The sequence below is a fragment of the Lygodium microphyllum genome, chromosome 10 (genome assembly GCF_053477565.2).
Source record: "Lygodium microphyllum isolate KBCC chromosome 10, Lygodium_microphyllum_v1.1.10, whole genome shotgun sequence".
NCBI lineage: Eukaryota > Viridiplantae > Streptophyta > Polypodiopsida > Schizaeales > Lygodiaceae > Lygodium > Lygodium microphyllum.
In genome coordinates, this window is record NC_141144.1 from 140,305,681 (window position 1) to 140,377,769 (window position 72,089).

Below are 72,089 nucleotides of genomic sequence, written 5' to 3' on the forward strand. Positions count from 1 at the left end.
TATGTCTTATGTAGAGAACAATGGCAAACAACAAGAAAAGTCTAATGATATTTGGTTATAGATTGTGGTGCCTTAAACCACATGATAACACATAGCAAGTGGTTTGATGAGCTAAAATTTGGTGTTAATGGCTATGTATGCACTAGAGATGATTCTCAGCATGACATAGCACACATGGGGATTATTCCTTTGGTTATGCATGATGGAAAAAAAAAAAGAAATTCCATAATGTCTTGCATGTTCTATCGATCGCCAAGAATTTGCTGGGGTAAAAAGCCTCTGGTCCTACCCATGTACACTGTGACCGCCCATTCTTTATTCATATGATAGTGCAATAAGGCTATTAGTTCAGTTGGACAGCACCTACATTGTGTGTGCTCTTCTCTCCCACATCTTCCTCTTCTCCTTCTCCACTGTCATTGCATCCCCTTCAACTGGTATCAGAGCTTTGGATCAGAGAGATTTCATCTCTCGCCTCTCCCTGGCCCTGATAGACTCTTTGCAAGTGTTCCTTGGCTTCATTGGGCACCTTTTATGTCCCCATTTTCCCCCTTATCCTCAACATAACTAGCAGGCCCCACAGTAGTGGCTCAAGTTTTTTTGCTCCTATTTCAAAATTTGGCTCAAAAATCCCATTTTTTCTCATATTCGAGCATCCGAAACCCGATTTAGGCAAGGTAAGAGCCTAACTTGGGACTTCGGCATGCTCCAGACACAATGGTGATGTGAAAATGTCATGCTCTTAGCTTATGTGATGCTCCTGAGGCTTGGTATTTGATGCCCAATGTTTTGAGATGCTTTGGGACTTGGTTTGAGCTTCCATAGCTCGATTTATGCAGGGATTTACTGTTGTACATTGTTTAGGTAGCAAGGTTTTATTAGGGATGGCTTATGCATAATGCTCTTTGTTGACATTCAGGTGTCTTGTTGGATGTATTGATGCTTGGTCATCATGGTTTATGCTCGGATATGCTATTTGAGAGCTATTTAGCCTTGATTTGGATGCGGACACTTCGTTGTTGGTTGGGATTTATGCTACCTTGGTTGACAGGTTATTTTACCTCCAGTTTGGTTATGCCTATGGTCTACAGGTGCTCCTAACTACTCGAGATGATATGCTTATGTATTTGGATGATGCCACTTTGATGTTTATGCTCCCATATACTTCTTAGCAAAGAGTAGAGCTCAATTCTTGGTTCACTGTCATTTTCTTTGCAGCTGGCATTTCACTTGACAAGGTTTATGCCCCGTGCTACCCATTATGGGACTGATATCTGATGTGGATGCTTTTGGGTTTGGCTGTAGTATGGCAGATGTTTGGGCTTGAATCGCCTTGCATTTGAGAATTTTTATGGAGTAGTTTGCATTTGGTTGGCTTATCACTTATGCAACTTGGATGCTATTTGGCCCTTAATGCCCCAATTATGGATCTTGGTTACTTAGATGCAGATACATGTTTTGAGCAATGCTTGCTCCATTGTCTTGGAAGTTGGTTATTGAGATTTCATTGCTCATTGATTCTTGGTTATTTGCGGGTCACTCCTTGATCACTAGACTTCTTGACAGTGTTTGGGTTTAGCAGTTATGGCTTTGTTGCTTCTATGTTGCCTAGCTTCTATGCTAGTTGGGTTGCTTTTGCCCATACAGGTCAGAGAGCAATTGCTCTTGATGCTTACCCGGCTATGCACTTTGTTTACTATCATGTACTTTACATAGCCACTTATTTGGATGTTTTTGTACAGATACTTGGGCTTCTCCTAGAGCTTGACCATTGCAGGATCTTATGCCACTTATCGGTCTTGCATTGACTTGGATGCTACTATGTGGTCTAATGTACTGTTGCAAAGCCATGTTTGCCATTATGGTTATGGGATGATTTCATGGCTGAATACCATATGCTCTTATGATAGATGTCTTATGCTTTACCATATTGTGGTTGGTTATGTCATGCAGTCGGCTATGACTCTTCTTCATGTGGTTGGTTATGTCATGTAGTCGGCTATGACTCTTCTTCATGTGGGAGCTTTTGCATCCTTGGTTGATGCCTTTTATGTCCTCGCGTCTGTTGAGGTTTCATGAGCCTTTGCAGCATGCTTCTACCACTGTTGTACTTACAAATGATTGTCTTTATGAGTAGGTTCCCTCCTTGGGATAACCCTCGATTGCTTGAGCTCCTTGGATGCTATGGATAGCCCTATTCATGATGACTTGGATTCCTTATCATCTTCTATAGGTTCTTCTACTTTAGATGTTGTTTGCTTCCATTGTGGGAAGCTTGGGCATGTTCAAAGAAAATGCTTTAGATGGATTAGAGAGCAGCAAAGACAGAGACGGACTTGACATGAGCAAAGAGTCAGAGATACAGCTGATGCAACAGGTGTTACCACTCTTACTAGTGGTGAGATACATGCAGTTACCCATGATGATGCAGTTGAGCATGTACACGTGTCATCTTGTTTCCCTACAACTTACTTGCTCAGTGATCAGGCCTATGCATTTGATTAGCTTTTGGACTCTATGGCATCTTGTCATGTTACCCCTCATAGAGCATGGTTCTCTTCTTACACGGAGGTTGACAGATGTATTGATTTGGGTCTTATGCTATTGTTGGTACAGGGGATATACACCTAGCTTTGCCTAATGGGACTTCTCTTATACTCATGGATGTTTTACATGTTTCCATGCTCAGTAAGAGCTTGATTTCTGTCATCAGTTGCATAATGTAGGATATACTATTTCTCTTCAAGATAGGTCATGGAAGATCTGTCGTGGTTGCTTGGTTTTGGCCAGAGGTTCTAGAGTTGGTTCTCATTACCTAGTGCATGTCTCTCATGTGGGAGATTCTATGTTTGCAATTATCTGGATACCACATGCATTGTTATGGCATTATCGCCTAAGCCATATGCACCACAGAGAGATGGAGATCTTGTCTCATTTAGACTCATTGTTGCCTCCTATGTCACTTACAGATCTTGATGCTTCCCCTGATTGTACTCTTGGTCCTTGCAGAGCCCCCTTGGATTATGGCAATCGTACGAGGCATGCTCCTCTAGATCTTGTCCATTGTGCAGTATATGGAGCTATGCCTTCCCATTCACTTGGTGGAGCATCGTACTTTGTGACCTTTGTTGATCATGCTACCCACCGTGTTTGGGCTTTTTCCTTGGTGCAAATTGAGGATGCTGCAATTATACTTGATAAGTTTATGGATTCTGCTAGTAACATGCCTAGGTTCTTGTAGATGGATTATGAGAGTCATGCTCTCTCTCCTAGCTTTCGGACCTCTTATCAGCAATATGGCATTGATTTCTTGTGCCCACTGTATTATGGGATTGCTCATTGCATGAGCCTGACCTTACAGGCACAGGTTGCTTCTACATTTACCACAGCTGGGTTGTCTTATGGCTTTTGGGTTGAGGCCCTTATGATGGCAGTCTATTTGGTTAACAGGACACCGTGCTTGACCTTGGATGGTATTACACCCCATGAGACATGGAGTGGCATGCAACCCTCCTATGATTACTTGAGGATGTTTGGCTGCCAGGCATCTGTACGTATGCCACATGAGCCTATGTCACGTAGATGTATCCTCCTTGGTTATGGAGATGGTGACTTTAAGGCCTACAGATTATGGGATTTGGATGCCCAGCAAGTCATATGCAGCCATCATGCTATCTTCTATGAGATACAGACAACATAACACTACTGAGGTTATCACAATGCAATCTCACTCTGCTTTCTAGCTGTATTCCCAAGTCTTTCAGCAGTTTCATCAACCAAATTGCTTTGCAAGCCACTAAGGCGAGCTCTATACTCAGCTTCTGTAGTGGACAATGCAACAATAGCATGTTTCTTCCTCTGCCAACTAATCATACTGCTACCCAATCCAAATGTATAACCACTGGTTGACCTCCTGTCATAGGCACAACCAGTCCAATTAGCATCAGTAAACCATGTCAAGTCAAGAGATCTTCCATATGCATAAAACAGCCCATAATTTGTAGTACCCTTTACTTATCTCATGATCCTCCTGACTGCATCTAAATGTGGTTTGCGAGGCTTTTGCATGAACTGACAAATCAGCACCACTGCATAACATAAGTCAGGACAGGTAATAGCCAAGTATATCAAGCTGCCCACTATCTGTTGATACATCATCACATTCTCTATGTCATTCCCAACATCAATTTGTAGCTTGACATTTTGATCAAGAGGTGTCTCCATAGGCTTGCATTCAGCCACATCATAATTTTGTAACATGTCATGAGTATACTGCTTCTATAGCAGCCATATACCTTGAGGTGTAGAGACTACCTCAATCCCAAGAAAATACTTTAACTCACCAAGGTCTTTGACTTTGAATTCAGCCTGTAAATATGATTTAATTTCAGTAATGCTTCATCATCTCCAATGATAATAAGATCATCTACATAAACCACTAGAAACACATATCCATGATCTGTCTTCTTCCTGTGATCTACATTACCAATCTAAATCCATGTTGTTGTAAATAACTATTGATCCGAGCATTCCATGCTCTAGGTGCCTGTTTCACTCCACATAAAGCCTTTTTCAGCTTACATACATGTGTAGGAAAGTCCAGGTGAGCATAGCCTTCAAGTTGGTCTATATATACTTCCTCAACCGAATCACCATTCAAGAAAGCATTCTTGACATCCATTTGCCATAATTTCCAGCCTTTGCATGCTGCCAAAGCAATGGCAGTTCTGACTATTGCCATTTTAGCCACCGGACTAAAAGTCTCCTCATAGTCAAGGCCATATTGATGTGCATATCCTTTTGCAACTAGCTTGGCCTTATAGCATTCTAACAAACCATCTGACTTGCACTTAACCTTGTACACCCATTTGCAGCCAATGGGGACTTTGCCTTCAGGCAACTCAACCAATTCCCATGTCTCATTTTCAGCCAGGGCTGCATACTCCTCATCCATGGCAGCACACTAATTATCATCTGTAAACTGCATCATCAAACTTTATAGGTTCTTTGTAACCTGTCACACTAGCCATATACGCATAATGGTGGGTCAAATAACCAGTGTATGTAAACCTATCAACTAGTTTTCTGACTCTCTCAGATCTCCATAACTGTGGCTCAATCTGAGCTTGCCTCTCATGAGGTGATATATAATGACTCTGCCTTGCTCCAGGAGTCATAATAGACGGAATGCCCAACTCACTATCCAAACTATTGCTATTAGATGGCTCATAACCTACTGTAAGTGGACTTGTCACATCCTCAAGCATCTTTTCTTTTCCCTTATCCAATCTCCCCCTAGAATAGACGTATCAATAGTAAACATTATGCCATCTCTTCGGCTTCTAGCAATCAATTTGCAACCATTACCATATTCTTCAACAAAGCATCCATCTCTATTAAATCTCACGTGCAGATTCTGTTCTGCCATCTGTCCAATTGACAAAAGATTCTTGGTTATTGTAGGTACATGTAGTATATCATGCAAGCTCTTTTTCTTGCCATCAGGCATCAACAACAACAGAACAATTCATGTGTGCTCTATGTCATGTTGGGTGTCATCCCCAGTACACACATAACCATGTGAACCTGCAACCATCTCATCAGACCATTCTCCATGGGGTGTCATATGATTTGAAGCCCCGAATCAATGTACCATCTCTCATCTATGTTCTACCTAGATGCATTCTTAGACACATGCTGTATGGCAAACAATCTGTCAACCTGCTCATCATGAGCACCACTAGAAGATGCATACTGCCCATGTTGTTTGCCCTTTGCCTTCATATCTCCCTGCTTCTTGTAACAATCCTTTGCAATGTGTCCATATCTACCGTAGTAATGAAAGTCCTTACCTATGTTTGATTGATCATTTAACTGCCATGAACCAGATCCACCACCTCTACCATCATGGGGTGATCTCCCTTTGCCTCTAAAGCTGCCAGATCCATACTTGCCCTATGTATTTGTGCCATGCTAGGCATTCTACTAATGTTGTCCATAAGTGTTTTGAGTGTCTCCCCGACCTCGGAAAGAGCCATGGCCTCTGCTGCCTCTGCCACGCTGGCTAGAGTAAAGAACAATGTCCCTGCTTTGAGACATACTAGAACCTGTATTCAGCGCAAGCTTAACTTCCTCATGTAGTAGAAAAGCAGTCAGCTCATCCCAATAAGGGGATTTAGCTCTCACAGAAATAGACGTATCAAATGCTTTATACTCTTTGCCAAGTCCATTCAATGTCACTGCAATCATATCATCCTCAAACACTGAAGATCCAATGGTGGTGACAAGCTGATCCGCTATGTTCTTGATGTCTGTAGTGTAGGCCTGAATTGCTTCTACCATTCCTAGACATGATATTGAACTGTTGCTTTAGCTGAATCTTTCTTGCATATGTTACATTTCCATAATTCTTCATGAGTATGTCCCATGCATCCTTTGGAGAAATGTATCCCCAGTAATCTGTATAACCATAGTATCTTATATACATAAGGAAAACCAATGTAATACCTTGCATGCTCTCTCAATTTATAGCTTATGAGCCTTTTTCTGATCATTTTTCGGATTCCTTTCATGCATTTCAGGTTCAGTCTCATCACCTATACATAAGTCTCAATAACCTCTGCCAACCAAAAAATTCTTTATATGGAACTTTCATAAAGCAAATTTTTTGTTGTCCAGCTTTTCTCCCACAATTTGAGTGATATTGTCAATGCCTTGAGCATTTTTCATAGTTGTAGCTTAGGTATTCAGTGATGTATAAAACCTGTAAGTATCTGACTCATTTTCCTACAGTTCAGGACTAGTTTCCCGCTATTTAGGATAGTTTTCTATAATTCTAGACGATTTTCCTGACAACTTGCTTGTTGTAAAATGTATTCCAACAATGAAAAAACACAGTCAACTGAGCATAAACCAAGCTCAAATCAGTTCAAAACATTCTATGGTAGTGGCAAAATATCCCAGCAACAAACTATGTCCATACAAGTATCAATGTTTGTACTGTATTCAAGTAGCAGTACCAAATATAGTCAGCCCACTTCTATAATCAGTAGTATTTTCTTTGTTAAAACAAGATTATTTAGACCTCAAAACAGCCCCAAAATATCTCATTCAGTTGCCACTCTATGCAGGAGTTGATACATGTCCAATCGGTCAGAATATATTGCATGTATGTCAAGTGAAGATGATAGGTAATCCTTCCTGCAGACAATAACCAATCAATACCCTGGTATAACCAGCAACAAATCAGTCCAAACTTTGGACTTTCAGCACTCACAATATCCCAAAAATAATCTACCACTCAAGTGATATGATCCAAGCATTTGTCAGTAGCAAATAAGCATCACAAATACTTCAATGTTGTAGGTATATTGTTTCCAAATTCAGGACAGCAACCAGTTCACTATTTCCAACATGCAAATAAACTCCAAAACTAAGCATTTAACACTCCAATATCATGCTCAAATGCATGATAATAAGGGCATATACATTGTTAGGATGAAAGCCACCAGTGCCCTGGAATCACCTGATGTTTACTGCAATAAACAGCCAATCTGCACAAGCCTATGCTGAATATCTTAAAATCTGTGAGGAATTTTTAAAAAAAAATCTTGAAAACTTGTAGACAATGTCGAAACGGTCAAGAATAGTGGGCCGTTTCTCCAAAAACCATTTCTGCAAGATATAGCTTCTACAAAAAAACGATGGCAGGTTCTTGCGCAAGTTTAACTTGCAAGGGGATGGGTAGCCATCCTGTTACATCGCCCTCATTAGGGAAAATTTGCCAAGTTAAGGGAAGTTAGGTATTTGCTCGGACGCAAATGATTAATCAATAAATTAAAGCGACATGGCCGCCGGGATTTACTATTAATAAAACCTAAGGTATTGGTTAAGTTGGGTTAACAGGGTATGACCCTAACCCAAGGACGATAGGAATCTTGCCAAGTTGCAATTGATTCCGGATCGAATGCGGGATGCATTCGAAGAGAAGGAGTCACTCCTTAACAGTTTGCCAAATAAACGACCACTGGAATTGATTGTGCTTGTAACAGTTTAAAAAAAAAGCACTGTTTGCATTGTTTGCTCAAGGAACTAAAGGATGAAAAGATATATAAATGCTTCAGGTTGAAGGCCTGAAGGGAGGGGCAGCTTCAGTTACCCCCGACTGCCTGCCTGACCCTAACCAAGGGGGTTGTTGACCGTGCCGGGAACGTGGACCGAACCCGCCACGAGAGGTCTTTCCGTTGAGCTCTACTTGGAGCAGGAGGACGCTTGGGTGCCAGGGGGCTCTGGCCGTAAATCCCTCGCCTTCCGAGTCCTGCACAAGAGACTAACGTGACTCGGGATTGGATCTCGAGGCCCGCATACTAGTCTAGGGCAGAAGCTTGGAATAGTGATCCCTAGCGGATTACTGGATAAGCCTTCGGGCGGATTATAGACAAGCCTACGGGCGGAACTCCGTGTATTTCAAAGATAAATGATGTTATGATAATAAAGAAGTTGTTTGATATTGTTTTTCTATGTCACGTGATAAGATTACGTGAAGGAACCAGTGCTTAACGGGATTAATCAAGGGAGCTGTTTGTTATATGTCAGATTAATGTGTTAGGTAATTACATAACTAAAACAAACCGAGGAAAGTGCGGAGGATGGACCATGGGCCCGTCCTATGGATGGGTGGTCCCGGTTAGCCGGGAACTTTTCTCAAAAATCTTGAAAAACAACAGGATGATCATCATCATGAAAACGAATAACGAGAACGATGACCTAGAGGTACATCTTACCCGATTTACGCTTTTTTAGGGGAACGAAATGGGACTATGCCTTATGGCAGAGAGGTTGAGCCTTGCATTCCCCTCGTTTCCCATTCTCCTTGAACCAAGTGTAGCGTGAATCCACTTCGGTCCTGTCGCTTCTGCGTAAAGTAGTTCGCTCGGGTCTGACGCTAGTTGCTGTTAGCTAATGACCAAACAGGAAAACCCTAATTCCGGTCGATCCTAAGTGGGAAACGGCCAGGATACTTCCGCTACGTGGCAGACGCGGGAAGACCTAGATTGCAAAACCCGTAACATTCCAAGGGAGTGCCGGGTGGAGTTTTCTAGACATCCTTTCCGATGGACTGCCAAGACGTGTCCTAGATGATTCTAGTGGACACGTTACATTCTCAAACAAACCTCCTGAGGGTCATTGGAAAGATGGGATGCAGGTGCTCAGATAATTGAAGGAAACTCTTGACTATGGTATCACATACAGTTCTGGAACTTCTCTTGTGGAGAATTGTGACTTAAATTGGGCAAGAGACAGTGATTCCAAAAAATCAGTTTCTGGTTATTGTTTCTCTTTGGGTTCAGGAATTTTCTCTTGGATTAGTAAGAAGCAACCAATAGTGGCATTGTCTTCTACCGAAGCAGAGTACAAGGTAGCTTGTTTTGCTGCATGTGAAGTAGTATGGTTGAGAAGGATCATAGGGCATATGGGAGTGCAAGATGAAGAACCAACTGTGCTGAGATGTGACAATCAGAGTTGCATCGCCATTGCCAAAAATCCAATGTTTCATGCACACACCAAACATATAGAGATCCAGTATCACTATGTGCGTGATTTGATGGAGGATGGGATAGTGGAACTGATCTACTGTCCAACAGAGGAGAATGGAGCGGATATCTTCACCAAAGCACTTACGAAGGATTTGCTTCAAGTTCATCTTCAGAGACTTGACATTGGGCCGAGGAGATAGTTCACCTACAAGTGGACATTGAGGGGGGGTGTTAGATATGCTCAATGCCCCACCCTCATAAGGTGCCGAGGAGATAGTTCACCTATAGGTGGACATTGAGGGGGGGTGTTAGATATGATCAATGCCCCACCCTCATAAGATGCCACCAATGATCCATGGTGCTCAATGTTGTAAGGCCCTCATTATGAGGAGAAGCCAAATGTGAGCCCGGATATTGGTTGAGTCCTGACTTGTATATCAGATGAGGTCTATGTGACCGGATGGCAAAAAGGTGACCATTGTGGGTCTAATCTTGGGGTTGGACTGAGTAATTAAGCTGGTAGCAACTCGAACCACATTGCATTGAGTTGCGAGGTAAGGGAGTTAAAAGGGGCCCCTATTTTGGGGTCTGGGGACTAGTGGAGGCTCATATGGTAGATTGGTCAAGCCGACCTAACCGCCTTCTTGGGCTATAAAAGCTAAACCCCTTCACACTCATCAATCATCTATCTTTCACCCAATCAGAGTTGTTCCAGCTAGCCTTAATCTCTTCACCTATCTTCTATCTAGATCACCATCTAAGCTTCACAGTGGAAGTGCAGTGGTGGACACAGCCATCTTTGTATCAGTTGTTTGGAGCTAAAGAAATTTTCTAATTCTCCTCTTATCTGTTGTGTACTCTCTATCTCTCTCTCTATCTCTTTCTCAGATTATGTTTGCTGCACTGTGTAATTTTTTCACCATGATCAAGGCTTTATATTCCACCATATTATTAGTAATCCCTACCCCAAGGTAGGTAGCTACTTTCATCGTAATTCTACGACAAGGATCTCTAACAACTACCCCAATAATCCCTTTCTTATTGGGACCCCTAGATGCTCCATCAAAATATAATGTATATGTCCATAAAGGGTTCACGCATCTAGCCATCGTCGACTCCTTTATTCATAACTATAATAGTCAAAATTCAACATATTTAGAGGATGAACCAAAGGCTCTATCCCACATTCTTCATTGGATCCAATAGTGATGCTTGTCAAAATCCTTAAGTAGTGATGGCAAAAAACTTTGATCTCCCAGACAAATATCACATCCTCTTGCTCAATCACTTTATAACCCTTGCTCCACCAAACAAGTCTTCCCTGATGGTATCTCTATTCTAAATATGGATGTTCTAAGTAGGGAATTAGCTACCCCATCAACCAACATTCAGCCTCACATGCAGGTTTTCAAATCAGCCCAGTCTTGGCTTGCAAGACATATTATCTCATCCCAGTCTTGGCTTGCAAGACATATTATCTCATCAATATGCCCAAAGATAATAAGGTTTAATCTTGTTTAGATTAACCTTGTTTTTAAACTCCACTCCATGAAAATTTGCTAGTAATGCCATGGACTTATTTTTTCCAATTTTGACAATTTTGTAGGGACCATCCCACTTAGGCTCTAGTTTCCCATGAAATAACTCCCTACATGTATCATAATATAAGACTAATTGACCTTTCTTGAAGGTATACTTCTTTGCTTTTAAATCATGAAGCTACTTCATTCGATGGTTAGCTATCTCCGATGTAACAAACTCTGCGATTTGAGCTCATCGAGGTGTGCTAAAGTTGTGAAGTGCTCAAAGAGTGCATCTTTGTTTCCAAAAGAATGGTTAATTGCAAATATTATAGTCAATAACTTGATCTCTAGGGGTAGTGTACACTCTTCGCCATAAGCTAACTTAAACGGGGTGTGGCCGGTAGCTTGCTTAAAGGTCGTATTATATATCCACATAGCCACATATAGCTTCTTATCCCAATCTCGTTTCTCTAATACTGTCTTTGATAGAATACCCATACTGTCTTTGATAGAATACCCACAAGCTGCTTATTCGTACCTACCCATTCGCTTGTGGATTATAAGGTGTTGTTTTATTGTGTTTAGTTTGTGTAGAGGCGACCAACCGTCGAGACCCACGGACCGCTTATTGCTTCAAGCGTTCCAAGCTAAGCACTAATGGCTACCTCTCACATATCCGACGCACTATCCATCCCTAAGAGTGTAGTGAGCTTACCTACACGCCCGATCAAGTTGCCTTCTCTCCCGAGCACTCCAATAACTCCATGATCCAAGTGCAAGATTCAAGCAAGCTCCATCCTCAAGCTCCACGCTCCAAGCTCCATTGCTGTGAGCAAGACAAGAGAAATGAAGAGAAGAGAATAAGAGAGGAGAAGATGGAGAACTTCTCCACCACGGTCCCTCACCCTCACACTCTCACACTCCCTCTCTCAAGCACAAGCTCAAGCAAGCAAGAACAAGAACAAGAAGAAGAAGAAGAAGAAGAAGAGAGCTACTTTTGGCCACACAAAAGAATGAGCTTCTCCTTCACTTTTCAACTTTATATACAAATCCCTAAATCCCTTTTGGGCGATCATCCCCTTATCCCCTTTTTTACATGGATACGGCCATAGCCTAGGCCTTTTTTTCCATTGTCCTCATATCTTCCTAGCTTCCTTCCTACCATTCATCTACCTTTACAATTTGCACGGGTGAGAGCCCGGGGTGAGAACTTGGCACTCTTAAAATATTGACTTGCTCTTTCTCTTGTGCGCCTTTTTCCTTGATTCAGGACTTTTTTGCACTTCTTTTGTTTCCATATTTCTCCTGGCGTGCCTTCGTCTCCCATTTCACTTTTGCCTTGACCTTATCTTTTGCTTTAGATTTTTTCCATTTTCCTTCTTGTTCATCTGAGGGTTAACATTACCCCCCTCCTAGACGAGTGTCAATCCCATGGCACTTGCTCTGGTGGTGAGGGGGACGATGGTGCTGGGATGCTAGGGGTTTCTTGAGGTTGCGGACAGACTGTGGTGGGGGTGTGTGGAGGGATTTATGGACTAGTGAGAGGGATTTATGGAATTGAAAGGACTTTGGGCTGGGGAGGGGCCCTAGTATTGGAGGGGTTTTTGGAGCTGAGAGGCCCTGGTGCTGGATATGATCCCTAGTGTTGGAGGGATGTTGAGGGGTGGGTCCATCTCAGAAATTCAAAATGGTGTTAGATGGATCGATCATTTAACTCTCTGTGGGGCTGAGTCCACATGTGCTATTCCAGATGAGCTTCATCATTCACTTTCTGATTGTGGTTGTTGCGTTCGCCCCTTGGTGGGTTGTGCTTTATCTAATGGCACATGGTGGAGGATGGGGAGGGCATTGCATGGATAATGGGGTCTCTGAAGCTGGTAGTGAGGCCTTTGGTTGTACTTGGAAAGAAAATAAAGGTTCATTACATGTGGGTATGCCCCACTGTCGTGTGGTGCATTGTGTAGTGGGATGAGCTTAGGGAAACATGTCTAACCCTAGGTGAGTGTTGCCTCCATGGGTGTGTCATGCACTTGATGTGCCCTAAGTAGGAAGGGGGGATCAAAATGAGGCTAGGGGGTTAGGAATGGAGCTACGACCGGGGCCACTGGATGTGCCTATCTTGAGAACCCCTAGGTGCAGTGGCTGTGGTGGATGTGCAACTTGCAGTGGTGAAGTTTTTTTTTTTTGGTCAGAGGAGTGCTCTTAGACTGTACTCTGATCTTACTCGGACGAGTCATGAGGTGGCCTTAGGGATTTAGTCAAGAAGGCACAACTCTGTAGGTATTCCTTGATATTAGCCCTTGCATTGAGAGGTATGGTTGACAAAAAAGGGTGGTTGTACCTCATAAAGTGGCTATCATTCATGTCTTCAAGGATCCTCATGCAAAACGAGGGAAGTACGGTTGCTCTCATCATGATCCTAGCCATAGCACAGCTATCTATTCCTAGGTTAATGTCAAAAAAGAGTGGAGGGAGGTGGGCTTCCCCAACAACTGCCTTTTGTTTAAGAAGAAACCTAATGATCCTCAGGTAATTACAAGTGGTTATGAAGGCTAGGTCTCTAGGGCAGGAAGAGAAATCCTCGAGGAAGCGGTTAATAGAAGGGCACAAGTCCCCTACTCTAAAGGTCATGCATTCCCCGAGAGTTGCTACATTGACATTGTAGATCTTTGGAACATCATACCTGCCATGCACCCCCTATCATAATCCACCCCTTGTCTGCAAGGGTAGGGTATGTAGGTGGGATCATTCCATTCTTCCTATTGTGTGTCGCAGAAAGCCATCCATGCATCAAAATTGGTGTCCCAAATCCTCCTCTGCCACTTTGGCTGCGCCTCGCAGCCTTGGACGATTTTAAGAACCCGATAGCCCTTGTCCTACCAGTAGTCCATGGGCTCCCACCTCCACTGTGTGATGATGATGCTCCGCTCCTTGACCCATCGGTTTGCTAGAGTATTGCCCAAACGAATGATTCCTTAATCTACTTCCAAGGGTAAGACTCGGTTTAATGCTCGTGGGTAGAGAAAGGAGAACTCAAAGGGTCAGGATTGGAGCTCTTGTTGTTGCCAGATAATTAACTCCTACAACTAGTTGACAAGGGTGGTGATCCTCATGTGGCAACATGGGCTCGTCAGAAAGCTACTATGGCTGTGCATGTGCCCTCTGTTGGGCTTGTTCCACAAGTTCCCATCTTCTTCTTCTTGCAGCAATAACATGCTCGCGAACCTGGGTACCCTCCGACTCTCCTAGGGGTAGGTTAGGTAAGGGCAGACTGGCCTCCTTGATTTGTGGTTCTTCTTCAAATGCTTGTTCGAGGCTAGGCCCTTCCTCGATGTCTTGTTCCATAGAGAGTTGGATTGGGGGTGGGTGGGGCTGCTCTTGTTCCTCAAATCCAAGTTCCCTGAGCTCATCGCTGGAGAGGCTAGCTTGTCGCAAGTAGCTACATTGCTGCTCCTTGGTTATGCCAGTGTGAGTTGGAAGTATGCACTCTTGCAGGCCATAACTTAAAGCTGTAGTTGTCTTCTAGGACCTAGACTTGAATTTTAGGTTAGCCCTAGATGTGTAGGCCGCTTGTAACTATGAATCTAACTCCTCTATGTGTGTAATAGCAGTATCTATATTAGTAAGAGCAACACTATTGAACTGCATTTAGATATCAAAGTCTAATCCATATAAAAAGAATTGTAGTTGGGCACCAAGTGGAATAGAAATAGAGGTTTGCAATTTGTGAAATACCTCTTTCAGTTTCTTGGCATACACTTGAGCATTCTCATGGGGCTCTTGACATGTCACATTCAGAATACATAGCCAATACTGACCACCTCTCTCAGGGGCAAACTCTCTTTGAAAGGCCTCAAAGAATAAGTCGATCATAGTCATGGTTCTATCTTTTAAGCCATGATACCACATTGCAACTCTTTCTTTCAAAGTCATGTTGAAAAACATCATGAGATGTCATTCATGTCCTAAATTCCATGATTAATTTTGGAACTCACTAATATGGAGTTCCACATCTTCCTTTGTTAACCCATTAAAGATGGGTAGAGGAAAAATTAGGGCTAGTTAATCCGGTGTTCATACATGTATTACAATGGGTTGTGGCATAAGGATGATTGGATTCACTACATCGGTCTATATATTGGTGGGACTACACTCCCACTAGAAGTTGGCTAACCTATTAGGATAAGAGACACGCTAGAGCTTCCCCCTTACCCTAATGGGCTAGCTCGAATAATAGGGTTAAGAAGACCTCTCTTTCTCAAGGATATCAAAGTACTATACTTAGAAGAATATCTCGTAAGGCTCATAGCTCACCCTCTAGACCTTTCATCTTTTTCTTGATGTTGGATCTTGGCTTGATAGTGTCTATCAAGAAATAATGGATTCTGAGACCACCACTTATTAGTATCTCCTGGAAAACACACCACTTGTCGAGACCTAAAACGGGCCCAACATTGGGTCTAGGGCTCTAGCCAGCACGCTACTATACACACCATATCACCCTTACGACCTCACGAGAGCCAGGAGCGTCTGGATAATATATACTAATCTAGCTAAATCATGTGTTTGTATCGATTTGTAGTCCAACGATTTTTCCCATCTCAACTCCAATAGAGGGAGTATCCACCACAGAGCACCCCAAGCCAATCGCTATTGGCTCCTACGACTCTTCTACACCTCAAGGATTGGCCCTACGATGCATCATCTCAAACATAAAACACAATCATAACATTGTCCATTATTTTGATAAAGAATTCTAGGATATATTTTTATTTCTCCATTTAATCAATCCACAAAGAAAATGGTACTATCCTACAATTCAGGGATCCTCACACTCTCATTCTTGGTCAATAGTTTTAGCAACAAATAATTGCAATGCATCCAAGAGACTTCCTCTTTCTTGATACTATGTATAAGAATACAAATATAAGGTGCAATGCCATATATAACTCAAATGAATTAACCACAAATCAGCCAATGTATCCTGTGCAAAATATTCTTTCAATGATTTTTTTCTAACGAAGTGTTGTGCTGCTTTAAAAACAACACCACCAAACTAATCCATATTATTATTTCCTTAAACTTAAATGAATCCAATCTTATATGTCATGGTATGTATGGAAATCACAATTTAATTGATACTTAACTTTCCACAACCCTTTTTACCTGACGTTTAGGTTTTGCAATTGTGCATCAATTTAAGAGGGTGTTTCATGTCATTTTTTATGTAAAAAAATGGTAAACACAGACTTTCACATAAACATATAGATAGATTGAAGAAAATCTCCATGTCCTACCTTCACCATACATCCAGACATGTATACCTAATTTATAGTAATTTTTAAAGCATGAAAATTGTATTTTTTATCAAAAATTTATTTTTTTATACTTTTTTAATATTAGTTACTAGTTTTTTATTTTTAGATTTATAAATCTTATGTGGATTGTGATTTAGTATTATATTCAATATAACTCCATAGAAACACCATTTGAATCATAAAAACTTATAAAATTATTAATTTTTACTCAATATCACATTATGGATTTTATATTTTTATTTCTATTACGTAAATTGTTGAAAATTACTTATTATTCTATAATTTTAGACATATTCAAGCATATTCAATAGTTTCCAATCGATTTCCATAATAAGAACTAAAGATTTATCATAAGATTCAATAAAAGACTGCTTACTCTATAATCCATATACGCATCCCATCATATTTCAAAAACGAGAAGTCATTGATGCTCTTTTATAGCTGTTGAGGCCTCCTTTGCTTTTCATTATTCCATCTGTCACATCTTGTCATGAACTGACACCCATTCCCTCTCATCCTCTCAGCCTTTATGGATAATGTTTATGGCGAGAGTGAAAGAGGAGAGACAAATATTGAAATATAAACTTTCCATTCTATGCATCAAATCACTCGCAGTTTGGAGCGATCTGAGGTGAAGAATTTAGGGAATCCATGTCTCAAAGGAGGAAGCATGATGCAGATAGTCACAAATCTCCAAAAATGCCAAAAGAAATGGAGCGAAAAAAAATGGATCCCCTCCCTTCTCATGACAGTTTTATTGTTGCTTTCATTCTTTTAATCTTTGTTTGTCACTTAAACCTAAAAAAACCAATTCACTCTGCGTTTACACTGTCTCGCAAGTAGTTTAGGTTCGTACAGGCGAGTAAAACGACCTCGGATTTGTGATCCAACCAGACCAACAGCTTTCTGGCATCAAAATCTATTATCCTAGCCTTTGTCACTTGATTTTTGGCTTTTAAATCATGTAGCTGCTTCATAATGCCAAACCTTGCAACCATTAAATTGGGGATCAAATGGATTTCTATTGACAAACGGACACTTGATTGGATTTGCACTGACATCAAAATGCATCTAAGAAAACTCCATCTCCTTGATCCGTGATTGACACATTTTTCACCAAAAACGCCTCTTTTATGGACCTCGGGCCATTTTTTGCTTCAAATTTGGCTCTAAAATTCAGCTCTCAGAAATAAATCATGCCAAGGTACTCTCTTTCAATGATGGAGTAATTCTTCTCCGCATTGGGTAATCTCTAGCTTGCTGGCCAAAACCACCCATTGGAGTTCTCCTGCATGAGAACACTGCCAATAGCCACATCAGATGCATCAACAAAGACATGAAATAGTTTCTCCCAGTCTGATAGGATTAGGAGGGGATTGGGACAATAACAACTTAAGGAACTACCAGAATGCTAGATTTACCTTCTCATTTCACTTAAAAATAGATTTTACCACATGTGCTAACTAATTCAAGGGAATAGCTAAATGTCGTAAGAGTCACAGGTGATGCCCATGCCATTAGATTTGTCCCAAGAATTGGAGAACTATGGATGGTGAATCTCTCACTAGAACTTGCACAATGGCTATAACCTTTGTAAGTTTGATAGTAATGCCATCTTTGGAAATAATATGGCCAAGAAAAACACCTCAAATAGCAAATATACACTTTAAAAGATTCAAACTCAGACTTGCCTCTTGGCACTTGCTAGACATAATTGGAGGTGCATCAGATGGAGCAATATTTTCTAAAACACACTTAAGTCATTTAAAAATCTCTCATGAAATTAGTTAGATAGCGACCAAATATCTCCTGTATGTCCCTTTGAAAAAAAGTTGGAGCATTCTTTAGACCAAACCACATCATTATACATATAAAGACACCCCATGCTCCAACAAAAGCCATTTTGGACTAATTTTCTGGAGCAAGTCAAACATGGTTGTAGCCACAGAGTCCCTCTAGGAAAGAATACATCTCGTGGCTAGCCACTTTATTTAGAATATTGTGTAGGTAAGGAATAGGGAATTGTGGCAACATTAAGCTTCCTATAGTCAACACAAATCCACAATTTATTGACAATGAAAATTGGTGAGATCCAGTTGACTTGATCTATTAGGACTATGAAGCCAACTCACAGTATTCGGTCCAATTCTTCTTTGACTTATTTAACTATGTATGGATTTATCCGGCATCTTTACATTTGTACTAGAACAACATCTAGCTTCAACAAAATTTGATGCTAGTAGAGTTGTAAATCCAATCCTTTCTTTTTTGAATAATCGCATACAACACATCCTTGAACTCTTTTAGTAAACCGATCAATTACTCATAGAATCTTGGCTCAAGGTAAGCACTAATTTTCATTGATTTGGTCTCCTTCGGACCAAGAAAGCTAATTCATCCTCTTTTACTCTCATGACTTTTTGCGTTTGAACTTCAAACACTTTCTCTTGTCTCAATACTTTTGGTATCCTAGATTTTGCAATGTCTTTAGTGTCTTCATATTCTATTTCACATTCTGGGTTTTGAATTCTAGAAATCTTTAGAGTACTGGTCTCCTTCTCCTTTGTTGAGGGTTTCTATAACACATTCTATGGCTTCACATATTGTCCACACTGATCTGCAAAACATCAAGTAGACATCATGACTATAAATGGGCATTGGCCTTTGGAAACTCCTCTTCCTTATCATCACTCAATGCTTTCATCATGCTAATCATTTCTACCATGGCTAGTCTACATTGCAATGGGGGAGGGGAAACATTTTGAAGGAAAACAGTAACTTTGTGTTCATACTAGTGAATAGTAAGTTTGTCTTGATCCGAATTATGAGTTACTCATGCTTGGTGGAGTCAATGCCTTCCCAACAAGAGTTGGCAATCCGCACCTACATGCTCTATATTAAAAACAACTAAGAAACCAAGAAGGGAATGGTAGCAATTTCTAAAAGCATAGAGGAAATAATGCCAAGCAGTCTCACTCTTTGCTGATTTTCCATTCTTACCACAAAAGGAACAACCTCAAGAACAATACCTCCTCGCTTCGTATCAAGGGATACACGAAATGGCACAAATTGACATGTGAAACACTGAAAGTGGACCTCAACTCTAGCTAGGCTTGATAATTTGCAAAAAAAATCATAAATTCCTAATTACTTGTTTATATAGTCCAACAAATATTTGCCACATGGAAAGCCATGTAGATAGCCACATGGATGGCCCTCGCAAACCCTAGCCAATAAAACAATGCCAAGTGTTGCCTATCCCACAGGTATAAAAGATCAATGCCAACTTACGTGGCTCACTTTTTGAATCCACGAGTGCAAATACATAGCAATGTCAAGATCAACGATTGTTGCATCGCCCTGTACCGGTCATCCGCAAATACGGTGCGAGTAGGTGTTTTTTGAACCTGTGCTTCACTGTATTCGTGCCATATCAGTCATGCGCAAATACGGTGCGAGTAGCTTCATTTTCAAACCACGCTTTACTCCTATCATGTTGTATCGATCATTCGTATGTCATCCACAAATAAAGTGTGAGGAGCTTCATTTCAGACCCACGCTTTTCTCCTATCGCACTGTATTAGTCATTCGTATATCATCCAAAAATACGGCGCGAGGAGTATCATTTCAGACCCACGCTTTTCTCCTATCGCATCGTATTGGTCATCCATATGTCATCTGCAAATATGGTGCAAGGAGCTTCATTTCAGACCCATGCTTTTCTCCTATCTCACCGTATCGATCATTCATATATCATCCGAAACTATGGCATGAGGAGTATCATTTCAGACCTATGCTTTTCTCCTATCGCGTCGTATCAATCATCCGTATGTCATCCGCAAATACATCGCGAGGTGCTTCATTTCACACCCACGCTTTTCTCCTATCATGTCGTATCGGTCATCCATATGTCATCAGTAAATGTGGCGCAAGTACCTCATTTCCACCAGTCCTTTACTCCTATCGCGCTGTGTCGATCATACATATGTCATCATCAAATAAGGCACGAGTGCTTCATTTTCAACAAGATCTTTACTCCTATCGTGCCGTATCGATCATCAGCAAATACGCCACGAGGAGATTCACTTTAAACCCACACTTTTCTCCCATCGCCTCGTATCCGTCATTTGCAAATACAGCACGAGTAGCTTGATTTCAAACCCACACTTCACTCCTTTCACGCTGTATTTGTTGTTTCTATTTGGGGTTTAAGGTTTCTTGCTTAGGGTTTTAAAATGTTCTAACTAGTCTCATTTTTCAACAGGTTCATGGCTAGGACAAAGCAGACTGCAAGGAAGGTTTATATAGATAGCAAAGAGAGTGAGGAAGAGACAAAGCCATCATCTCCTCAATCTTTCCCTCCTGAGATCCCACCTACCCCAGGTTTCCCTCAGTCTCTTGCCATGGAATCTAAGCAATCTAGTGCAGAGAAAGTGTCTTCTCCTACCTAGAGTAAGCTTCATCATGTACAGTCCTCCCCTATAGCTTCCAAGTTTCCAACCTCCCTTAGAGCCCCTATTCAACAGATAGAGCAACGTGGACCCTCTTATGCCCATGGAGAAGAAGACCCTTCCAAGTCCAAGAGAGAGAGAAAGTCTAGATTTTATTATGTTCAGAAATGTTTTAGTGAGATAAGGAAGGCACAAAGAGCTACACAGCTTGTGATTCCAAAGACAACATGTATCAAAGTTGTCAAAGATATTTCTTATAGATTATCAAGGGTGTCCACTGAAGTTGGCATGCAAAAAAATGGCAGCTTACAGCCATTCTTTGCCTTCAAGAGGCTACTAAACTTCGTTATTGATTTTATGAACGATGCTTACATTACTGCTACCCACACTCGTAGAGTGACTTTGATGAATAAAGACTTTAGTATGGTTAGCAGCATCAGGTATAGGTTCGCGACAAGGTATTGAGGCCCTTGCCCACTACTGATAAAAAAGTATTTGATATCCTTAACGTTCCTTCAAAATTCTCCAGGAGAGTGAAACGGCCAGTGATTGAGGAGGTGACACATTTATATCCTATAGAGACCGCTCCCGAATAAGTGTCTGCCAACCATGACCACAAGAGACTATAGAGTGAGAGGATGAAGTTTGCAAGAGGAAAATCGTTGTCCTTGGTCTTGTCAATCTGAAGAGAATGGGGGAGGTATACAAGAAAATGGTTGTGAATGTCTCTTGCACTTCTTCAGAAGAAGACTATCTTACTATTTCCCTTGATGTCAAATCCATGTTTGTTAAGAAAGATATTCAATTGTCAGATTCATTAGTCTTTTGTTGCATAAGGTAAGGCTTTTTGACTCAAAAAAAAAATTTAATGGAATGATAGTGTTTTTCATTGCCATTGACATTCCTTTGTTTTTGCTATTGGTTTTAGGGCATTGATTGCTTCTCTAAGCCAAGAAATATCTAAAACTATATTTAACGTTGATCCACTATTATCAGTGGAATTGTTTTCAAGATCTCGTTCAAACATAGAATTATTTTTTCGAACATTCAATCCAATGACAAACTACCTTTTTTTTTCCTTACGTCGAAAGGTATGCAATTTTGCAAAGTGCTTAATGTATACTTCTTTATAGTATGCTTCTTTATAGTATGCATTCCTTACTAACATTTTACTTTACAGAGGACATTGAAGCTTAATATATATTGATATTCTCACTAGAAAAATTATCCCTATGAACTCTCTTAGTGGTATCCACAGTCAAGAAAAAATGTGTGTTGAATACAAATCCTCACTTTTTGGTTTATTGTTTATTTTATTTTACTGTCTTGTTTTTATAACATGTTTCCATTTACAATGCTGGCAGGTTGGTGGTTACCTTTTTGGACACTACATATGAGGATCTTGCTAATCCTCAAAAACCATATAGCTTTCTCTTATAAGAATTGCCCTTGCAAAATGATACGTATTCTTGTGGATGGAGAGTAATTTCAAATGTTTGTAGGATAATAGATTCAAAGAATCTCAAGATAGATGGGGTTAATGTAAGTATCTTTCACATTCTTTTTTGAGCAACATGTCTATCAATTTTCACAACTACTATATTATCATCAAATTTTATAATCATTCCATTTCTTTGTTTTTACTCCCTACAAGTATGAACTATCACTGCCCTAACAACTTATTACAACTTTCCTTGCAGTGCCAAGATTACCCCGATTCATACACATGGTGGATATAAGAGAGATGTAGTGAGTTAATTTTGGACATGGCAATCACGCCAGTCGACCCTGACGCTCCTCCACTTAAATCCTTAACTAAGAGTAAGAGTAAGCCAAAAGGAAAGTCATCTGGAAAGACAAGTAAGGTAAGCTTCAAAAAGACAGAAATGCCAACACTATCTCATCCATCTCCTCATTAGCCCCCTAAAGAGAAGAGGCCCCCTGTCCAAGTCAAATTCTTTAACCAACCAAAGAAAAAAGCCACTACAATGAGATTAGATATCTTTTCAAAAAGTGATGAAGAAGTTACAAAGCTTAAAGAAGACAAATAGATGCAAATGGCAAGATCCTTGTATATCTATGCTTCAATTTTGTAACTCTTCATTCAATGAAAAGCTTTTTGTCAAATGTAATGTCATCAATGTTTTCATATTTATGGCTCAAAGCTTACAATTGTGGGAGGCAAGCAACTCATACAAGAGAAAGAGCATTCAGCTCTTTTCCCAACTATTTTACCGTTTACTTTGAACTTATACTCTGGGGATGTACAATCTAGCATCTCCAAGGTATCCCTTACATCTTTAAGATTCCAATTGGAAGTGATATTTACCTCCTTTTTTATAACTTGCACCTTAAGATTGAAGGGCATGCAATCTGTATCTAGATCCAAGGGAATCTAGTTACCTAGTTTAAGTTTGTATCACCTATAATCAAAACCGAAAGCAAGAGTTTGTCATGCTATATTATAACACAGAGACAAGGATTGGGGGCATACAATACACCTCATGCTGTCACCCTTATGGCCAACCTCTCAAGATTTCCAAAGCTTCCCTATAATGTTATCTAGTTCTGCTTCTGCAAAATTTCTACTTAGCCAAGGTACTTTTGTTCTCTGCAAGTTTGCTATTTTGAAGCAGCCCACAAAGATATGTAAGGGGATAAACCATGACAGGCATATTCTTCTTGAGATCCTTCCAGATGTCATGGACTTTTGAATATATTGACATATTTTGAATTTAAAACTATGCATGGTTGTCTTATCAAGAACCTCCCAAATAAGAGATGAGAGACTTGGCAATGGCAAATCCTCAATATGTCCATATGTGCCCTCTTTAGACAGAACCACATATTGTGCATAATACATAAAAATTATTCTCTCACTGAAAGAACTGACTATCTCATCAGCATGTATAATGTCTGCAAACACCTTATGAATTGCATTTAAAGTTCCACTCAAACTCTCTACAAGTTGCCATTCAGTACTTGTTGATGGAAATATGTCTACAACCAAGAATTCAATATTAATACTTACTTAAATGAAAACAAATATCATATATGTTATCAACTTAAGACTTACAATGTGTCTACTACCAAACACGTTCATTAGGAGCCAAGTGCATATACTTGGCCATGTAAATATGTTGCACTTTGACTAACCACCCTTCATGCGTAATTTTGAAAGCAATGATATGCCCTTTCAAGTGATGTTTTATATCCTCTCTTTTTCTCCTTTTGACCTTGTGAGAGCCTTTGCAAGAGGGCAACATGGTCACCCAATCGTTTATACAAAAGGTTTTGGGTTCCCAATTTTCGTCTACTCCTTGGCTATAGATAGTGCAGGAGTTTATTAAATGATACATGCACCTTTTGGATGCCATACTTAGATTAAATTCGCAGAGAAAAGCGCTCACTGAGAAAGGAAAATGAGCAAAGAAAGAAGCTCACCAAGAAAGGCGAATGAACAAAGGAGAAATACTGAAAAGACTAATGAAAATATATTGGGGGTGCCAAAAGCTCTGAGCTTTCAAACAAGTCATTATTAACTTCACAACATCTTTATCCTAACTGGTTTTGTCATATTTTTTAAGTAAATAAGGACTTTGGGACTATCAAAACATGTCAGAGTTTGGAGATTTTGGCTAAAAGAGAGGAGAGAATCACAAAGTGGACTCTACTATCTCCAAGAAGGAGGAGACAAGAATACCATATTCTTGCACACGTGACAAACTCTCTTTGGCCCTTTCCTTAATCCCATGATTAACAAAAGTACATTTTTGGAAGCATTTTTGGCCCTAATGGATTAGATCTTGTTTAGCTCAATGTTTGGAAGGTTCTTTGCTATTATACCTTGTGGGCAACAAGCTTACAGATTGAAATCTTATGTGTTGTATGCATATAGGCACTTTTGGGATGCTACATGGATATATTTATGCTTGGAATTGATTATTATACCTAAATATGCTTATGTTGATGTCTAAGCATTGGTTTTGAGCTCCCTTGGATATATACTTGTAGAGGCTATTTTCTTCTATGGTTTTCCATTTATGGGTTTGAAGGATTATTGCAAATATATGACCTGAGATATATTGAGTCGTGTCTTTGGGCACTGGAATGTTATGACACACATGTATTGAGCTTTTCTTTGCTCTTGCACATTCCCAATTTTAATCTATGGGATCACCTTGATACTTTCTCATTGTGGAGCCTAGTTTATTAAAGGTAGTGGTAGTCTCTTGCTTATGCATATATGCTAAGTTGATTTTAAAATACACTATCTTGAAAACATTCATGATTGTGGGTTGATTTACCTTTGGTGTATATACCCGGTACTTCCTCTTGTCAGAAAGGTTTGTCAATGTTGGATACATGCTACTATATTTTTTGGAATTGTATCTATATTCCTAACATCTTTGGGTCTTTAATAATATTTGATACACTAGTTGTTTATGCCTATCTTGCACTAGTAGTTGCATTACGTATCCTAGATGCTACCTAGATATTCTTGGCAGTGATGAGAGTTTTGTAGTTTGATATTTTTCTCATACTTATATATTGGTTTACTATAGTCTTGTGACCATCCATGCTAAATTTTTTTAGTAATCCTTTGAGAGCAGGTACTTCTTACAAATATCGTACAATATATGTCTTATGGATAGGTATATCTTGCATTCTACCCCACCTTTTGCAATGTTTTTTGGCTTATTTTGGGTTTGTTTTATTGTATTACATCAGTCCATTTACTCTCTTCTTTGTAGTTATCATAGCATCCACTGCATGGGATATTGCCATCTTTAACATAGAGAAGTTGGATGGAACCAACTTACATTATTGGAAGGCCCATATTTGGCATGTATTAGTGCAAAAGAAGAAAATACGACTGTTGAAATGAAAACACATCAAGCCTAAGGAGTTTGATACATAGGTAATTTAAATAAACTATACAAGTCCACCATTATCTTGTTCTTGTCCTAGCAAGTTTATTTCAATGTTATTGAGACAAAAGGTGCTGCTTATGATTTATAGCAAGAGGTATGTTATCTTTATGATAAGAAAAGTCATGCATCTCGATTGTATTGGTTAAAGAAGCTTGTAGACCTTGACATGAAGGAGGGCACTCTTATATCCACTCATTTGAATGAGTTCTACTCGATTATCAATCAGCTTATCTCATATGGCATTAAGTTTAAGAATAACATAAGGTCTCTTTTCTTACTTGTTATGCTACTTGAGTTTTGAGATACATTCCGTACTATGATTGCCAATCCCCATGAAGATAGGTCTAAATGCTTTGATAGAGGGAGATTTTCTCACAGAAGAAGTGAATAAGAAGAACATTGATGCAACCCATACCTCTCATGCACTTAGAATTAGAGACAAACGTGATGGCAAAAGAATAATAAGCATGGTAGAGACTCAGAGCCCATATGGACAAGTCTAAGTCTTGTCGGCAATCACACAATAAGTCATATGGTTCCAAGTCCTCTCTTACTCATCATTATTGTGGGTGGCAAGGTCATATAAGGCCACAGTGCCATAAGGTGTGGAATGATAGATGTGAAAAATGAAAGGAAAAAGTGCTCAATAATACCAAGTCTTCTAATGATCGCAACATTGTTAAGTTCACTATTAAGATTAAGGAGATAAATGCCTTTGGAGTGTAGTTCAAATGATTGCATCCTTACTACTTCTTCACTTGATACTACTGAATTTGAATGATGTTTAGCCCTCTTAATCTTAGTATTGGCTTCTTGATCACGAGCTTCCTTTCATATTACTCCATATCATCACTAGTTTTGTATTGTTACAAGTTCAAAAACTAGACTAGGTAATAATCTCGTATATGTTATTATTAGCATAGGTAATGTGGGATTGTAATTTGGTACTAGTACTCCATTTTTGCTACATGATCTACATCATATCCTAGCAAGTTTGACTAAAAGCCTTATTTTAGCTAGATAGTTGGATGATTATAGATATCATATATCTTTAGGTGATCCTACATGGAAGATTTTCCCATGAATCGCATGGTGGGGGGACTTGCTTGAGTTGCTGCACCAAACACACACCATACACATAAGAGGAAGCTCACTCAAGAACACAAGAAGAGAGATGGAGGCCAAAACATTTTCTTGCTGGTTTTTTCTTATTCTTCCACTCACAATACAAAGTATAGATAAGATACAACATAAAGGAAAGTGACCTACTAAGTCAAATAGAATATAACTGACTATACTAATCATCTAGTGCTATAACTATGCTAGCTATAGGTAGGTGAAATAAAATAAATATAATAAGTAATAAGTTAGTGGCCATATGTGAATCATAATGACTAGTGATGTGCTAAGTGTAAACATAGAGACCCATCTAGCCAGGTGGTCCATCACAATATCCACACGTGTTGAGCTTGCTATGTCAACACTTTCCCTCAAGCTCAACTATATCTCTGCAACTCCAAGTATGCTTCAAAACTTTTGAAGCTTCTTTGCATCCAATTCCTTTGCAAAAATAGTAGCTATCTAATCCTGAGTGTTGATATATACTAAGTCAATCTCTCCTGCAAGTATCTTCTCTCTCATAAAGTAGTAATGCACCTCAATGTGTTTTGTTCTAGCATGAAACACTCAGTCCCTAGCTAGCTATATGTTGCTCATGTTGTCACAGTGAATGAAAATTAGACCATCTCCCTACACATCCAAATCATCTGATAACTTTTGTTACCATACCACCTCACATGTTGCCATAGCGGCATCTCTATACTTGATAAAGCAACTATAGGTTGCTTTTTGCTGCTCCATGTAACTATTGCACTACCAAAGTAAAACATGAATCCATTGTTAGATCTTTTATCAAACAACATGATATCAACCCAATCTACATGTGTATATCCAAATACCTATATACCCTTACCTACCTCATTAAAAATTTTCATAATACAAAGTGGACTTCACATATCTCAATGTGCATCTAATTGTATCCAAGTGAGGCTTTCTAGGCATCTCCATAAAATGACTAACAAGACCAATAACATAGCTCAAGTTTGCCCTTGTGATAGCCATGTAAATCAAACTCCCTAATAGGGTCTTCTATCTCATCCCTAACATCAGCACTCAACTTCACATTTTGGTTTAATGGCAATGAAAAAGGCTTACACGCTGTCATCCCCCATACTTAGATAAAATATCCAAGCCATATTGCCTTTGGGATAGCTATATACCATCATCACATCTGATCACCTCAATACCTAGAAAGTACCTCAACTCACCCAAATCCTCTATCTCAAACTTCTTCAAATAGTCCTTAACTTTAGTAATCTCTATATCATTGTCACCTATAATAATCAAGTCATCCAAATAGATAGTTAAGATGTCCAAGCATGCATCTCCCTTTCTCACATAAAGTGAGTAGTCAACATCAAAAACATAAAGGCCAATATAGAGGAGATACTCACCAATATGGTCAAACCATACTCTAGGTGCTTGCTTCAACACATAGAGCACTCTCTTTAACCTACACATATGTGGGATGATCTAAATTCTCATAATCTATCGATGCTTTCTTCATATAGACCTCTTCTTGCAATTCACCATGTAAGAAGACATTCTTGATATCCATTTACTACAAACTTCAACCTTTGGCTGTTGCCAAAGCAATCACATATCTAATAGTTTCCATTCTAACAACTCGACTAAATCTCTCTCTCATAATCTATGCTATATGTTTGAGCATAGTGTTCTGCAACTAGCCTAGTCTTGTACCTACTAACAAAACCATTTGCATTATGTTTTACTTATAAATCCACTTACAACTAATAGCTTTCTTTCCCTTATGCAATAGCACTAGATCTCAAATCTAATTGACCTCTAATGCATCCATCCCCTCATCCATTGTTGTATCCCAATGAGCATGACCAACAACATCCTCAAAGCAAGTGGCCTCAACATCCTCAACCACCTTTATCATATAAGCATAATGGTGAGTTGCATAACCTTCAAAACCAAATCTTTTAATAGGGTATTTGACCCTACTAGACCTCCATAACATTGGATTAGTTAGTGGAGCCTTTACATTATGATGTGCTCTCTGTACACTTAGTGTCTTAATTGAAGGAATATTAAGCTCATCATCAAAACTCTCTAATTTACCATTGGAATCTCCATCAAATCCCAAATAACTAGTAGATACATCATTACCATCTGAGACTTTTTTCTTCCCTATGTCTTTACCTATAATACTTGTAGATGACTTGAAGATATGGGGCCACTCCTTAGTCTCCTAAACTAAGGGCTAACTGTAGATGTAGTACCAAATGATATTTCTGGTCCACTAAGGCTCTAAGCTTTTCTTTTGATACATAACTATCATAATCATAATTGAACTCACCTGGCATAAGGTTATAACAATGATACCCTTTCTACTCTAAAGAGTATCCAATAAAAATGTATATATTAGCCTTTTGGATCAAGCTTCTTTGGTAGCTCATCTAGCATATGAACATAAGTAATATAGCTAAACACTTTTAAGTGTGATACATCGGACTTCTTGTTTGTAAAGCATTCTTTGGGGGTCATCCCATAAACTACAGTTGTGGGAGTTCTTTTCATAATATAGATAGCAATATGAATAGCTTCAAACCAAAAATATTTTAGCATATTCGTCTGATCCATCAATACCTATGCAACTTCTACAATATGTCTATTTTTTCTTTTTGCAACCCTATTGAGTATACCTACAAGTAAATTGTCTCTTTATCCCATAAGACCTCAAGAAGTCACTAAACTTATTAAAGAGGTACTCTCCCCCTCCATTTGATCTCAAACACTTAACTTTCAAACATGTTTTTGTTTCAATAGTAGCCTTGAAAGTTTTGAAGTACTCTACCACCAAGAGACATATTCTATATAGGTCCCTAAACATCTATATGTATAACATCAAGTATGTTTCTACTCACATCTTTGTCATGCAAAGAAGGTTTTCTTGCCTACTTACCAAACTTACATGCTTCACACACTTTATGAAATTATGACACTCTAAAAGTAAGCAATAGTATAGCCAATCCAGTAGGCTGCATTAATTTTAGTCTTTGCACATTTGCACGTCTAATATGTTTATGCCATATTTCAATGTCTGTAACTACTCCTTTGTCTTTAGCATATATAGCAATATTCATAGTAAGAATTCAGCATCTAAGGTCAACTCTACTCCATTTTGTGACCAGCCTACACTTATCATTAGAGTCTTCTACAAAATAACCTTTTGCATTAAATCAAACCTATAATCCTTGCTCTATCATTTGGTCAATATATACTAAATTCTTTGTGATTGATGGCACATATAATATATCTAATATACTCTTTGTCTAGCCACCATGCAAGGACAAGGGAGTATTTCTAATGTGTGAAATTGGGTGGCATGAATCATCATCTGTTTGCACATAACCTAGATTTTGTAAATTTCACATCTTTATAAATCATTCAATGTGACTACCCATATGATTAGTGTTGAAATACATGGATCTAGAGCATGGCTATGGAGGTTGAAAGAGGAAAAGTGATCTCATGAGGACATAGACATTAAGACTGACTGTCACACAAGTGAATTAGGTTCCAATATTAAGACTTGGACTCATAAACACAATCTTGTGTGTTGACAATGACACAGACACTTTGCTAGAAGGACAAAAGTACTATGACATTACATTCAAAAAGAGAGAAAATACAATGCTTTATAGGAATAGACTGGGCTGCACTTTCCACCACTCTGCATATGGGATTATGCATCTTGATCTGACACTGCTCCATACAAAGAGGATATCCATTTATCTTTTGATTCTTTGAGCAAACAAGGCAAAACAGTGCTCTTAAAACTATTACAAGCACAATCATTTCCAGTGGTCATTATATTTTTTGCCAACTGCTAAGGAGTGAATCCTTCTTTCCGAATGCATCCAGTACTCCCCAAGGGTTTATTTGTTAACCTTATGTCCTGGGTTAGGGCCGTACCCTATTAACCCGACTTAGTCAATACCTTAAGTTCATATATTATTCCAATTTATTGGTTGGTCGTTTGCTTCCAAGCAAATATCTAATCCCCGTATCTTGGTCACTTTACCCAAGAAATGTACTATATCAGGATGATTATTCATCGTCATGCAAGATAACTTGCGTAAGAATCTACCAATCTCATTCCGAGGAATTGGCCATTCCCTCTTGATCAAATCACAAGATCATGCGACTCTGCAACTTGTTGCACAAGTGTCGCATCAACTATGGGACTATTCTACCCATCAACAATGTCTTCTAATCACGGTATCATGATTAGATATAGCAATCCGTTCCTGTTTGCATTAGGCCAACATTATAGGCAGCTTCAGTTACCCCCCTAACGAAGGGGGTTGTTAACCGGGCCGACCGAACTCGCCGCGAGAGGTCTCTCCGTTGAGCGCTACTTGGAGCAGGAGGACACTTGGGTGCCAGGGGGGGCTCTGGCCATAAATCCCTCACCTTCCGGGCCCTACACAATAGGCCAACATGACTCGGGATTGGATTACTGTAACGTTTCCACCTGTTGTCTTCAGGACACGTCTTAGCAGTCCATTGGAAAGGATGTCTAGAAAGCTCCGCCCGACACTCCCATGGAATATTACGTAGTGGAAGTATTCTGGCTTGTTGCCCATTGCCTTTAGGTTAGCATTCTCCTTATTATATGATCATCTAATTCTTGCCTACTTTATAGAGATCTTGACATGGATGTCAAGGGCCTAGGATCAACTTTAAGATCTTTAGGAGCTTGTTTGGTTTTGTCCATGATGGTTGGAGTTGCCTCTTTCTCCATAGCATCGCCCACCCCTCGGTAACCCCTCTTCTACTCTTCTCTCTTTTTCTCTGCTTTCTTATTGGCTACTAGAGGTGAGGTTGGTGTCTTAAATCTTGTCTTACCTCGGGCAATCACAATGGGCAATCATGGGTGACAAAATGTTCAATCCCTTTGCATACGTAGCATGCATCAAGGAAGATGGAAAACTTAACACTAAGTAGGATTTCTATTCCCCTAGGGTCCACAAGTTAGAGGGACTCTAGTGGCTCATTCCACATGTCCCAAAAAATACAAGCTTTACTATTTGGCTTAATAATCCCCAAGTAGTCATTGATGTAGGTGCATATAGCAACTTGCACAATGCCACAACGATGGTAGAAACCTCATCCACTAGTAGTGGGGGGGATGTTAGAGAACTTGACCCATATGGGGCATTCATGGAAGAGCTCCATTTGGGGAAAAGGACAAAGAAAGGGTAACACATACACTAGATTCCCCCTAAAACCCATAGAACAAGTCAAGATCCAATCTTGATCAACTTTGGAAGCAAGCATCACCATGTAAAAACCTTTCCCAATAAACCTAGAGCAAGGTAGCTTTACATTGATATGTCGTGTCAAACCAGTTGCAGAAGACATCCTCCAATAGAGGTTGGTCCATGCATATCATTGACATACACAATCAAGGGAGATTGTTGTTGTTGCCTTATGCACTCTTGATCCCTCTTGAGCCTTAGTCCTATAGGTCACATTGTGTCTCTCTTAATCTCTCTTGCTTGACCTTCGCCGTGTTTGCATCATTGTTTTTGAGAGCTTGTTTGTAGTCTAAAGCCAATGTTTGATCAACAGACATCTCCTTAGTCCTTTGACACTTATCAGGCAATGATCTGCATCCATGTTTATTTGTGTCTGTAAGGGCTATAAAGTAAAGATTGCATTAAATTTTCATATGTCATTCTTATTTAGATAATGGTTGTGATGCTTGATCTTAATATCATTCTATACTAATCATATGAAAGGTTAGTAGTATGATTTGTGGTAATTGCATGGATTGAATTGATCAAGAGAGAGTATGCATTAGTAGAGATTAGAAAAGAATTGGAGAATCACTAGTACCAAATCAGTGTAGTTTAACTCAAAATATAAAATAAAATAGAGGAGAGTTTAAAACCTATTGTAGTTAGTAGAACTAAGAAATTTTTGCTATTCAGAACATAATAGAAGTCACTTGTGAAGTAGAGCAGACATGTTGGGAGTGGTGATCATTCACTGCCCTATAGAACTTAAAGAAAGCTGGTTTCACTCAGAATGTTGAAAATCCTCTCATTTTTTTGAACCAATATTCGAATTTGCACATAGTCTACTAGGCCCAAATTTTTAGCTAGACCAAAACAAGGGGTGGTAAGGGATACATGCAGTAGGATAAGGTGCACAGTGACAAGTCCCTCACAAGAGGGGATTAGAATATGACTATGAGGGAAGGGGACAAATCCCATGGTAGTGGCTCCCTAACCAAGGAGGAGAAAGGAGCCTTGGCTAATCTTTGCACTATCTTTGATTTGGAGGAAATGGTAGTACTATGCTCGAAAGACAACAAGCTTGAATTTACTTGGCATAATATGCACTCAAGCCATGCTTGGAGAGGAAGTAGGCTAGACTAATTCTATGCAATCCAAGGAGCTTGGTGGATTAATGGAGCATGTATGTATAGAACCTTGAATGAGTATGTGACATCTAATCACACATCAATTTTGTTATATGTCAAGATTGTTCTTGTAGCAGCCAAAAACAATGTGTCTCTTCCTTTTTGTCTTTATCTCTCTTTCCTCTCTACTAAGACCTTCACAGCAAGGATTGTTGATGCATGAGAGCAAGCTAGAGACTTTGCACTAGCACCAAATTTTGCATGGTTAAAATGCTAAGATGCCATCACAATAATTGCGAAAGAGCATGGCAAAAGAAGAGTTTTAAGAAGAAGATAGCAAGTTGGAAATGCCACTCATGCGAGACATGCAATCTTAGTGGCCCTTAATGCGGGAGATGAGATAATACAACAATGCCTTAGGGATGTAGAGGATTTCCTAAATGGACAAGAAGAAGAAGTAATTGAGGCAGCCAATGTTCAATTAAAGGGCCAATCAGAAACCTAAGGTGATGGGTCCAATTAGTTTTTATTTTCTAGACTTAGAGCTAAGCAAAAGAAGGAAACAATTACTAAAGTGGTGAACCAAGAGGGTGTACTAGTGTTGGATGAATACTCTATAGCAAGAGTCCTTAGGTAGCATCTAGTTGTGATTGTGGGAAGTGACCCACATAAATGCCCGAATTATGGAGAGAGGCTAAAGGAGTTCTTAGATGACATAGATATTGTGATTAGGGTGGACAAGGCACTAGCATTGGATAGACCCTTGTTTGAAGAAGAGGTCAAGATGGTGATCTTTGCCATGAACATAAGGTGCGCATGCATCTTAGCATGAATTAAGGTATGATAAAACTGATCCCCAAAGCACAAGATTGATCCAAACCCTCCAACTAGAGACCACTAACGATGCTTAATTTCAACTACAAGGTATTGGCCGAGCACTACCACTTAGGGTTAAACACCTCTTATTAGAGATCATCCATGTCAAGGAATTTGGGTTTGTGCATGGAATATGCATTCATGACATGGTCCTAAATCTCAATTTCTCCATGGATCATGTGATGAGTTTGCAAACTAATTTTGTATTAATCAATATGGATTTGGACAAGGCCTACAATTGAGTGAGTTGGGGTTTCATCATGGCTATCCTATCTACAATGGGATTTGGCCCCATGTTCTCCAACATGGTTGCCATGCCTTTTAAAGGGGCTATTGTGTCAATTAGCATCAATGGAGTAGTCTTTCCCTCCTTTGCCCTTAAAAGATCCATACGCTAGGGTTGCCCCCTTACCACACTACTCTATTTACTCATAATGAACCCTCTCCGCTACAAGATTGACAAACACATATAGGATGGGGTGATAAGAGGCTTTCCCCCTATTAGATGGTTTGCAATCAAAAATGTAGTTCTTTGAAGATGATAATGCTTCCATCATGCAAGCCTAACAAGGAACCAGTCACAACTGTTTGATGGAGGTGTATGTTGAATTTTTTGCTCTCTTTTCCATGGTAAATCTTTCTTTAAAAAAATTATCCTTTCGTTCATGGGGCGACTTGATCAGTCGATTATGCAATTGGGCTTCCAAGTTGTAAAACATGGGGAGCTAGTAAGATACCTTGGAATCTCTATAGGGATTGGAATATCCCTTAAGCAAAGATTTACATGGTTTTGCAGCAATTCCAGTAAAATATGAAAAGATGGATGGGAACACCGATATAATTCTCAAGGAAACTGATTATTTTTAATAACATGCTACTATGTCAAACTCTCTATGTTGGTTCTCTCCTTCCTTTTAGCTAGGCAACTTGGAAGGAAGTTCAAAAAACATTTAGGTGTTTCCTATAGTCCTTCCAAGACAAGAGACAGGTAGCACAAGTAGGCTAGGACATAATCACAACAAATAAGGAAGCTAGAGGAGTTAGTTTGTAAGGTCTATGTGGCAAGGTACAAGGACTCACTATGTCATTGTTGAAGGGAATGGAAAGTAATCAACCATGGATGCTTCTTATGAAGCAATGGATCCCTTCAACCAAAATACTAAAAGTATTCAATAGCCTAGGAATTTGGATTGGTAGGACATAATCACTTGTCCTCACTAGGCCATCACAATTCTTCAATTGGAATTTGCACAAGCCTTGTGGACAATTGGCAATAGTTCTTATGGATGCATCCTAGAGCTCAAGGAATTCTAGACATGGGGATTCATCTTTAGGATGGAGCATTTGGCTTTCTCCTTTTGTACTTGACCTTGAGCACCTCTCGGCCTATAGGAATTTGAAGCTCTCAAGAAACCTCCACAACAAAGATCCGAGAATTTGGGATGACTTGTGGCATAGCAATGATCCCAATTGGCACCCCATGGACTAAATCATGGAGCTATTGGGGTGAAAGGTACCCGTGCCTATGGTGCCTTGTATTTTCTTCGTACAATGTGTTCGCACATCTGTACTGTGTAGGTGGTAGGTGCCCATCATTGTCACATTATTATTTATTCTTTCAATGACTATTGAATAAGGGAAGGCTGGTCACACATTGTGACTGTTGGAGTTTCCCCACATATGGTGCCTCTCTCTCTCTTGATCTCTTACTCCATTTGGCATAACTCTTGCTTTGCTTTTGCTTCTACTTGTGTGCTTCCACTCGGGCTCTACCTTTCAACTAGTATCAAAGCAGGCATTCAAGGAGCTTCTTCATCCTTTGCTTCAATCTAGATTCAAAGCTTCAACTCATGATTTCATGGTAGCCATTGCTTTTTCCTCTCGAGGTATGCATTGAGTCTTCCCTTCTCTCGACTACTCGTTCCATCTTGCTCCTGACTTGTCGAGGAGCTTCCTAGGGCTCAGCTGAGCCTTGTTGAGTGCTTATTGAGTTTAGAAGTAGCCATTCCATCCATTTTGAGTGGATATAGGGTATGCTTCAAAAGTTGTGGATAACTATGGCAGCTTGACAACACTTTTGTATTTTGGCCCCATAACTTTTGTATACGATACGATTCAAGTGTTCTATAGCTAGAAAAAAAGACATGAAGAGAGATACAAATTTGAGAACTCACAGTCACTTCTGTGCACTTTTTGGTTTTCTATTTTACACTTAATAGTTCTAGTTTGGATAGTAAACAATAAATTCCATAATACATATTTGATGCTTCAAGCATACTATTTTGGTGGCCAAATGGTATGCTTATGCTTTGAGATGCTGCTTGGATTGTTTAGAGCTTGATTAGCTCAAATTTGGATATGTTTATTATTGTCATAATAGTTTGGATAGTAAGCATATAACAATGAGCTTTATGCTTTGAATCTCGATTGTGCCTACATGGTATTTTGGATATGCTACATGTCTACAGTGATGTTTAGCATTGATATAAGAGCTCAGATATGGTTATGACATGCTTTAACACTTGGATTTGAGCTATGTTTGATGTACTTGGGCTTTAATTAGTTGCTTTGAGCTTTTGTGCTTAGTCACTTACGGGTATTGAAGCTTCATTGGACACTTGTATTTGTGGTGTGTGTAGACTTCCCTAGCTTTGCTTACTCACTTTGCATTCCAAATTCACTTCAAGTAGGAGATGCTTGTACTTAGCAAAGATTGGTTCTTTGAGATAGTGGGACTCTTGGTTCATGTATATGCTCTCTTGTATGGTATTAGGCGCAATTACCTCCAATTGTGGGCTGATTTGATTCCATATGCTTTGGACATTGATACTTACCTCTATCAGTAGTTTATTAGTGATGTATGGTTTACTGATATTTTGAGTTTGTGACAATCTTTGGTATTTGTGGTCTACGGTTAATCACTACTAGTTATATTCTTTGTGTCCTGATTGCTACTCAAATATCCTTAGTAGTGGGAGCTCGCTTTCCTGGCTATTTGCCCATAGTTGGATTAACATATACTACTATCTTTATTTTAGTATTGCTATAATGACAATTTTCAATATTCTTTTGAAGAGTAAGCATTGTACTTTGAAAGTCTTTTACTTACAATTGGTGAATAGCTATATACTTTGGTATTCCCTCCCATTTTGCCCATGTTTTAGTTGAGTTTTTTGGGTTGATTTGTAGTCATTTACAATAGCCCATTCTCTTAGATTTTACATTGGTATACTATTATTATAGCTTGTTCTTCGAATAACAATGCTATTTTCGATATAGAAAAGCTTGATGGCACAAGTTTTACCTATTGGAAGATGCAGATATGATAGGTATTGGTTCAAAAGAAGTAGATTAGGCCTTTGAAAACCAAGAGTGTAAAGCCCAAAGACATTGATAAGGATAATTGGGATGAGTTGGATGAGCTATGTAAATCCACTTTTATATTATCATTATCTAAACAAGTTTATTTTTTCAATGTTATGGCACTTGAGATAATGCTTGGCAGTTTATGGAAAAATATATGCAATCTGTATGACAAGTAAAGTCCTACTTCATAGATGTATTGGTTGAAACATCTCATAGACCTTCACATGAAGAAAGGGACTAGTGTGTCCATGCATTTGAATGAGTTTTACTTGATTTTTAATTAGTTGACTTTGTAAGGCATTGAGTTGAAGGATAATCTTCCTCCCTTAATCTCACTTGTGACACTTCTTGAGACATAGGACAACTTTCATATTACTTGTGTGCTAATATACCTAAGAATGGTTTGAAACTCTGAGATGTGTTGTGTGCCTTACTCATAGAGGAGATAAATTGGAAGAATGTGGATGCATCATATACTTCTCATGCATTGATTATTAAGGGCAAACATGATGGCAAGAACGATAATGACCACCATAGTAGAGACTCACAAAGGTCTTAGTCTCGTAGCAACAAGTCCTATGGTTGTAAGGCCTCTGTTACATATTATTATTGTGCGAAGCGAGGTCATATTAGACCATAGCGTCATAAGATGCACGATGATAAGCACAAGAAGAAAGGCAAGGGTAAAGTGTAGGATAAGTATGATAATCTCAACATTGTTCATAGTAAGTTCAATGTGAAAATTTAGGAGATAAATGCCTTGGAGACCAAGTCATATGATGATTACATCTTTATGCTAGTTAGTTCCACTTTTTCTCATTATTGGTTGCTTGATTTGGGGGCTTCTTTCCATGTTACCTGGTGCACAGATCGGATGCCGTAAGCACGCATAGTGAGCATCAGAAGGTCCCCAAGAATTAAAAGAACTCTACTTTTTGCACACAAATCAACGTAGAAAGCTTGCACGACATGAACAAGAGACCAATTGGGTGCAATCTTCCCCCATGCCTTGTGTGAGCGCTCCACAAAGCATGTATTTCATATATTAATCATCTTCAAGCTCAAATAATAGCCCAAATTACAAAATAGCACACTTTAACTTTTGAGTTTGCTTTTGTGCCAATAGAGAATTAAAGCTAATGGGCGCCCAAGAAGTCAGGTGTACCCAAATACAATGTCCAATACAAATATCTAAATCGTGCGCCCATGCGCATACAAAAATAATAAATAAATATCAAGCGCCTTGATAAATAAGTGCGACAAAATATAGGCGCCATGCCTAAGGTATGCACCCATCAAAATATTGACGATAACTTGAATACACGCTATCATCCAATGCTTTCCATTGCCACCGCTGCTATCTCTACACATCAACTGAAGCATTCACAATCGTTAGTAAAATAATACAATTAAACCGACAAAAGTGAATACCTAGCAGTCTTCAACTACATAAATAAATTGGTTAGAAATCAATCCTAACCTTAATTTATCACGAATGCACACTCTAAACTCATAAACGTTTATTAATTTAAATATGTATTTTGCGGAATCACCCATGTACACACTAAATTAACAAAACGCCCGAAAAGGATAGGCGTCCCCATCGACTTTTCACACAAAGAATCCACTTTGTGTATGAGCCCCGGTAATAAAATCTTACGGAATCCACTGTAAAACCTCATGGAATCCATCGTGGCACAAAATCCACCGTGTAATATGCCTCCTGGCATCATACCCCCGGGGTGGGATAGCAATTGTCCTCAATTGCTATTAGCTCAATGTGGAGCTAACAGAGTGGGGAAAGCATTTAAGTCTCTAGCGTGCATCCATTGGGCCTCTTCAATAGGATGGTTTTTAAACTTAACCAAATATCTAGAATATCTACAGCCAGTTCTAGTAGTCATAAAGTCAGTATCTATAATAGTTTTAGGCTCAAGGATTTCAGTCTCATCATCTAACAAATGTGAGTTTTCATAGATAGGGTGTCCAGGTAATTGGCCTCTAAAGGGTCGTAATAAACTAATATGAAAGGTGTTATGGATTTTCCAATGTGGTGATAGTTCTAGTTGAAATGCATTGTCATTGATTTTGTGAATGATCTTGAATGGTCCATAGAATCTAGGTGCTAATTTCACAACTGGGTGTTTATCTACACTTTGTAATCTACTTTTTTCTATACGTAACCAAACATAATCATCAACTTTGAAATTCATGGCCTGTCTTTTCTTATTGGCTTGTTTTGTATATGATTGCTGTGCTTTGGCAATCATATCTTTAACTTCATAAAAAATAGTGGCATGCATGTTAGCAATATCATCAGCAGTCTGAATTTTGTTTGATAATGATGCAACAGGTGTAAGCAATCTATAACCATAAATAACTTCAAATGGTGCTTTCTTTGTAAATGTATGTGGTGTATTGTTATATGCAAGCTGAAGTAAATGTAGATATGTATCCCATGTGTGTGGTTTTGAAATAGTGTAAGCACGTAAAAGATCTAAAATAGTGCTGTTAGTAGCTTCTGTTTATCCATTTGTTTCAGGATGAAATACAGATGAAAAATCAATCTTTGTTCCTAAGTTAGCAAACAAAGTAATCCAAAAATTATCACAAAATCTAGAATCATGATTAGAAATAATAACTTTTGGTAAACCATTATTAGTAAAAACAGTTTTTCAAAAACAATTGAGCTGCTTGAGATGCAGTTAGAGTTTTCTTGCATGGAATAAAATATGCTTGTTTGCTAAACATGTCTACAATAGTCCAAATCATATCATGGTTAGCTTTAGTGTTAGGTAAACCAGTAATAAAATCCATTGAAATCTGTTCCCATGGTCGTGATGGAATAGATAGTGGCATTAGTAAACCATATTGTTTACCATGATGTCTTTTAACTCGTTGACAAACTAAACATTCAGATACAAAGTTAGATACATCAATGTCCATATGTTCTAAGTTCAGATGGAGGGGGAGAGTACCTCTCAAATGAGTTTGCAAGGTTCCTGCAGGAGCATGGCACTAATAAGACAGGTGCGCCAAATGGAGAACTACTAGGTCTAATTAATCCTCGGTTAAGCAATTCCTCTATTTGATTTTAAATTTCTTTCTGTTCTATTTGGTTATGCCTATATGGTGCTTTACATGGTGGTTGTGTACCATGAATTAAATCTATTCTGTGATCTTCAGGCCGTGAAGGTGGTAGTCCAAGTGGTAAATCATCAATAAAACAATCTTTAAATTGATCAAGAAATTGTGTATGCCTAGGATGCATTTGTTTTTCTTTAGCTTGAAGTTCATTCACCCATATTAAATAAGATTTGCTATGACGTAATGCACATTTAGCTTGAGTATGAGTAAGCAGTGGAAAATTATTAGAAGCGTACATACCATGCAATGTGATTTGTTTTCCTTGAAAATAAATTTTAATTGAATGCGTAGAATAATCTATGTCAGGATTATACTAATGACGCCAAGGCATACCTAAAATAATGTCACTAGACTGCAAAGGTACAACTAGGAAATTTCTTCGTTCAGTATATTCACCAATTTTAATTTCTAGATTATGCACTTCTTGTGTTCCATTATATATTGTGCCTAAGAATGCAGCTTTAATGCGATAATGAGTAGAAACAGTTTGTAAATTCAATTCTTTCACTAACTTTGCAAAAATAAAGTCATGTGTGCTACCATCATCATGTAAAATAGTCTTTTCTTTACCATGCATAAAACATTTCATTGTCAACAAAGAATGGGGAGTTGGTATACTTGGCAAAGTATTCGAAGTAGTACCAATGTCGTCATCATCTTCCGTAAAGTCAGGCATTTCCTCACGTTCTTCATCTTCAATTGCTCCAAGATAATTAATATGGACAGGTGGCTTTTTGGTTTGGCAATTGGCTGCTAGATGTCCAGGTTGATGGCATTTGTAACAAACTATGGGTTTGGCTTTAGATACATTATTGGTAATAGCAAGAAGTTTAGGAATATTGGGATTTGGTTGTGAGGATGGCTTAGGGTTTGGATTGGTGTTTGATGGCAAAGTAGGTGGTCGTGTCCAAGACTTACGGAATGAAGATGGAAGAAAATGACTTTGATTAAATCTTCGAGAATTTGAATTGAATTGCTTGGAACCATAGTTACCATTAGTTTGAAATTGTTGTGGTCGCTTGTCTCTTTCTCAAATCTTGTCTTCAGTGTCATGAGCCAAGGAAATTGCATCTTCAAGGGTTGTTGGCTTGAACATATTGACTTCAGCATAGTAATGTCCAAGTAGGCCAGACATAAACTTGCGTTTGTGAGTCGATTCAGGTACATCTTCGAGCATGCGTAGTTGTAGTAGGGCATTCCAAAAACGTTCAGTGTATTGGGAAATAGGTTCACGTTCTCTTTGCTGTAGAAGATCCCATTGCTTTATGGCTTTTTCATGGAACTGAGGAGGAAGAAAATTCTGCAAAAACTTCTTTTGGAAACTCTCCCAGGTAGTGGGAGAATCAATGCTCTTGCGGACCACAGTCCACCATAGAGATGCTCGATCGACTAAATGGTTAGTGACACATTTAATTTTGTCTTTCTCAGCATATGTCTCTTCATGGAAGTAATCATCAAACTGGCTGATAAATACAAGTACAATCTTTCCATCTCGAGATCCATTGAAAGTACGAAATTTGAAGTTTCTTTTACTTATCTTTGTTTCTTTGCGGATGGATTGGGCTTCCAGTGTCGCATCAATGGTACGTCGTATAAGATCTTCGGGTTGCGGTCCATCTTTGTCAGTGGGGTAGATCGTTGCAAATTGGCCAATTGAGCTTGCAAAGCTTGTCGGGCTCTTCGTTCTTCATTGAGCTGCATCATAATCAAATCCAATTTTTGTTCCATCGTTGGTTCGGGAACGTCATCCTGTAAAATCCAAAAGACCTCATTCTCTCGAAATTTGATTAGCGGGATGAGCGTAGCTCAAAGTCGGGTATACAAGGCTTATAAATTTTGTTTGGCTTTTGTAGTCTTTGTCTTTTGCGATTGCGGTATTCGTTGTCTTTGTAGAAACTGCGTATGATCTTCTGCATTTGCTGGAACTGGTTCAGCAAGTCTGCAGGTGTGAACAGAGTCTACCAGAGAGCAATAGATGGTTTCTGTGCTTCTGCGTGTAAACAGTCTTTATGGGAGTGGTTGAAGTAAGTCTTTTATTACCTCTGTGACTTGCAGTACTTGGAAGACTTATGACTTAAAGCTTATGTGACTAAGCTTTGAGGAGACTAGGTTGTCGTGAATTTCGTTTTTAGGAGGGGAGGGGCCATTTTTCGCCGCCGATTCAGACGTGAAGATGCTACGTTACCAGTCAAAAAAATTGGGGTTCTTAAGCTTTTTAATAAGCTTACTAAGCTTTAAGATAAAGCTTTTGAACTTTTGAGATATGGAGCTTATTGTCTCTGTTTGAAGACAACTTGTAGAAGGAGATGTCTATGTGGTCCTCCGCCTCCACAGGCCGGTCCTTCGCGATCAGAGGATGCAAATAGGGGTTCTTGACCGCCAGGAACACACCCGTATCGACCGTTCGCGATGAAACTGACTGTAGAGCTCAATCATTCCAGGAGCTCCGCCTTCGCGCAAGATGGTAAGCAATTGGAAGCTCTCGATCTCAGCTTTGCTCTGATACCACTGGTGCACAGATTGGATGCCATAAGTGCGCGTAGTGAGCGTCAGAAGGTCCCCAAGAACAAAAGAACTCTACTTTTTGCACACAAATCAATGTAGAAAGCTTGCACGACATGAACAAGAGACCAATTGGGTGCAATCTCCCCCCATACCTTGTGTGAGCGCTCCACAAAGCATGTATTTCATATATTAATCATCTTCAAGCTCAAATAATAGCCCAAATTACAAAATAGCACGCTTTAACTTTTGAGTTTGCTTTTGTGCCAATAGAGAATTAAAGCTAATGGGCGTCCAAGAAGTCAGGCGTACCCAAATACAATGTCCAATACAAATATCTAAATCGTGTGCCCATGCGCATACAAAAATAATAAATAAATATCAAGCGCCTTGATAAATAAGCGCAACAAAATATAGGCGCTGTGCCTAAGGTATGCGCCCATCAAAATATTGACGATAACTTGAATACACGCTATCCTCCAATGCTTTCCACTGCCACCGCTGCTATCTCTACATATCAACTAAAGCATTCACAATCGTTAGTAAAATAATACAATTAAACCGACAAAAGTGAATACCTAGCAGTCTTCAACTATATAAATAAATTGGTTAGAAATCAATCCTAACCTTAATTTATCACGAGTGCGCACTCTAAACTCATAAACGTTTATTAATTTAAATATGTATTTTACGGAATCACCCATGTACACACTAAATTAACAAAACGTCCGAAAAGGATAGGCGTCCCCATCGACTTCTCGCACAAAGAATCCACTTTGTGTATGAGCTCCAGTAAAAAAATCTTACAGAATCCACCATAAAACCTCACGGAATCCACCGTGTAATATGCCTCCTGGAATCATTACCATGCATATGATCATAGGTGATCCCTCTAAGGGGCTACTTACCTGTCACACAGTAGGGATACATATAGAAGGTGCTTGAGCGATTTCATATGCAAGATATTAAGCCTATTGGTTGACCTTTACTTTCCCATGTGGTCAATCGAGCTAATTATCTCCTAGTCAAATGAGCAAAAGGCCGTGAAGACTAAGATCCCTTATGTATTCATAGTGGGTAGTTTGATGCATGCCATGATAGCCAATGAAATTGGGACATCATTAAGGGTATCATGAGATACTTGAAAGGCACTGTAGATATATACATTTGCTATAGTGGCTAGGATATTGCAGTCATGGGTTACACAAACTCCAACTATGCAAGACATGAAGATAGTAGGAAGTCCACTTGTATGTCTTCACCTTTGCTAAAGTTGCTGTTTCTTGGATGTCTAGGATGCAAAAATGCATGGCCTTATCTACAATTGAGGTAGAGTATGTTGTAGCCACATAAGTTTATAAGGAGGCCCTATGGTTAGGCCGTTTGGTGGGAGACCTTGGTATTATTGTTACTTTTATGCTACATTTGGATTTTATGAGTGCTATTCAATTAGTGAAGAATCCAATATTTTGTGCGAAGACAAAACATATTGAGATACACTATTACTTCATCAAGGAGGTGGTAAAGGATAAGTCTATTGAGCTTGTCGACTAACAAGAATCTTGCAGATCTGCACACTTAAAGTTTCTCAACGGAATATTTTGGCTTTCTTAGAAAGATTATGGGGGTAGGATGAGATGACATCTATTCCTCGTCACGTTGTACTTTATCACTTTTTTTAATTATTCCCTTCTCACTAGAGGCACATTCGCCTTTAAGTGAGAGGTTGTTGGGGGTAAAGACACATGTGCCTATGCTGCCTTGTATTTACTTCACATATCGCGATCGCACACCTATATACTACATGTGGCGTGTGCCCATCACTATCACTTAATTCTTTATTCTTTCAGTGATTATTGAATAAGGGAATGCCTGTAATACATTATGACTATTGAAGTTCCCACACACACACACACACACACTCACACACATACACACACACACACACACTCTCTCTCTTTCTCTCCATTTGCCATAGCTCTTGCTTTGCTCTTCCTTCCACTTGTGTGCTTCCACTCAAGCTCTATAGGAACACTTTCAATTGGTTTATAGGGAGAGATAATTTCTAGGCTTAGTCCTACTTGGCCAAGCTCAATAGTTAGGAAAGAGGGCTTAATCCTTCAAGATCTGACTAGTCCATCAAGAAAGCAGTTATGGTTTTGTTAGTCGGCATGTAACTACTTTGTCCCTTCTCTGGCCATTCCCTTAAGCCTACTAGCTAAATGAGAAAAGGAGTGCCCAGTGGCCAGCTTTACTACATGGAAAAGAAGACTCAAGAAAATTTGACAGGTCCCCTTCCTTCAAGTTGAGCATGTTCCAATGGCATGTGTTGCTTAAAAGGAAGGCTACCTCTTAGGCAAGTGGCTAAACTCATGGAGGACTATTAAAACATGGATGAGGGATTCGAATATGAAGAATCAATTTGGTATGATAGTGGTTTTCTTCACCAACCAAGCCGCCCAGTTGGATGAAGAAAGTTAGCGGGCTAATCAACCTAATTGCTATAGTCACCATGAAATTCATATGGTCTAAGAGAAATCTATGTTTGTTTGGTCAAGGTACGAACGAGAAACTTAATGCACGCACAAGGCAACTAAAAAAAAAAAGCTCTTAATTGTTTGAGGATCTTTAAAGTTAGAACTTTGGTTGTTTGAGCTTTTCTACAGAAAGCTCAAGATCTAGGCCTAGTGCCTTGCCACATCTATACAATGCTGCAACTACTTTTACTTTCACCTTGATAATATATCGATCAAATTACAAAAAACTTTTTGGTTACTCTCAATGATATTATTCTTATGGTTGGATTGACTTCCATGTGCGTGCACTAGCACCTTTTTGCCTACAATAGTACATGTGAGAGTCTACATGGTGAATGCTTCGAGGCCTCATGTGCGGGGGGCAATGAAGAACCTATGGCTTCCTTCTGATACAAATGCTAAGCTGCCGGACACAAGAATTACTACTTGTGGTGGCCATTGAGGCGGTCTGAACCTGCCCAAGCACTTTAGTTTAAATTGCAAGGAGATCACCATACGGAGGTAAAGGTAGGTATGGCCCTTGGAGGTGGGACACACGGCGATGAGGACCTCGGTGGTGCCTTGAGGGGCCATGGGAGCGGAGGAAGCGAAGGCTCAAAATTTCCCACCATTTTGTTCAAACTAGGTGGAGATGAACAGTATAGCCTACGGCTAGCTATTCCCTCCTCGGCTTTCCCGCGGCTGCTGCCTCAGAAAGCCGCAACCAGACCTCTCCTCCACCTCCCACAACGCGCTGCCAGAAGACAGGAAGCAGCAAGCCATGCATCCAGGTACGCCTGCTCCCAACATGCCCCTCCGCTCCCGTCCATTTTCATCTTCCGCAGCGCCTATCCAATGGCTTCTCTCATATATGCTTACGGACTTGCACATTTCTGAAGCTCAATCGAAGCGTTCTCAAGCACGGCCATGTCCATTTTCGCAGAGTCCACACGGATTTTGTTAGAGCTTTTCATAGTTTTTACGGCTTGTCTCTTCTTTCAGGAGCTGCAAAATTGAGCTGTTTGACACCGAACGAACAATCGAACAATGTTTTTCGTGAGATAACGGGAAGGCTAAATGCGGTCTCAAGAAGGTATGCCGTTTTCTGCTTTGGAATACGTGCTCAGGTGCAAGAAGCGCATCGGTTTCAAAATGCAAAATGCATCACTTTCCATGTGCAATGCTCCGTCCGTCTTGTTGCAGCGAGCAAGATCTCACAGGTGCCTTGAAGAAAGCAGAGGAGGGGAAACCAGCGAAAGGGAGCACGGCCACACGGCGTCTTTCTGTTGCTTTCAAGACCACAGATCCTAGTAAGAAGGTTGATTCTGTTGGTGGAGGAAGTGCTGCATCAGAAGGCAAGCCTAAACAGGTTCTCCTTCAAAGAGACTCGTCTAAGGCTGTGCCCCGGTCACAAGGAAACACCGCAAAAGATCCATCATGTAGGGGATCAACATCACAGCTCTGGGGAACTGCTGCCCCTGTTGTAACGAGGATGGCTGGTAAGAAACAGCTTCCAGCCTCTAAGAATGCCTCCAAGTATTCCAAGCCCTCCAGCAGAACAGTGCGACAACCTGCCTTTGGCATGGAGAAAAAGACAAATGTGAAAGCCAAAGCTGCAGGTCCTCCCAATACAGGGCTGTTAAATACAGCTGCTTATTGGGTTGATCAAGTCAGGTTAGCGGAGGCTATTCAGAAGCATTCGGTAGCTCTTGGTTTCTTTCGTCTTGCAGTTGAGTGTGAAGCAGAGGTAGTTAAATTATCTTCATGGCCATCTAAATCTGAGTTCCTATTTGTGGTGCTTGTGTGACTGTGAGTCTGGTCTTAGCTTGCTGTATTGATGCTAGGTTTATTTTTTTGTTTCAGCCAACACAAGTGCTCAGAGAAGAGCTGATTGCATATAAACAACGACATGGACTGTGTTTTGATAGCATTGATCATGTGTTGCTACTTTATGGGGTCGGAGACAAAAACGAGGAGACCAATGCATCTGTGATTAGAGAGTCAGTGTCACTGTTTTTATCTGAGGAAACCCCCAATGAAATTGCTGAAGTAAATCAAGGAGTACATCTCATCAAAGCAGGAGAGAATGGAGGTATCTAAGGGTGAATGAGCTGAAATAGGATAAAGCAGTGGGACAATGCATTCTTGTTTTCTGATTGTACATATGATGTCTTAAATATTATCTGCATTATAGTTTTTCATCATGATCTTCTGTTTTCAATTCGGAAGTGATTATAGTTTCAAGGACATAGAGACTATATTGCATCATTTGCATCATCATAATTTCAAGGACCTTGAGGGTTTACCACATCATTTGCATTTATAGTGTGTTGAATTTTTGTGTATATCATGTCTATAAGTCCAGATTGTGCTGTCTACATTTATGAATTTTTATTTATCCTATTGTGTTGACATGGTTAGTATTCCTGTATCAAAGGATTTCAGAGAGATCTTATCAACTGATTTGCCTCAAAGTAAAGCATTTGCTTGCTCTCTCTCTCTCTCTCTCTCTCTCTCTCTCGGTGAAGGCATTAGCTTGAGGGATATGATACTAAGAATAACATGGGTGTAAATAAACCTGAAGTATTTCTCCCATCCAGTCCGCATTGACCATGGGTTGAGATGTCTGCTAGTCCTTTCAGGACCTAGGTCCTACCCATTTGTCACACCTTGTCCTGCCCACGAACATGTGGATCATCTGTGTATGTGCACAGAAGCTGCGCTTCTTGACGGGTTGGTTCACAAGATGCATCTTCCATTGTGACACTTCATTCTGTGAGGTCCATTCATGTCCTTGCCTTGCAAACTCGCTTGAGGTTTTGAAGGAATCCAACTTTCTGAAGGGACTAAGCAGTGGATCATAGATAAACTCAAGTTGATGTAACTCCAAGTAAGAAAGCATAACTTGCAGAGGTTGAGGCTGGCAAGGAATTGGGAAGTATGCAGTTATCAAGAGGGTAAAACAGGCATGGAGGAGTTCTGTAAACCAAATGTATATTTATGTGTGTTCCTAGCTGCAGCATTATGATATCTAACAAGTTTTCTATGCATTGGAAACCTCATGGCAATATGAGAGAGAGAGAGAGAGAGAGAGAGAGAGAGAGAGCATAGGACACAAACCCATTAATGGAGCATACAGCAGATGAGAAGAAAGTATTAGAGGGAAGAGAGTTTTTCCGATATGTAAGCAACATTGATCAAGACCATAAACTAACCTTAATAAAAATCGGCCGTTAGCTGGGCCCAAAAACATGAGGGCCAGTAAGTGAAATGCTGCCAAGCCCAAAAGTGGCAATCCATTGTCTCTGACAATGTTGTACAATTTGCGATTCTGGTTTGCTGTGATATTCTGAGAAGTCGTAAGAGTAAATAGCATTTGCAGTTGTGATATTTTGTCTTCAAACTGTGTTGGGAACTACTTGCCTTGCATATTCTAGAGCTTTCCTGCTCACTCAAGTAGACAAGGATGGTTTTACAGATGAAGTACTAAACATCTATCAGCTACCGATGGAAGAGTTTGAAGGCAAGGCTAATTCAGAGGTACAGTACATTGTGTCCAGCTTGGTATCTTGTTGACTTGCTGCAAATTTGAATAATTTAGGATATTGGTTTCTCAGTTGCAGGCGTCTCATCAATTGCAGCACATTGATATTTCAAAAGGTGAATATTTCTGAATGCTGCAGTTTACAAATACTTTCAATTGGAATCAGCTTATCAACCTTTCCTTTCACTGTATTTATATGCTTTTGTCTGGATCTCATTGCAGAGGTTCTGAACATGGATGCAGACAGTCTTACAAATGTGGTAGTTGGGTATCTGATGTCTAGTATGAATGACTCTGTGGATGCATCAGCTTTGAAGGTCACTGCTTCCTTACCAGATTCCAAGGATCTGGACCTTTCCAGGCAAAGGTTTACTTCCCGTACCTGTGAGCCTGCAAACAATGTTGAAATATCTGTTCAGGAAAAGGATTTGGATGCAAGGGTTCGCTATGACCATTTTTCAGTGTCTGATCCATTCAATAATATACTTGGTGGTATTAATGTTGAGAGGTTCACAAGACAGGTGGTTGAACATGTGATGGCAAATGCAAATGAGCACACTGCCTCTCTACTTGTGAAGGATGGGATCTCCTTGCCAGTGCCATCTAATTCTCTGAAGCAAGAAAGTGTGGTTGTCAACACTTTTGAGACTTCAAAACACACTGGAGCTTCTGCTGAGCAGGACGTAGATAGAACTGTTTCTTACCTAAAAGATGTGGCAATTTCAACTCCTAACTCATCTGAAGCACTCTCTAATAGAATGGATGTTGAAGAGCTTAAGAACCGAGTGTTTGCTCTTGTAATAGCAAATTTGAGCTCCCAATATAAGGTGCCCTCCTTAGTGGCTTCTGAAGCTCCAGTTAAATGCCAGGTTTCAGTTGAGAATAGTAGCGTTGATGCAAAGAGTCAGGATTACTCGTCTGCAATCCTAGATTTAGGTGATGCAGCGCTCAACAGTTCTGCAACAAATGTAAATGCACAGCATGGTGATAAAGTCAGTTCAGACAACGTGATGACATTGCACGAACTTCAATGTGCCAGTGGAAACAGTCAGAAGAGTGCTGATTTTGCTACTTCTAATCACGAGGAGCAGCCAAAAGACACTGCTAAATTCTATGAGTTGGAGAAGTGTTCATCTCATTCCTCAACTTTTTCGGATAAAGACAAGCCTAGTGTACACAGAAAGCCTGCACGTGGTAGTGAGCATATGAAAAGTCATAGACTTTCGATCGATGGACAGAGAGATAAGTTGGGACATGGAGCGACTAAGTGCACAGCTAGAGAAGAGAAGCTCAAGAGCATGGCAAGAGAAGTTAGCTCTAGTAATCAAGATGATGCTGGTTTACTTGAAGTGAAGGGCAGGCGCCTGTCTCTCATCAACAGGAGAAATAGCTGCGGTGGAAACACTGATAAATTAAAGAAACCTGTGCTGCCCAATGGTGAAGCTGAGGGTGCAGATAATGGTGTTGTTACATCAATCAAATCAGGCCGTATGCTTACATCAACCCCAAAGTCATCTTCTAAAACAGAATCTCGTGAAATTCCACTGGCCAATGGTTCAATAACCCGTAGCAGGGCCAAGATCAATTCACGTCATGTAGGTATCAGTGACGTTGGAAACAAGCTCATAGTGGATGCAGAGAAAAGCCCAACCATTGATTCATTATCTGAACAACCAAGTGCAAGCCATGGCAGACGTGGGAATAAAGAGGTACAGTACATCTGTTTAAATTTCACAAAATTTTTCTACCCGTTCCTAGTTTAGGTCAGAGAGGCTACACAATCAGGCTGTCTGTAAAGACCACTTGCGAGGAGAACGTAGTTAAATCAAACATACCATGTTTGGACCGATGCCATCTTTTCGGGGTTTCGTTGTTGTTTCGGTTTTAAATGGTTGATTTATTTGCTCACGAATGATTCTCGAATCAACTTACACCAATGTCGTCTTTGTCAATAACCATTTCAGCATTTAGCAACAAGTGAGGCGAGAGTTGGTTACAATTATCATGATGAATCTAATATGGAGCTTGGATGGTGCAGATGGCAGCAGCAAAACCTGCAGAAGGTGGCAAGACTGACTCAGTAACGACTCCAGGTTAACGCGGGTCTTATTCTCACTACATGGCCTATTCCTCTGCTTTTGACTTCTATTTAATGAAGGGAGTTGTTCTCTCTGGATAGGTTCGACTGGCGTAAGGCGTTCTGCAAGGCTAAGGCCTACCTCGACTCCTACCCCTCAACAAGTCCAGCCGAAGGTGTAGAATGTGGATCATTCGACTTCTGTTGTTATTGTAAAAATCCGGTTGTATGCATAAGTGTGGACCTATATTTTGAGTGCAGCTTTGATCTCGTAAATAATTCTATTATATACATCAACCTAAATATTCTTTTGGTCTTTTATGGTAGTTCTGGCTCGGTTGCAATTTGGTGCATTTTGCAAGCTGTTCAATGGAAGTTTGCCTTGTTTTTGCAAGTTTTATTCACTTATTTTTTCCTCCATTTTGAATTTGTCTAAGATGAGGAAAAAACTGTTTACAACATGTTGAAGTTATAGCCAAATATATCCATCTGCTTCCTTGAGAAGACATTTTGGGCCACTATCTAGACATGTTTTTTTCCAAAGATTTGACAAAAACCTTGAATACTTGGAAGCATTCGTGGCTCCTCTAAATGCAGGAATTACCAACAGACGGCAACTTGCAAAGGTCTCATGGAGAGCTTGAGAGGCTGGGGCTTTCCTAAATGCTTTGGAATTCCCAAACGCACAACTTGCAAAGGTCTCATGGAGAGCTTGAGAGGTTGGGGCTTTCCTAAATACTTCGGAATTCCCAAACGTATTGGATTACTACTGGCCGAATCAATGTTTTAAGCCTCCAGGGACTCCTCGTCAAAGTGGGGCTCTTCGCCGAAAAGGATTAGCCTCGTTGAGATTTGATCATAAGATCCTGTCTCCTGAGTCCATTTTCTTCCTTTGTTCCCTAGTGGTCTTGTGACTTGTCTTTGGGCTTCTCGTGACAAGTCCCCCATAGTATGAAGCTCAACCGGTTACCGGACTGATAGGGAAGCCTTCAATGTTCCTCTAATCCTTCTTCTCCAAGTGCTGACCTTGGGTAAGGGGTAATTTTTTTCCCCACCTGTTCCTCGACTTTCAGGAAGATTCTACTATTCCTATGTTTGGGGTCCCAGCCAAACTTGCAACTCCAAAGTCTCTTGTCAGTTACTGTTGCCCTAGAATTTCCACCTTTTTGTTACCTAAAATAACATGCAGCTCTTGGAGTTCCTTACCCAAGAATTTGTAGACGTGGTCTTTATACTAGGATTCGTAGAAGGCGACTACACACCTTTGTTACCTAAAATAACATGCAGCTCTTGGAGTTCCGTACCACTCGAATTGTTCTGCCTTTCCATAACAGTTGTTCTGCTGCTAAGTCAAATGGATCTAACCCACCTACTAACATATTTGCTCGTCAGATGGGCACCGATCCTTTGATTTTGCACTCTTGGGGCAGTCGGTGGATCATACACCTCACCGTACAGTCAGAGGCTTTGCAGTGGGGAGGAATCACCCCTTCTATCCATCTACCCCATCATCTAGCTTCATCCAACGCATAAGTCCAGACCTCAGCAGTGGACGTGGCAAGCTTTGTTTTTTGAATTTTCAGTTCGAGGGGTTTGGACCGTAGGACATGCTCTCAACTCGCCTTGCTATCCACCTTTCTGACACTAGACATTAACAAGACCCGGTCACCCATGATTTGCGAGTAGGTCTGATCACTGCCATCCTTTGAATCAAGGAGAATATAACCTATCAACTTTCGCCCTAGGATTCTCTATCTCAAGACCTCCCTCTTCCTTGTCAGTTGCGATAGTGTCCCAGGCAATGGTAGTGTCCCTGGCAATGCAAGGACCTTATAAGCTAGATTTAGCATTGTTAGTGGTCTCTTGAGACATCTATCACACACACACACACACACACACGATTTGCGAGTAATGCTGATCACTGCCATCCTTTCAATCAAGGAGAATATTAACCTATCAACTTTCGCCCTAGGCTTCTCTATCCCAAGACCTCCCTCTTCCTTGTCAGTTGCGATAGTGTCCCAGGCAATGGTAGTGTCCCTGGCAATACAAGGACCTTATAAGCTAGATTTAGCATTGTTAGTGGCTTGGCTAAGAGCTTGCTCATGATGGTGGACGTGAACAGGGCCGCGTGTTTGATCACCACATACGTATCTTGCTCGTCGTAGGGCACGCCGATCTCGTCCAGGAAGAGGTTCGCTGGCTTCCTGACCACCATGGCCGGGAAGAGCTGGCCGCCCAGCCATGCCCCGCCCCCGGGGCTCACAGACTGCTCGATAATGGCGACTCTGATATTTGGATTTTTGCTGAGCTCATAGGCGCAGGAGAGGCCTGCAGGGCCGGCACCCACGACGACCACGTCGGTACCAGCATGCGTGATCATGTCGGTCATGTAGCGGCGGGTCTTCTCGCGGGAGACGATGGACTCCTTGATGGGTTCGAACTTGAAAGAGGAGAGGTCGTAGCAGTATCTCCAACGGGGTCTTTATGACCTCGGGGAGTTGGGATCAACTGCTCTCGTTGACCCCAAAAAAGGCACGCATCCGAGCCGCTACTTTATGCAGAAGTAAACCCAACCAGATTTAAAAACCCAACCAGCAAATAAAAACCTAACCAACCGGAAAATGGAATCTGATGGAGGAACACGTCTCGAAATTTGGGGATGTTTGTTGCCACATACAAAAGTAAACCCCATCCCAAGATTATAAATGCAATGCCAGTCGTTGAAATTGATTGCATGGGCTGGCAGTAAGAAGATAGTAGATTTTGCGGGGCCCACTATCTCTAATACAAGTTTTTGAATCGTAGACTACAAGTAAACCTAGACATAATAGTAAACCCAGCCATTAAAGTAAACTGTATCGACTTGGAACCGAAAGCCGAAAAGCTCTCGGTATTACCCACAGGAAAATCCTGCACGCAGGGCGCATTCGTGTGTTGTTGTGAACGGAGGTTTGAGGCCCATATTCCAAGCGCATACAAGCTCACGAGATCATTGGAATAAAGGTTTTGAGGTTTATATTGCGATTTCTTGCTCATGGCTTCCACTACAAGGTGCATCTCTCTCTCTCTTTCTTCCTCTCATATTTGCATTGGATGCATTATGACATTGGAATGATGTTTTGGTGATATATACGTATGTAGTCAACACGCATGGATTATGGAGAGTGACATTGAGATCGTTGATCTCGACACGGATGAAGAGACATCAGATGGATCATCAAGTGATGAGGTTAAGATGCTTGATTTCTTAAGTGGAGACAATGATTCGGCACCACAAGAAATCACTATCAATGCACCAAGCCTAGCTACCTATACCTCATCGAAGTACTTCTCTTTCAATAGAGAGACTTACGGCTTGATGGTCAGTGATTTGAGTGGGCAGAAGGCCATCACATTGGAGGTGCTCAAGCAACTCCATAGGAGGGAGTTGCTCGACTTGAAGAAGTGGAGAAGAATCAGAGAAGGTCTTTGCATTGGTAGAAATGGCGATGGATACATTACATTGGTCTTGAAATCAGAGCCATAATTGCCCATTGCATGTATAGAGGAGTGGGAGAGCATATTCCTTGAAAATCACATAAACAAGGTTACAAGTGTTCACGAGGATATCAATGTCACAATTGATTCCATCAAATCCACGTGGTATACTAACTTGAGGAGGCATGGCATTCCTCTTGCGTATGTGAGAGATCTCATCGGTGGGTGTACTTGCAAGGTGTTCACATTTCTTGTGGTTATAAAGGCCCATTTTTAGTTCATGGGAAGGTTCTGGAAAGAAGAGCACCCATCTTGGAGCTTACTGTAGATAGATCTCTTGTTGAGCGGAGGCTTTAAGAAATCATGCTTGAACACAATGTTAGGTTGGGCAAGGTCCGCTCGACCAAAAAGCATGGTTTAGGGAAGACAATAGTGGAATATGCATGTCATCGCAGTGGTAGAGCAACTCGAAAGGGCTCCCAAATTCGTAGGTTGCGAACCTCGAAGAAATGTGGTTGCCCTTTCAAGGTGCAGATCGAGTACAAAGACAATCTCCATGATGTTACTATATGGGTCCATGGACTACACGAGGGTCATGTACCTGGATCTCGTGCTGACTTGTATCACTTGTCGGTGCATCCAATTGTGATTGATTGCTGCAAGGATGACTTGTTTGACGTTGGGACATGTCGCCACGTCGCGAAGATGAGCCTAACCAAGGAGCGGTTTCATTTGAAAAATGCATCTCCATTGGATCGTGTCATTTATAAGTTCTTCATGATACCAAGGGAGGTACAGACACTATCATACCAAATGCGAACTGAAGGTATGTTACCTTCTAAGCCATTGCTCTATGATATTAGGTTGCTTTTGAGCGTCAATGTTCTACGTGTCGTCCTGCTGCAGGCAAACTTTCGAAGGATGATTGGACAGCAATGTATTTGGAGGCTCTCCGTCTATGAGATCAAAACAAGGTATTTGTCATATTCTCATTAATGTTTATAAGCTGCGAAAATTAGTACATCTATTTGATAGTATCATCTACATGGTCTTTTAGGTACTCTATTGCCAACCATACAATCCTCATGCCATAGAGGACAAGGACAAACAATTCGTACTGATAGTCCAGGATGAATGGAGTAAGAGGTTCTCAAAGAATAATGCTTGGGCAATCGATAGCACATTCAAGATCAATGTGTTTGGTCTTCCGCTTTATGCGGCGGTTTTATCAAACCAACATGGGGTGGGTATTCCTATTTGGTTTATGCTATGCACTAGTGACAATGGGTCAAACTAAGAGATTATGGCTTTGCAAATCACCATGAGACTAGTCCTCTCTAGGATGGGAGATATTCGCCCTGCTGCCCTGGTGATTGATAAGTCCCAACCAGAGCTGGAGGCGCTCTCGAAGGTTGTTTTGGAAGACCCTCATTGTTGGACCACTGACTACCTTGGTGGCAACAAACGTCAACGTGCATGCCATATTATTCTATGTTGGTTCCACACAAAGAAAGCATGGGTTGAAAATCTCTTGCCACAGGTACACCTTTTCAAGATCATTTTACTTTTAAGCATTGCCTTTTTGTGAATTCTATGAGCTTGACAGTGAGTACTTCATATGTTCTTGTGTGAATCAAGGTCCCTACAGATGAGCGTGATCATGTGTATGCCTCTTTGTCCAATCTTATGCATTGCCCTACAGAGTCGCAGTTTGATGATATGTTTGAGCAATTGCTTCATCATTATTCCGCTCATCCAAATGTGGTTCGATACGTTACCAATGGATGGTGTGGGAAAGATTGTATTTGGCGTGCAAGATGGCCCAAGTTTGGTCGCATGTTTCCACATGGCAATGTCGACACAACCAACCTCATTGAGAGACTTTGGCAATATATCAAGTACACTCTACTTGATGCTAGGATCAACAGGTCCATTTTGGATCTGCTGCACGCCCTTATTGGTGACTCGTCATCGGGTTCTAGAATGGGTGGATCGGCTTTGGAGTTTTTCAAGCAAAAGCAAGAGATAGGTAATGTGGTCAATTTCCTTTTTATTTCCACATTTGACCTTTCCTTGAAACGCATTGTTGTCTTATACATGTTTTTTATGCCAGCTGATTCTGAGCGCTTCAAAGTCTATGGATCAAGCAAGAGTCATACGGCTAGACTGACAGCAGGGGAGAAGATTCTTCAGCGGTATGAGCAAGATCCCTCCTCTCTTCAAGTCATTAATGAGGGGACCATGTTGTTTAAAATAGCGAGCACAACCCAACATGCAAAATGGTATCATGTAAGTGTACAATCAAACTACTGTGATTGCCCTGATTGGTCGACTGACTGTAAACATCTTCATGGTTTGAGGCTCATCTTGAAGAGCTATTTTCCTCACCTTCATGAGGTTCTCCCCATCATCGATAGTGCGCATGTCTTTGATGACATAAAGGAAAGACTAGGTGGCGATGAAATCCCAGGATTGGAGAGACCAGGTTCCGATGGTGGTGTGCAGGAAGGGGATCTCGTGTTCTCCATCGCAGACTTTAGAGGGCTCCTTCAGAGGATCGAGGATGGGATTCCATCCTACACAGCGGCGCAGATGGATGCTTGTATGCGCCAATTGGAAAGTGCTAAAGAGTCTTTTGTTCACATGTTCACACCACAGGAGATTGACATGCCTAAAAAGGGCAAGATCTATCAGATCCAGGAAAATGTCACACAGACACGCCTGGGGCATGGCAAGGATCATCGTCATCGTCCAAATGAGAGGGGGGAGTCTTCATCACAACCCAAGCGTCCATATCACAGGCGTGTTAAGGCGCAAGCATTGAGGGAGGGGTCGTGTAAGGTTTAGCCCAAAACCGCGGATATATTGTCCTCATTGTTGCACCAAAACATTTTTGGTGGACACTCTGGCAGTGTATTCATGCCATACTTGCCATGCACTGCTCCCTCTATCCTTGCGGTATGCTCCTCGTCCAGCGGATTCTATCTTGATCGGCAGGGCAATGCGATTGTATGGTGAGTCTTACATTGGTACTTGTTGTATTTTGTATTGCACCTACAACAGTGAGAATGAGGAGCGATAATTTTCTCTCTCGTTCCCTGATGGGTCCACGATCACAGAAGTTTTGGCATCTAGGTTCAGAATGTTTGTATTATACACATGATTATCCATTTAAGTGAAATCCCATTGGCATCTCATTATTGATTTTGGTCTCATTCTTGCATATGTTCTATTCATTGTCCAAACACTAAAGCCTGAACCATTACCCTAAACCAAGTACCCTAAACCATATCATAAGATCCTAAAGCATATGTGCTCGTTGCTCAAGGATGCAAGCATGTGCTCGTTGCTTTTGTTGCATTCGTTCTATTCATTGACATAATAAACCTTGACACAATAAACTTTGCATTCGTCTCTAACAATGTGTATGGCAAACTTTGCATTCGTCCCTATCAATGTGTTCACACAAACTTTGATGGTAGAAAATTTGCATAATGTATGGCAAATGACAACAATTCATCATGGGCACATAGATGCATACAAGGAAACTTTACATATGCAAATGTCACTCTTGGTCCTCTTTTTTGGCTAAAAGTATACAACAATATTCACCTCCAAGGATAGGTCATAATTTCAATATAAGCCTAGTACTTAGATAGCTCTAGAACTTTAAGACTTGTATGTAGCTTTCAAGTTCTCATTTGAGCTAAAAGAGGATTTAAGATTTCTTCTTAATCCCGAGTTTACTTTGAGTTTAACTTATACACCTTATTTGTGTCCATGTCAACCGAACCTCCTTCTTTCTCATGCAACTCTTCGTTAAACCTTGGAGTTGCATCATCTTTCATTTTGCATTTGAGTATTTTGGTTCATAGCTCTTTTTAGTTTACTTTATTACATGTTTCATGGTCGGATTCAACTCACTCAACTCTCTCAAAAGAGAGTAGAGTGAGTTGAGTTCAACCCCCCTCACTTAGCTATTCTAAATCTATCATCCAATTTTAGCCATGTACATGAAACAAGGAACTATATTGAAGTGAGTTGAGTAAGACTATGTCAAACAAAAAGGCACGAACAAGAATGCAGCATAAGATAATGTCTCTTAATAGTCACTAAGTGTTGCATGAAAATAAAAGCATGTAGATGGAGGAGAATAGCTCCACGACATAATAAACCATGACGTAACAAACCCCAAAACATAGCATAAAAGCATTACCTTGACATAAAAAAGCTTAACAAATGAAACCTTGCATAAACCATGACGTAATAAAAGCATTATCTTGACATAAAAAAACCTAACAAATGAAACCTTGCATTAAAAAACTAACAAATGAAACCATGATGTTATAAATTCTAAACCATAGCATAAACCCCAAACTTGCCCATGTGAAACCATGATGTAATAAACCCCAAACCATAGCATGAAAGCATTACCTTGGTATAAAAAAACTTGACATAAAAGAAACCTTTATATAAAAAAACAACACAATTGAAACCTTGCATATGTATCATTACATAAGAGACCATAAGACCTTGACAAGTGAGTACATGTCTGTCGCAAACCAAGTACATGACCATAAGTGAGACCATAAGTCCATGACTGCCACAAACCAAGTAAATGTCCATAATCATATAATCCACACAAGATCACCTCTTCAACACTCCAAGTGCCCACTGGTAAAGGTACTCCTTCAAAGTTGTAACATAGGTGGCATTGAACCATTTTTTTGTTAACTGTAATATGATAAGTTGATTATGGATTGACGTATGCACACTAGACCATTCAAAGTCGCATAGTAAAAGCAATGATATCAGTATAGGCTTATCCAGTTTTTGGTTGGTTTCCCAACCACGCCACCCTCAATGAGTAGTCTTATGAAAGCCATCACATAGAATCCACAGTCTACTGCATTTGTTTGTTGAGGGGCATGTGAAAAGAGATTCTAGTCATCTTTATGTGAACTTTCCTATGTTACATTTCTAAGTGATAGCATTACTTTAACACTATAGTGACACATCTTAATGTGGATGAGCTTCATTTTATCCACGTCCGATAGAAACTTGGCGCACGCTGGGTCAGTACAAAGCCTCGATAATGCAAATATGGCCCTGAAACATAGACACAAAAGAGATGAACATAATACATATGTGACACAACATATTACATGGATGCATATAGATTGTTAAGATACCTATGTACATAGGGTAGACATGCCGTGAAATCAGTGCATTCCAACGAGTCAAGGCATAGGACGGCGCCCTGATCACCATGTAATTTTTCAACCCTTTTTAGCATAGGGTTGAAGACCACAAAAAGACACCAATGTGGCCTGTACATCAAAGACTGCTATTAAAACTAGTGCATCAAAGGGCTATGATTTGTTATTTCCATTAAGTATGCATAAAGAGACTACAAACCTCACAAGCACTGGAAGAAATATAAATGTGGCCCTCGTGGGATCGCAGCTATCAAAGTAATTTCTCAACGAAACACCATCGTCTTGTGGCTCAACCATATTGATGTATGGAAACCACAGACTATCCACGAAACATACATCATGCACGTGCTCTCTTGGAATCACACGGATATGGCGAACAAATTCATAGTACGGGTGGATGCTTCCTCTATGCACCGCAATGCATCCAACAAAGCATGGTCGACATTCACACGGAGTTTTGAACATAGAGCCACGAACTCGATATGTACGGAACTCTCTAACTTAAAATAATACCATAAAGCAACCACACACAATGCAACCAAGCACAAGTACAAGAAATACAACACAATGAAAGCATTACAATTAATAAGAACGCACCTTGAGGTGGCACTTTTTGCCCCTTCGTCTTGACAGGAGAGCCATTCTTAAAGATGTCAACCGAACTACATCTAATTGTGAATATGCAATGGGGTGTGTCGCTTGGATACTCAAGAGGGGAGGAGATGGTGATTGGGGTAGGTCGAGGTGATAGGAGGAGCGACGTGAAGTGCTTACTCCCCTCGCCCTACAATGCCATAACCATAAACATAACCATAACCATAATCTTAAAGCGTTAACCTAACATGACATAACATAACCATAACCATAACTATAACCATAACTACAACTATAACCATAACCTTAACATAACCATCGTAATCCTAGCATAACCATAACATAATCCATAACCATAACCATAAGCCACAAAATTGCCCATAAACTAACCTGAAAATCCATAACATCGCCAGTGGATGGAGGACCAGTCCGCAACAAGCTATCCATCTCCATCTGAAAGTTTCGCTCCACTGTTTGCAACTAAGGATGGTGGTCTAGGACTTGACCCTCATCATCAATATGAGGCACATCCTCAGACTCTCGTGTGCGAGGTCGTTTCTAAGGAAGGCAACTTGTGAGTGAATATACATATATAAAAAATGATAAACTCAAGGCCAAGGTAATAAAATTGCATTCGCATATGACACTATAGAAGGGAAAACAATATCAGGTAAGAGACTTACATGTTTTTGGTAGCCATCCGCTATTCGACTCTGAGTTCTCCGTACATGCTCATCTCTTTTGGAATCATATTTGCCCATCTGTCTACTCACAAATGCCTCCACATACTCCTGCCTCTCCATGGTACGCTCAGCATCTTTGAGTAAGTCTCATAATGAGATCGCTCTCACATATTGAGCCTTCTCGTACTTACTCCGGGCCAAACTCAACTTTCTTTCAAGGTTAGAGAATCGAGCCTCTGCCTGGCGGTGCCAAGCACCAACAGTATAGCAAGCATGCTGTGTGCCTATGGGACGGCCGGTCTTTTGACATGGAATATCATAGTGGATACCATGCTTATCCTTCAAATGCTGTATCATCCTTGCCCGTCTCTTTATGTTGACATGCCTCTTCGGACAAAGAATATCAACACGGCACTGACGGGCAAGAGACCCATCAGGCAGTGTGATCTCCATGTATGGTGGGTTTTCCTATGTAAAGTGACATTCTATTAAGTATCACATCTTAGGAGTATGCTTACTAACAAAATCGAAAGTAGGATAAATACTTACCTGAGTGTAGCTCGACACATCTCTTTCGATGGATGTCTGAGATGCACCTGCCGTCCGAACCCCTCTACGAGTACGTCGAGGAGATGATGCAACCTAAAAAAAAAAAACGGAACTACACAATATGTGAGAAATTAATAATGAACGTCAAGAAAACCCTAAACAAATATTAAATAGGGTATCTTACTCTGGTATTTTTTCACGAATGGACATCCGACGAAGGATGGCTGCGAGTGCGTGGAGTCATTTGCCGGAGGTAAAAGCGTGCGTACCTACTCATAACCATTGGATAATCCATGTCACAAAACAACAAAAAGTGAGAAGTTTATAACTACTCATAACCAAGTACATGTCAACTAAGTGCAAAGGAAGTGAGTACTTCATGATATAATCCATGACATAGTATTGTACATAATTACTCATAATCTATGACAAGTACGTTACAACAAAAAGTGAGTAGTTCATAACTACTCATAACCATGACATAAACCATGTAACATAACAGAATTCATAAAGTAATCCATCATGACAAGTACATGACAACAAGAAATGAGTAATCCATAATGCTTCCCAAATATTGTGAGCCCCATCCTAGATTAGCAAAATAATCAACATGCTCTTAAAAAAATGAGTAGCATGGCTTACTTTTGTGGACATGCTTGATGAAAGACTAAAGATTGAATATGTCATGATTTGTGACCAATGGTGGATGCCACATCCAATCTAATGACTAGATGTGTTCAATTTAGTAACAATAAAAAAGTCCATCCATCAAATAATTGATGTATTCTAAAATTGGTAGGCTATCAATAGTAGGTCAGATACCTCTAATGTTACAATTCTTCACCATGCTATCACCTCACTACAACCACTTCCAAGTACTAGTGTCTTACCTTATTGTTCCTAGTACAATAATATATATTTTGACATTGTAATATGGTTGTTGGGCTTCTTATATGATTCCAATTAATGAATTTTGAGAAGGATTGAGACTCAATACATTCATACAATTCCCAAAACTCGCCAAAATTGACCTATATAGATGATCTATGCTTTGCACATGTATTAATTACCATATCCCTAATGGTATGCGGCCATTAAGTAGATTTTGGGGTATGGAAAAAGCTAAAAGTGATGATTGGTGGGCTTGCAACTACATCAAGGATAGTCTCATTAATGTGGCTGCAACCAAGATCAAGGTTCTACATTGTAATCATATTTGAAAATGACATTGGGCTTATGACTACATTAGGGGTAGTCCCATTACTACGATTGTAACCAAGATTGAGGTTTTTCATTTTGATCATATTCCAAAATGATAGTGACGTTAGGCACATAGAGACCTAATCAACAAACCTTGAATATGCCAAGTGATGGCACTTGGACTATGCTATGGTTGTTGGGATTCTTGTATGATTCCAATTAATGAATTTTGAGAAGGATTGAGACTCAACACATTCATACAATTTCCAACACTCGCCAATATTGACCTATATAGATGATCTATAGGTAGATCTATGCTTTGCACCTTTTTTAATTGCCATATCCCTAATGGTATGTTGAGATATCGAGCTCCACTCGTGATACGCCAGGGTGACCGTTGTGTATTTATGTCACCGACTTGTCAGTTTGCAGACGCGGTTGGTACACCGCCCATGAATAATAGCTACATGATAGCTATCCTTATCTACTCTAGTTCGTGGCTCAGTTAGTATGCCACCTTAGTTAGTTGAGTTTGGTTTGAGACCCATATATAGGGTTCTTCTATTTCTTTGTACGAGAGTTCTTTTGGCTTACACAACTAAGAAGAGGAAAACTGTTTTCAGCCTCCACCTCTGTGTGTATTCCCCCATTGTGCAAGCAAGAAAGCTACAAGTGAGACTCCTTCCTTCTCTCCCACAATCTTGACATGGTATCAGAGCCTTGTTCGTGGTAAGGAGCTCAAGAAAGCAAGCCAAGCTCGCGGTGTTCTGGTAAGAGGAGCAGTGTTGCTTTCATTTTCTGTTTTGGGAGCAGATCTTTGCAGGTAGCACAGCCGGAAAGTGCAGGAGTGCATTGTCTCAGGTTGAGACGCCCTTCGCGGTGAAGCAAGAGGGCAGTATATGTTGCGGGAGAGGGCTTTAGGCCTTGGCGACCTTGTTTTTTTGATTTGAGGCCATTTCGGGGCCTGTTTTGGAGGCGGAAGTTTTCTGCACGCACTCAGGAAAAGGCCCAGTTTTATACTGTGCAGCCACTGTTCTACAGGTCGGTGAAAAGTTACTATAGAAATTGCATCATATGCTTGTGCGCAGAGACATTGGGAGTTACAGAATCATCCCTGTTGCCTGTTGATGCAAAATCGTCACTAGGAAGTGACTGTGTGGTCAAATACCACTTTCGTCAGTTTTGCAGATTTGCCTTTGTGAGGCTGAAGCTGTGTTGTTTGCAGTGACAGAATTTTTTGCAGTGTTCTGTAATGGCGTCTGATTCTCTCTCACAGATTGTCACTGAAAAGCTTGACAAGAACAACTTCCAAGCATGGAAGTTTAGAATGACGAATTTCCTTATGGGAAAAGGATATTGGGAATTTGTTGCAGGAAATGAAGAAGAACCAGTTCTTCCTGATGTTCCCAATCAACAGCAAATGCAGGCATTTAAAGCATGGCATGAGAGAGCCAGGAAAGTTATGTATTGGCTGTCTATCAGTATTTCAGACTCTATGATTGTGCATATTCAGGATGTAAGTACGCCAAAGGAGGCATGTGATACTTTGTCAAAAATGTATAGCACAAATACTCAAGCCAGGAAAATGCAGCTCAAGCAAGAGTTGCACAATGTGCAAAGAGAAAGTATGAGCATCAATGACTACCACATGAAGGTGAATAAGATTGCAGATGCACTTGCTTCTATTGGGTCGCTAGTGGAAGATGATGATTTAGTCTCAGTGACCTTGAATGGTCTAGAAAAGGATTATGCACAGTTCCGAACATCCATTTCCGTCCGTGAAAGATTTCCTGATTTTGAGGAGTTGATTGCTCTTCTAATTTCTGAGGAGCAGAGAAATGGTGGTGCATCTTCTTCAGGAGGAACTTCGAAAGAAGTTGTCTTCTACTCAAATGCTGGAAGAGGTAGAGGCAGAGGTAGAGGAGGCCGATATGGAGGCCGTGGTAGAAATCAGAATATGCAGCAAACTCAAGAAAACCAGTCCTATGGAGGAGGACGTGGTAACTCTAGAGGCAGGGGGAGCCAAAGAGGTCGTGGTGGATGGCAAAGAGGCCAAAATGCAAACAGCAATGTTGAATGCTACTACTGTGGTAAAATGGGTCATATGGCTAAAGACTGCTATAAAAAGCAGAATGACATCATGAATGGGAAATTGCAACAAGGGAATTATGCATCTTCTAGTAGACAGGGTGATGACAGAAATGAGCACTTGTTTATGGTGCTGCACATGAACAATTCTGTGACAAGTGCAGAAGAAAGCAATGATGTATGGTATGTTGACTCAGGTGCATCAAACCACATGACAGGTCATGCAGAATGGATGGAGGATGCAAGGAAAATGGAAAAACCAGGATTTGTGGAGACTGGTGATGATACTGCACATCCTATTGTGCAGATTGGAAAAATTTCTTTGTCTATGCAGGATGGGAAAAAGAAATACCTGTCCGATGTATTTCACGTTCCCAATATCACCAAGAATCTGGTTTCTGTTGGTCAAATGGTTGAGCAGGGCTTGCAGGTCAGATTTAATCCTCATGGATGCTTTGTTGAGGATATGAAAAATAAAGGTCGCTTGATAGCAAAAGGAAAGAAGAAGGGCAGAATGTTTACATTGGATGCAGACATGCCTGAATTGAGTGCAGCAATGTTTGCACATAGGACTGGTGTAGTTGCAGATATTGATATCTGGCATAAACGCATTGGTCATGTTAATGTACAGCGACTTAAATCAATGCAGGCCCAAAATATTGTTGCAGGATTGCCCAAATTCAAGGTTGCAGAAATGCATAAGGTATGTGAAGCCTGTCAGTTTGGAAAACAAGCAAGGAAACCATTTCCTAGACATGTTCAAGAGAGTAAGAAGCCATTGGAATTAATCCACTCTGATGTGTGGACTACTAAAGCTGCATCTCTTGGAGGCTGTCATTATTTTGTCAGTTTTATTGATGACTATAGCAGAAAAGTTTGGGTGTATTTTATGAAAAAGAAAAGTGAAGTTTTTGGGCATTTCAAAACTCTTAAAGCTATGGTTGAAAAAGAAACAGGCATGCAAATAAAATGCCTAAGGTCAGTGGAGGGGGAGAGTACCTCTTAAATGAGTTTGCAAGGTTCCTGCAGGAGCATGGCATAAAGCAGCAATATTCATGCAGTCATACCCCACAACAAAATGGAATTGCAGAAAGGAAAAACAGGCATATTGGAGAGGTATCTTGTGCCATGCTCAATGAAAAAGACTTGCCAGATTTTTATTGGGCTGAAGCAGTTGCTACAGCAGTTTACATAATGAACAGGACTCCCACTGCAGCAATACATGGAATGACTCCAGAGGAGAGGTATACTGGTAGGAAACCAGATATTTCTCATTTGAAAATTTTTGGTTGCATTGCCTATGTACATGTGCCAGATGAGTTGAGATCCAAGTTGGATCCAAAAGCTGAGAAGCGCATCTTTATTGGTTACTCTCTACAGCAAAAAGGGTATAGATGTTATAACCCTTCTACTCGTAAGTTTACAGTGAGCAGAGATGTTATTTTTGATGAGATGAGTAGCTGGTATAAACTAGTAAATGTGATTGATGATGTAGATGCACAAAATGGCAATGCTGCACAGAATTCACAGCAGCAGTCACAAAATATTAGTGGACCTGGAGCGTCCTCTAGCAGTGGGTCACATTCTTCGCCATGGACAGGCAGATTGAGATCAGCAGAATCTTCTCAAAGCAATGCAGATAGTGGTATGCAGGTATCACGAAAAGGAAAAGAGAAGGTTGATCAGCCCATGTTTGATGTAAATGCAGGTCACTCTTATGTGGATGGTGAATCTAGTGGCTCAGAACAGAGCATTGATGATGAGTTGGGTATTCCTTCTATTGTTACACCTGGAGTAAGGAAGACCAGGGATGTTTTGAGAGCACCTGGGAGTGAACCTACTTTGCGCAGGTCTACGAGAGCTAGGTATCCTGTGGATAGATTGAAATATGATGGATTTATAGCCATTCACTATGCGTATATGGTTAAAGTGATACAGGAACCAGAACCCACTTCTTTTGAGGAAGCCATGGGAAAAGAAAAATGGGAGAAAGCCATGGATGAAGAAATGGATGCCTTGGAAGCAAATGCTACATGGGAATTGGTACCTTTGCCTAAAGGTAAAAATGCAATTGGCTGTAAGTGGGTTTATAAGGTGAAGCACAATGCAGATGGTTCTGTGAACAGATACAAGGCAAGATTAGTAGTCAAGGGGTATGCACAAACATATGGCATTGACTATGAAGAAACATTCAGTCCGGTTGCAAGGATGGCAACCGTAAGAGCAGTCATTGCTATGGTTGCATCAAAGGGATAGTCTTTACATCAGATGGATGTAAAGAATGCCTTCTTGCATGGTGATTTGCAAGAAGAGGTCTATATGGAGCAGCCACCAGGTTATGTGCATGATGTTCATCCTGAGTTTGTTTGCAGGTTGAAGAAAGCCTTGTATGGCTTGAAGCAAGCACCTAGAGCATGGTCTGACAAGATAGGACAGTATCTTGTTACTATTGGCTTTCAAATTTCCAAGGCAAATTTCTCACTTTATGTGAGAAAAACAGAGAAAGGTATTATGCTACTTGTCATTTATGTTGATGATTTGATTATGACAGGTGGCAGTGATGAAGATATCCTTCATGTGAAAATGCTATTGAAGCAGAAGTTTGAGATGAAGGATTTGGGAGAGCTGCGTTATTTCTTGGGCATTGAGGTGATTAGATCACCAAGTGGGATACAGCTCTTGCAGAGGCAGTATGGATTGGACATGCTGTCCAAATATGGGATGACATGTTGTAAGCCTATTTCAGTTCCTTTGGAGCAGAATGTGAAGCTGAGCACAGATACAGGTGAGCTTCTAGAAGACCCTACTATGTACAGACGCATAGTAGGAAGTTTGATTTATATGACTATTACCAGGCCAGATTTAAGCTATGCTGTTGGATTGGTAAGTTAGTTTATGCAGGCGCCAAGGAAACCGCATTTGGATGCGGCTAGACGCATACTCAGGTATGTGAAGTCCACATTGCAGTATGGACTATTTTATGAGACTGGGGTTCAGATACAGTTGCATGGATACACTGATGCTGATTGGGCTGGTAGTATTTTTGATAGACGATCTACCAGTGGATATGTGTTCTCTTTTGGGAGTGCTGCACGTTGGAGCAGTAAGAAACAGCCTACAGTTGCCTTGTCCAGCACAGAGGCTGAGTACAGGGGTGCAGCAATGGCTGCATGTGAGGTAGCTTGGTTGCATAAGCTACTTTATGATATGCATCAGTCTACAGATGGGCCAGTTGTCATTTATTGTGACAACATGAGTAGTATACACTTGGCAAATAACCCAGTCTATCATGCTAGAACAAAGCACATTGAGGTGCATTATCACTATGTGCGAGAGAGGATTTTACTAGGTCTTATTGATCTAGTTTATGTCAGCACAGAGGATCAGGTAGCTGACATATTCATGAAGGCATTGGGCGCAGAGAAGCTGCACAAGTTCAGAGACCTGCTTGGTGTGCAGGAATTGGGATTGAGCTCGAGGGGGAGTGTTGAGATATCGAGCTCCACTCGTGATACGCCAGGGTGACCGTTGTGTATTTATGTCACCGACTTGTCAGTTGCAGACGCGGTTGGTACACCGCCTATGAATAATAGCTACATGATAGCTATCCTTATCTACTCTAGTTCGTGGCTCAGTTAGTATGCCACCTTAGTTAGTTGAGTTTGGTTTGAGACCCATATATAGGGTTCTTCTATTTCTTTGTACGAGAGTTCTTTTGGCTTACACAACTAAGAAGAGGAAAACTGTTTTCAGCCTCCACCTCTGTGTGTATTCCCCCATTGTGCAAGCAAGAAAGCTACAAGTGAGACTCCTTCCTTCTCTCCCACAATCTTGACATGGTATGCGGCATTAAGTAGATTTGGGGCATGAAAAAAGCTAAAAGTGATGATTGGTGGGCTTGCAACTATATCAAGGATAGTCCCATTAATGTGGATGCAACCAAGATCGAGGTTCTACATTGTAATCATATTTGAAAATGACATTAGACTTGTGACTACATTAGGGGTAGTCCCATTAGGCTTGTGACTACATTAGGGGTAGTCCCATTACTACGATTGTAACGAGGTTTTTCATTGTAATCATAAAATGATAGTGACGTTAGCAACATAGAGACCTAATCAACAAACCTTGAAAATGCCAAGTGATGGCACTTGGACTATGCTTAGCATGTATGCAATATGGTACTACTAACTCCAAGCATTGGCACTTCCAACATAAGTAACTCTTCCAACATCAATATGTTTGCATCCAAAGAGAGCATTGTTATGAGATTATTGTGAAATTATACAAAAGGATTGAAAGATGCAAGGTTTTTCAAATATTGTGAGCCCCAAATGTTATTCTAATCCATATTCAATCACATTGATGCTAGTCTAATCCATTTTATTGATCGAGGTAATCAACCAAGAGCGAGAGACCAAGACAAAATGAGACAAGGTGTGGCAATTTATGAACAGATAAAAAATCATTACTTGCTGACATGAAAAGGTTACAACATTCTAATCCATCATACTGCCTTGAATCCTTCAAAGGCACCAAGAATACATAATATGGCTTCAACACACACAGAATTTAGGATCCTCATCTATTGCGTATTGAGACATAGACAGTGAAGCGTAAGACATCTACGAAGAAGACAACATGATGAGGATCATTACCTTCTGTCCTAGCACGAAAGCGATAAACAGAGGCTGCCCCAAGCCCAGCAAAGCACGCTCGAACAGCGACTAGCCGCAAGTCGTAGGCCTCGACGTGCTCTCCCACAAATAATATAACTTTGCTCTTTTTAATGTGAAGTAGTAATTACATTCAAAAATAAAAAGAACAAACTTGATAGAGGAGGGGCCTCGACGTCACGCAGATGAAGATGCTGCAGTGTCCTTCTCCCACGGTGCCTCTTGTGACTGGGCAACCTCCTGTAACGGCAGCCTCCTTAGAAGTTGCAGCCTCCTGAGATGCACATGAAGACGTTGCAACCTCCTGTCACGCTGATGAAGACGCTTGGGCCTCTTGAGACGTTGCAGCCTCCCACACAGGCGTCACGCTGCAGCCTCCTGAGTCACGGTCACGCTGCAGCCTCCTGTGTCACGGACTGGGCACGCTACTATGGGAGGGATGAAGACGTTGCAACCTATTGTCGTTGACCTCGGGAGCTGATGAAGACGTTTGGGCCTTCTGAGACGTTGCAGCCTGACACCTAATGTGCCGATGAAGACCTAATGTGGGAGATAGTGCTGAGGTTGGGCCTGAGACCTAATGTGCTGAGGCGCAGACGTTGCAGCCTGAGACCGGAGATAGTGCCGATGAAGACGCCGAATGGCCACGCCGACTGTAGGAGGGATGAAGACGGAGGTTTGAGCCGAATGGCCACGCCGACTGTGGGAGGGATGAAGACCACTGTGTGAGGGATGAAGACGCCGAATGGGCACGCTACTGTGGGTCGAGGGATGAAGACGCCGAACTGTAAGAGGGAGTCTCAGACGCCGAATTGGGAGATGTGCACGCTACTGTGCGAGCTGGGGGAGTTGGGATGCGCACGCTACTGTGGGAGGGTCTTCACGCCGAACTATGGGAGGGATGAAGACGCGGAGCTGAGGGATGCGCAGCTACTGTGGGTATGAGAGAGAGAGAGAGAACGAGAACGGAAGGAACGATGAACGCCGGGGCATCTGGGACTTCGCATGCGCACACGATTAGACGTCACCTTGTTCGTTGGCGGCGGCACATTCTCTGGGCCCCTCCCAATTATAAGGAGTTAAGGCGTCTCCAGTTTCGCATGCGTAGACATGTATCAGAAGTACCATCGATGGGCACTTTTTCGGTTGGACGAGTTTAAGATTGTGGGCAGGCTCACCAAACAAGGATGGGTTTACTTGCCCACGGGATCAATGTCTGTGCCGTGGTCGTGAGGAGGGGGATCAACGAGAGCCGTTGATCCCAACTCCTCGAGGTCATAAAGACCCCGTGGGAGATAGTGCTGGGGGGGGGGGGCGCGGAGAAGAACATGGTCTTTTACAGAGGCCTTTTCAGTTTCTTTTTGTTCTTTATTTTCTACGGGCATTGAGATATTTTTTATTGCATCACTTAGTGCATTTGTTCTTCAAGTTTATTTTCTACGGGCATTGAGATATTTTTTATTGCATCATTCAATGCATGATGAAGGGCCAAGAGGATTGTTTTTTGGCCCTCGTGAATAGGATCATGATGCCTCCCTTACCCTTTGAGAGCCATCTGCAAAGGAGTCACACCAATCCACCTTGAAGTGCTTTATTCCTTGCAGTACCAATCGGCGGTGGTTGTTTCTTCTTATTGAACTGTAGCATACCTCCTTTGGGTCCGAACAGAGCCCTCAAAACGTTCCGTGAAGCGGCCGCTATATTCTTGGACCTTAAATGGTCGAACGGATCAAGCTCCATGAACTCATCCTCCTCTGCTTCGAGTTTATAGTATTGGTTTCCCCCAGTTCACTGTCAAGTCGTTCATTCAGGCAACCCTGGTAAAGAGACCCACGTGTAGAAGCACCTCCTTTGCAGAAAAAACCTGAAACTCCATGGAAGGAAATGAACACGTACCCCCAACGAACGCTGCAGTTCTTGAGGGGAGTCCAGCACTGCCAGAGAGTTTAAAACTGTAAAAATGGCTCGGTTCAAATTACCTAGGGGCGATTTCTCATAGAAGAATTCTTGTGATTGTCCCATTGTGATACCATATATCCTAATTGGTAATGCTAACAATTAAAAACCTTTGAATGAGTGTAAATGTAGAAAGTTGCACAATGAGTTCCATACGTGATGTAAATGGAGAGTGGATGTTGACTTGGAAATGTTCTTGTAAACATATATCGTGCCTTTTCTTCGTATCGTGAATGCTATGTACATGTGTGTAGTTTCACTTTGCTTTTGAGCTTAGCCTACATTGTTAACAATCTAGATGTCATGTTGCTCAACAACCATCCCTAATGTTA

The 72,089-nt window shown here is 40.5% G+C and overlaps 1 protein-coding gene and 1 pseudogene across 2 annotated transcripts; one reads left to right on the forward strand and one right to left on the reverse strand.

Annotated features, from left to right (window-relative positions):
• Positions 1-46,234: 46,234 nt before the first annotated feature.
• On the forward strand, positions 46,235-51,574 carry LOC148030632 (microtubule-associated futsch-like protein). 2 transcript variants are annotated; one of them, XM_087686969.1, is made up of 9 exons: positions 46,235-46,482; positions 46,694-46,784; positions 46,895-47,438; positions 47,555-47,783; positions 49,170-49,231; positions 49,309-49,351; positions 49,458-50,944; positions 51,274-51,328; positions 51,415-51,574. In XM_087686969.1, the coding sequence occupies exons 1-9, from the start codon at positions 46,473-46,475 to the stop codon at positions 51,492-51,494; spliced, it is 2,601 nt and encodes an 866-aa protein (XP_087543095.1). In that variant the 5' UTR covers positions 46,235-46,472; the 3' UTR covers positions 51,495-51,574. The 2 variants fall into 2 exon arrangements, with proteins under 2 accessions (XP_087543095.1, XP_087543096.1); XM_087686970.1 differs by having other exon boundaries at positions 49,315-49,351.
• A 1,716-nt stretch (positions 51,575-53,290) lies between these two features.
• Positions 53,291-53,695, reverse strand: LOC148030633 (thiamine thiazole synthase, chloroplastic pseudogene; annotated as a pseudogene).
• Between the last annotated feature and the right edge of the window lie 18,394 nt (positions 53,696-72,089).

Bases quoted from the DNA above. Each gene is read 5' to 3' on its own strand.
- LOC148030632 (XM_087686969.1), top strand. The intron at 49,352-49,457 runs GTGAATATTTCT...ATCTCATTGCAG, and splicing joins GCACATTGATATTTCAAAAG to AGGTTCTGAACATGGATGCA. The intron at 50,945-51,273 runs GTACAGTACATC...TGGATGGTGCAG, and splicing joins GCAGACGTGGGAATAAAGAG to ATGGCAGCAGCAAAACCTGC.